At 41.8% G+C, this 72,089-nt stretch overlaps 1 protein-coding gene across 2 annotated transcripts; it reads left to right on the forward strand.

The window, feature by feature from the left end:
- The first annotated feature begins 41,955 nt into the window (after positions 1–41,955).
- Lratd1 (LRAT domain containing 1) lies at positions 41,956–46,494 on the forward strand. Of its 2 annotated transcripts, none has more exons than XM_046441289.1 (2): positions 41,956–42,048; positions 43,200–46,494. In XM_046441289.1, the coding sequence occupies exon 2, from the start codon at positions 43,236–43,238 to the stop codon at positions 44,112–44,114; it is 879 nt and encodes a 292-aa protein (XP_046297245.1). In that variant the 5' UTR covers positions 41,956–42,048; positions 43,200–43,235; the 3' UTR covers positions 44,115–46,494. The 2 variants fall into 2 exon arrangements, with proteins under 2 accessions (XP_046297245.1, XP_046297246.1); XM_046441290.2 differs by having other exon boundaries at positions 41,977–42,213.
- Positions 46,495–72,089: the final 25,595 nt, after the last annotated feature.

Genomic DNA, 72,089 nt, shown 5'->3' on the forward strand with positions numbered 1-72,089 from the left:
ATTAGAAAAGAATCCATCCTGAACATGCTGGACTAGAACATCCCTGGCCCAGAGTAAGTGCTTAATAAATACTTGTTGAATTAACCACTAAAGAGCTCTAGGAAACTGCATTCCCACAGGACAGAACAGCAACTCTTCCTCTCCTCTATCACTCAGCCCTCTGCAGAGGTCTGTTCACGGCTGCCACGCAGGAGCCGACCTGCAGCTGAAAGATTTGCAAACACGAAAGGGGATTTTTTTTATGGTAAAAGGTTCTTTTATGTTTCTTTAGTCACCTAAATGGAAACTATTTTAGTCTTCTTGGGTAGAAAGAGAAATCAGTGCCAAAAGCAAAGAACTCAGATACTAAATATCTGGCTGAGGTCTCAGGCCCGCCATTCCCCAGCTGTGTGGCCTTGAGGTCGCCTCAGTAACCAACAACTAATGTACTCCAAGAATTGTGCAGTTACAGGAAGCCAGGGATCTGCTCAATAAGAAAGGGAAATGAAGTTATGAAATGGTTTGTTGAAAAGAGAAATAACTCTGGATTTGTCTACACAGTGAGATTCCTAAAAAGATCATATCAAAGCATTTGAAAATAATCATTACAGAAAAATGGTGGATAGTATAATTACTCATCCAGGCTAATGGCTCTGTATTTCAGCAATAGCTAAGCTTATTGTAAATATTTTTTAAAACTATTTAAAAAGGAAAGGAGTAAAATGTCTGTAGTAAAAAAGCAAACTAGAAAAAAATGTATCATATTAAAACATAAAATATCAGGGATGGGGATGTGGCTGAGAGGTAGAGTGCTTGCCTAATAAGCCGCAGGCTCTGGGTTCAAAACTAGGAATGTGAGAAAAAAAAAGTTAAGAAAAGTCCTAAAATGCATTTCATTTCAGAGTATTTCTTAAGAATATTAGTTTAAAGTTAAGTTGTTGCAAAAGCTGTGTGTGTGTATGTGTGTGTGTGTGTGTATTTAGGCCCTAAAAATCATATACAAAAATAAATAAATAAATAAATTCCTCTTACTTTTAACCTATAATGAAGAAAACAAATAGTAATAGGGCCGAGCAGGAGTAAGGTCAATTCATTTTGATTCTTTTTGTCAAGAAAAGGGATTATAAGCACAGGCTACTCCTTCCTGTTCATCATTTGGTCTCCAGAAACAAAAACAAAGGATTCACAGAAATCAAAATCTTGCTTTATCAGGAGGGAAAATTAGCTGAAAAATATGCTGAAATCAGACAATAGCATCAATACTCAGCAGATCAACGAGGCTGAGCCCTCCTAGTATCTCCCTTCACAGTGTGGACGCCCGCTGCCTTCCAGGTGGACTGGCCCCAGGGATACACCAAAAGAGTAGCCAATGTTCTGGAATGCTGGAATTTGCTTTTTCAAAATTAAAGCAGCAGGAAATAAAGCTTGAAGGCCGCTCTAGGAAACCTGAATAAATGAAAGTCACCAAGCACTTGCATAGCCCTGGATCTATCCCAAGAGGCTCTCGCATGGTTGTTCTGGAGGGGTTGGGGACAGTCATTGGAGAGGGAGGGCAGGGGCTGATCTGCATATAATAAAAGCAGAAGGGCCATAATTCCCAATAGCAGCTTTACCTTGGTAGTGGAAGAATTAGGGTACATGTGTGCACATACTTTTCTGTATTTTCCAAATGTCCTGGAATAAACCATAAGTGATTTTAATAGGAAAAAAAAGGAAACAATGATGCTATATTTCAAAATTTTATGTCAATGATATTGATGAGATTTGAGTATTCAGTGCTCTGTTTTTCAATTAAGAAAACTCTTCGTCTACTTAGACCATAAATTAATCTCTTGGAGCTATTGTTTGCTACATAATCCCTAGCTCCTGCTATAGCTCCTCAAAGAATTGATCAGGCTGCTTGGTTTTCTCTTCCAGGAATTGTTTAAACATGATTCTAAATGTGGGGCTACACTTCACCACCTGATTCTAATGAAGTCGTTAATGATAAAGATCAGCAGTCTAGGTTAAGACTCCATGAAAGTGTGCCTGTGCTTACAAAGCTGTGGATGATAATTTAGGTGACAGCTTTGGTAAAATCAGGAAAGTGTTTTAACATCCTCTTTATGTGTCTCCTGACAAGGATTCCTGATTTTCTTCTAGATGTTGTGGAGTCTTGGAGGTGATAAGAAATCACTCCTCCACCCAACTGCTTAACCCCAAAAGTGATTTCAAAGAACCAATCATCAATGGAGGTCAGTATAACTGCTTTATTAATCTTAGAAAATATTTGAGAACTAGTGAGTGTGATTTTATCACTTGGAGACAAGAGGCAGAAAGAGATTCACTTCCCTTTTGCTGATCCATGAGGCAAGCAGAGACAGAGAAGGATTCCTCTCAGCGACCTAGGTCTCAGAGGCCCTAGGAAACCACAAGAGAGAAAACCTCAAACTTCTCTCTCCAATATCCTCTCCCACAAGGATGAGAGCAGAGTCTTCTGTGGCGTGGGAGGAAAGAGGCCAAGACTCTGGAAAGCAGGATTGCTTTATCCAGAGAAGAACACCAGTGTATGAAAGGGTCCCTTTCTATCCCTTCCTGTGGCATGGGCAGGTCAGCTGTTGTCCCTAATGGTCCTTAAGGAGAATCAGGAAGGACACTCAGTAAATTAGCTTTGCAGGCATGCTGCATCCCAGGCCCAAACCTGTCACCTATTCTAGTTCTCATTTTAAATTATGCTCATCTACATTATCCAAAAATTGCTTAACAAGACATACAATGAAGTACTTCTAAAAGAGGAAATCAATGAAAATTAAAATCCCCTATGAGCTGTAATTTGAAGTTTGTTCCCTGTGTCAGGCAGAAAAATGATACCACCCCCGCAAAGTCTATGCCCTAATCTCTCGAATCTGTAAAAAGGTAACCTTACATGGCAAAGGGGAATTCAGATTGCCAGTAGAATTAAGGCTGCTAATTAGCTGGCCATAGTATAGGGAGATTATCCTAGAGTATCCTGGTGATTCAGTGTGATAATACGGGTCTGTAAAAACAGAAGGGAACTGGCAGTGTGGGAAGAACTAGGCCTGATGCTGCTGACTTTGAAGATGGAGGAGGGGACCACTAGCCGAGGAATGTGGGTGACCTCTAGAAGCTGCAGAAGGCAAAGGAATGGACCTTCCCTAAAGGCAATGGCAAACCTGGTAACTGTATTTAGCTCAGCGGAAACCCTTCTCAAACTTACAAAACTATAACATAACAAATTTGTGTTCTTTTGAGCCACGAAGTTTGTGATAATTTCTTGCAACCACCTAGAAACTAACATACTCCCCCTCGTCATGTTCTCTTCTCCCTCAACCACATGAGTCTCACTAGGAAGGAGTCTCCCCTCATGGGGGGCAGCATCCAGGTCTACTTTCTACTGAATGGATACAGCTGTTAGCACCCCCCACAGGAAGTAGCACAGCTCCCAATTTCTCATGAGTCCCATTTTGCCATTGGAAGGACCCATGGTATCAGAGCACTGACTCACACCAGCAGTATTAGATGACAAGACCAAGTCCCCCAGATTCTGGAGACACTCCTAGGTGCACAGATGCATGTCCCCATCCACACACATGGTTTAGACAGTGACCTGCTCACCACACTGTCCTTAATCACAAACTACAGATGAAAGCTGAGTTCTGTCACCTGCTGCTTCCTGTCCCAGGGTCACTGTCTAAAGCCAGTAAGGAGAGATCTTCCACAGAGAGGTAAATTGTAACCTTCTGATTTCTTGGAAGAAAAAAAAAAAAATCTCTCACACAGCCTCTCAGGAGTGGCATTTGGGATACCCTGACCTCTTTCAAGATTGAAGCAAGGGTAATGAGAGACTCCCTCTGAATGTCTTTCGCTCCCATCTCCAGTTTGAACTGTACATTCCAGCACTCAAAGCTGACTATAAATTCAGTCCATGTGACAGCCTTGTGTGGGAAGATCCCCCCACATTTATAACAGCTCAAGCAGGCAGCTCTACTAACCATGCTCATTGCTTGCTTTCTCTGGGCTGTTTGTTCTATACCTCTAGCAAGATTCTAGGGCATAGGGCATATTTTATTCCTGTACTTGTGGCTACTGATCTTCCTTCTCACACTACCACCTGACTTACACAGGCTTAGGAAGCATCTCTCTTAAGGGTAGTCTCCTGCATTCTCCATTTGTCTCTGTGTAAAATCACCTTTGGCAAATTCATGAACCTCAGAAAGCAAGTGTACCTCTGAAGGACAGGAAGAATCAATAGGCCCCAAACCACGCACCCTCCCTGCAAATCTTCAAAAAATTCAAATGTTTGAATTTTCTAGGACTAACTAAATTGTTCTCTTTTCCTAGCAGCAAAATTTCTTTCTTTCTATCACAGAGGGTCAAGTCTCTAAGTCTCTAAGTCTTCTTCTCTCTTAGCATATAGAGTGAAGTTTAAAAAACTTTAAGCTACTTTCTAAGTTGCTTCTCTTTTCTTCTTAACCTGCATGGACCTTACCCTTTTCTGGATCACTCTTTCTCCTCTTTAATTTTGTTCTTGGGCTGAGCACACCACCCCTGCAGTTGTCTTGTGGTGTTCCCAGCGGTCTGCAGAGGAGTTCAGTCAGTTCTAGATATGGAAAAATTAAATGCAGCCCATCACCCCAATGTTGTCTCTTTTCATCAGTTTATGGTAAAAGCAGACCTAGATTCAACCTGTTGATTTTCTGGCTGACATTTAGTATGCTATCTTCCCTGAACCACTTTCACATTTCCCAGCCAGTTTCCCTCTTAGAACCTCCATACCTGTGTTCCCACCACTAACTGTGCCACCTTGAAAACTGAGAAAACTAAGTAATGCTGAAATTGCCCTTCATAATCCAAGCAAACCTCAGGTAACTTGCTCAGGCATCAGTCCCAGATGTTAGGTGGGTCCCCACTTGCTCTTATGATTAGCTCCCCCCATGCTTCTGGGAGAAGGTCTCTGGATGGTACAGATTGTTATTTCCCTGGGGAAACAGTCACTTTACTCTCTAAGAGTGTACTCCTTAACCTGATTAAGATTTAATAGAGAAATCCAGTCTCCAAACTAGTAATATTCCCCTTGGCTTTCAGTTCTTCCTTTAAAAGCAGTTACCGAGGAGCACAAGTGCCTGTCCTAACTTATCTGTGTTTTGCACACCCTCAGTCTTTTGGTTAAGAAAATCCATCCCTTGTTCCTTTCAATCTCTGTGCATTCCTTTTCTTTTTCTTTCACTTTTCTACTGCTCCTCTCTGACCTGACAATAAAGACTTGTGTTTCAGAAATTAATTCTGCTCCAAAGTAACTGATGAAAGCTGATTCTTAAAAACACCTTGTTCCAGACATAGGATGTTACAATGTGTTCTTTTTTCCATTTCAATGGTTTTATATCTTGCTCCACCAAGAAGACATATTGCTAATGTGACAAAGCCCTATCCTCTTTTATCTGCTCATTGATTAAAATGCAACATTTCTTTGTAATTGATCTGAACATGAGTCTCTGAAACTCACACCCATGTTCAGGGCCTATAAAGAGAACACCCTAGAACCAACTTGAGACCAAAGATAGGAGGGTCTCAGACTCCAAACGTGTAATAAATCCAAGTTGCCACAGTTCCCTTTATCGTGGATGAAACAAATTTGAAATAAAACACAGATAGCATTGAGAAATGCTAATATAGTTCTCTTTATCAGTGCTCTAGCATTAACAATGTAAAAGGCTAAAACATCACACAATAAATGTGTAATTTAGTTACTTTTTTTGTAATTTCAAACTCCAATAATATAACATCAGCCTGTCTCCACAGTACCATTGCATCTACACACAATCTGGGACAAACTTCTTGGCCAAAGGTGCCAGTGCTTGGCATATCAGGTCACGTGGCCAAATGCTCAGATTTTCCACGGAGTGACTTTCTTCCTAATGAACACAAAGAGGATGAGGATGTTTGGTGGCCGGATCCTACTTGCCCTTCTTCCTGTCTAGAAATCTGGCTAACAGAAGTATCAAACGGTCAATGTGGACTTAAGATTGCTCCTGGGTCCTGGAGTCCAACAGAACATCCCAATCCACACCCCAGCAAGAGAAGCAGGTGGACCCACAGGCAGGCCCACCTTGACTCACACATGTCATATCAGAGTGATAAACTGGAATAGCATCATCTCCCCAAAGTGAGAACACAACGTGCTTGGTGACTTTAATTCACTGAAAAAGAAAACGAAGAACCCACTACCGGTCTCACTATTTGAAGAGGCCACTTGGAAAAGAGAATTCTAGCCTAAAGCAATGGTTGACCATGGTGGTCCCTGGCTAAACGGCATCAGCATCATCTAGCAACTTGATAGAAATACATACTCATTAAGCTTCAGCCCAGATCCACTAAGTCAGAACCTCTGGGGGTGGGGGCTAACAGTCCTTGTTCTAACCATCCCTCAGCTAATGTTGGTAAAAGCGAAAATGGGAGAACCACTGAGCTCAGCAAGGACATCATTACACTAATGAGGTTAGCTACTTCTGCACAAAGAAAGTGCTCTCCAATGCACAATGGACAAGCCAAAAAGAAAAAGAAAAAAAAAAAAAAAACACTCCAAGACTTTCTCTTCATGGAGAAGGAGAAGTCCCCTCATCTCTAGGGAGCATCAGAATATAAAATTATGAGAAATAATCCTTTAGAAGCAATTGTGAATTATTGAATCAGTCTTCGAACTGCTGTCTATTCTCCCCATTGCTACCAGGGCTGTTTCTCTAAAACGCCAGTTAAGTATCCCACCTTGCTCAGAGATTGTGGTCAGCTACTTGCTTTCTGTGGGGTAAAGTGTGAACTACCTGGTTTGGAAAACAAGGCCAGTCACAAACTTGCCTCCCAATATATTCTCAGTCTAATTCAGACTCATCTTAAATTCTATGCCTCAAAGGGAGTTGGCAGCATTGAATAATTGAATCAAAATATAGAAAAAAAGAATGTGTATCCTCAGCTGTGGATTCTGGGTCAGAAGCCCGAGGAAGGTGACTGGCAATGCGAGTGTTTAGGTGCATCCCCAGACTCTGGCCAGAGCAGACCTGGAGCGGGCCTGTGCATCTATACTTCGTCAAGGACCTCTGGCCAGTCAACAGCAGGTGTCTGCAGATCACTTATTGAGAAATCCTGCCCTCCATACTTAACAAGAGGCTTCAACTTTAAGCAAGTACCTATCAACTAATGAGAGACGCTATAGTAATAGTTTCCATGGTCAGATAGTTCCATCTTGTAAAACCCTTCTAACCTCCCTCATCAAAACAAATATTGTTATTGTTATTATTATTATCACATCTATGAAACATCATGAGGACCAATCAATAGATTCTACATCACTTTTTACTGAGGTATCTAGTACTTAACTGCCTGCAAACTTGAAAGGTGGAGACTCAAGAGATAACACAGCATCATACAGGAAGGGTTCCAGGCACATGGACAATCTGTTGTCATTTATGTCTCCATCTGAGCCCCGTCCCAAGGACAGCTCCTGTATCTAACTTTAGATGGCAGTGCAGGGATCCTCTGTCAAAGCATAGCAATGATCACTCCTCTTAATTTTATCATTAATTCCGCCCCAAAACGTTTCAGAACAAACAGATTTTATTTTCATGAATTATGCACCAGGTTCCAAGATACAAAGAAGTCTAAGTCCACACAGCTGCAAAAAGAAACTCCACCAAGATCCATATCCAGTGTTCTGCCTACATCAAAGGGCTCAGCGCCCATTTGGGAAAATCTTTCTTGTTATTGTTATTAATCTTCTGAAATTCTCTTCCACACTCAGCATTTTAAGTAGTTTTACTTCATCAAACTAAATATACACTTTTTGCTAATAGTCTAAACTCAGAAGCCTGGGTTCCACTTGTAGGCTGGCTACTGGTTGCTGCTGGCTTTGGGTAAAATATTTGACCCTTTTGAAACAGTTTCCCTAAGGTGAAAGTGGACCATAGGAGGAGAATTGCATGGTCTCTAAAATCCTGCTGTGCTAAGGAGTGAAGAAAGGAGCTAGGAAATGCCACATCAGGCTCCCTAAAGTGGACAACAGATCCTATCTAATGCAGATGACCTTACTCTTAGATATTTCAATCCTCTTCCAGTGATTTCAAGGTGAAATGTTTGTACATACAAGATTTTAAAAGTTAAGGGAGAGGAATTTTAAAGTAATCAGGACAATTTAATTACCTGTGTGGGATTTTAAAGAATTGCCATTTCATGCATTTTGTGGAAAATGGAAGACGCAGACATGAACTAGATGACTGTCTGGATGTCTGTTCCCTCCCTGCCCTGAATTCATGTGATGAAGATGAGTCACCAATGTGAAGGTACTAGGAGTCAGAGCCTTTGGGGAGGTAATTAGGTCATGAGAGCACAGTCTTCAAGAACAGGATTGGTGCCACATATGAGCCTCCAGAGACACCCTCATCCCTTCCTCCACTGGAGGACACAGTGGGAAAGCGCCATCTGAGAGCCGGGAAATGGGACCTTGCCAGACATGGAATCTGCTGGTGCCTTGACCTTGGAATTCCAGCTTCCAGAACTGGGAGAAGTAAATTTCTATTGTTGCAGGCCACCCTGTCTGTGGGATTTTTATGATAACAGACTCAACTACCACGTCCTGAAGCTTCTCTTGTTCTCGTTTCTAGAGACAAGGATGAGGCTTTCCTGGATCTGAGAACCCTTAGCCTGGGATAAAAATATAACCATGAATTCAACACCCTGGAGTCAGTGGTGTTGACCAAGAGTATGAATATTTGACTCTGTTTATGCTATTAATGGCAGATTCAATGACAGTGTGCAGAAACTGTCTCATTTTACTGTACTAGGCTCAACTGATGTAGGTAATTAAGATTCACTGCCTAATTAACTTTAAATGGCTTTAGAGAGAGCAATATAATTCTGTTATTTTCTATATATCAAGGTTTATCCATATAGTAGAAACAAAATTATGTATAATCAAATGTCTCTGATCATGTCACCTTGTTCAGGATACACCCCCTCTTAGCACTGAGGAATATTCATGCTGTGCCCTCTAGGTAAGGACAGGGGCTAAGAGGACCCCATGGGGTAGTGCCTGTGGCAGCTCTCACAGAGACTTGGTGATAAGATAGGTCTTGAAGAAGCTCTTGTGGTAGATCAGTGCTCTTTTCAATTCGTCATTGAAGGGAAGTCTACTTCCTCCTATATTTATTTTTGTAGAGAAAATCATTTACATTTTATTATTCATAAAAAATTTGGAATCAAGGGCATTTTTTTTTTCACATAGGCCAGCAGTGAGGTAGAGCTGCTAAGAAAGGAGGAAAATTCTTTTTTTAAAGTTCACTCAAATACCACTTATTTATTTTTTACAATCTACCAACAAGACAAGCTACACCCCAGCCCTGTTACTCATGAAAGATGACTCCCAAAGACATACTGTCAGCAGAAATTAGAAAATGTGTTGCTCAGGGTTTACGGGCTTGGGAGCATTTTGTAGCACAGCAAGGCACAGTCAGCAATACTTCTTCTGGAGTGTAAGGGACTACTTACCCCACCCCAGAGAAGGCCTGGAGCCTAGGCTGCCCATGCAGGGAGCCACCGGGGGGTCAAGACTGTAAAGAACCAAAGAAGTGAGTACAAGTCCCATGTCCCAAGGTGCCCAGGAGAAACCAAGTTTGGCCATCGACTGTGAGGGTGTCCTCCAGCTGGTCTTGTGAAATAAAGTCTAAATGTTAGAAATGAAATGCATCCTGGGGATTAAGAAAAATGTGAAAAAAATTAAAGTTCATCATTCTACCTAAATTTAAAGTATCTGTGGCTTATTTACAATCTCCAGGCCCATTAAGTTCACCACATTGATGAATGGTAGATGGATGGAGGTAGATTGTCTATCTGAATTTTTTTCTTCTCCTTTTTTGACAAAGCCATTACAATCATGTCCCTCAATCGGCAGAAATAGGAGTTACTTTGGGGTCCTAAGGGTTGCCTATTCAGAGGGTGGTCATTAGATTTACTGTCCTGAGAAAGAATATTTGATAAAACCTTTTGTATTTTAAAGTTTTCTTCCTCACCCAGGAAGAAAAAGGGTGGAAAATCTGGGTTCGTGATGGGACAACTTCCTGACCGTGGTTCAGCCTTTGGCCCAGGTAGTTTCTCCAGAAAGCTGAGGTTAACTGGCAGAGCGACAACGTTGTGTTCTGACCTGGGAGCATGAGAGACGAGTGTATAGCAGCACCAGCAGCAGACCCAGCAGTGGGTCAGCCTGCAGTGCCCCTGATCCCCACAGCTCAGGTCTACCACAGAACAGACGCGCCCACGACAGGCAACATTTCCCAAGCCGATGCCCAGTAAGTGGGAGCATCACCCATTAGTCAGCCTCAGCCAAACCTCTGCTCCAGATTCATGTATTGAAGGGTTGGTCCCCAAGGCAGCAATGATCAAAGGTGGGGCTTTGGGGAAGTGATTGGATCCTGAGAGCTCTGACTTCATCAGTGGATTAATCCATTGATAGCTGAATGGTTACTGTTAGGTAGTGGTAGGTGGGACATGGTTGGAGGCAGTACAACACTGGGGGCATGCCTGTGGGATTGTATCTTGTCCCAAGCCCCTTCCTCTCTCTCTCTGTCTCCTTTTGGGCTGCCATGAGCAGAGCAGCTTTCCTTGCCGTGACCTCCACCATGATGTTCTGCCTCACCTGAGACCAAGTGCAATGGAGAGAGTTGACCAGGGTCTAAAACTTCTAAAATCTGAGCCAAAATAAATCTTTCCTCCTTTGAGGTATTTGTGTCAGGAGTTTTGGTCACAGCAACACAAAGCTGACAAACACAGTGAACAGCCCCAAACTGGACTTCTTACCATAGAAACTGTTGATATCCTAGATCTGTGTCCACTGTTGGAGGACTTGGAGCAGTTACTGTGTTTGGATAAAATTTGCCATGGTCACCCCCTTCTCAGCCACCACTTTGACAAGCAGAAATGAGCTCCTCTGTCCTCCCACCCTCATCCCCAAAACCCAGTTCAGAGAGGAGGAAGACAGTGGCTGAAAATCATCAGAGCTATGGCTCATAGCTAGAGGTGAGGGAGACTGAGCAGTTCCCTCTAGGGATAGAATGGGTGAGACAAGTGCATGTCCTTCCCGCGTAGGGGGCACCTCTGCTTCAGAATGAGCAAATTAATTAATGGACAAATGAATAAATTATGTTTATAGATGTTGTGTCCTGCTTTAAAAAACCACTAGAGCACATTGGTCCTTGACTTTAACCCTGCCTGTTTCTACAGAAAGTTGACTTCAGCACCCCCACCTGCTGTCAGCCTTAGCTTGACCTCAGCACCCTTTTGCCCAATGCAGGCTGATCCTATCTGAGCTGTTCCTTAAAGATGCAGTAGGTCAGGCCTGTAGTCCACATCCTAGAACAGGCTCAACCTGTATCACAGATGGTGGGACTCCACGCTGAACCTCAAGAGTGGTGGCCATTTGGAAAGGGCATGTTGAGTAAAGACTGGCCACCAAGACACCCGGATTCTAAAAGCACACCCCAATTCCTGCCTATGAAAATGCATCAGGAAAGTGACGGAGAGCCTTACCTTTTGTCACTGAGTTCCCCAAACCTAGTCTCCTATAGGAACTCAGAGAAGCGAACGGGAAGGGATCGAGGAGCAGGGACAGGGAGAAACACCGGTGACTGCACAAGGTGAAGTGACGAAAATGCTCTGAAAGCTGCACACTGCTGAGGACATTTAAGAGTTTTGTTAAATAAAATGAAATGCCACAATTTGAAGTTTAGTTTAAAAAAATTGACCATCTCTTCTGGGAGAACTCATCCAGGATTTTCCTTTATGGAACAAGTTTATCTGACCCATGTGCTGGGTTGTAGACCCTCCTTCTTGGTACTTCAACATGAAGGCTTATTTTCCTGGGGTCTCCTGGGGCCAGGATGACTGAGAAATAAAGCTCTTGATGGCACAGCTGGTTCAAAAGTCACCTGTTTACACTCTGCACTGGACTCACAGGACTGTGACCCAGGAGGGGAATGTGACTGGCTGAGGGGTAAAGGAGAGGGCATATTTGTTAGAATACCAGCCAGGGGATCCCAATGCCAATTTGCATTCATCTCATCAATTAATCTTTAAAGAGAAGCATGCTCTTCACCAATTTTTAGGGTTAAGGCAATATATTTGAGTAGCCAAGAAAATAGATTCTACAACTAGAAAACTGCCTGAGTTCAAATCATGGCTGTGTTTTTTCCAGCTCTAAACCTCAGTAAGCCACTTGACTTTTCCACAGAGCCGGGATGACGACAGCACCTACACTGTCAGATTGTTGATAAATGAGGATGAGTCACATGCTAAGAACTCTGGCATGGTTTGCTATCATGATCCCTCCAGCTGTGCCCAGGTCAAATTTTCAAATCAAAACCAAGTCATAGTGATGGGAGAGGCAGGGGTCAAGGGTTAGGCTTAAAACCAATGATCTCTCATCTCATGACAGTTCAGGCTTCATAGTGACTCTGGGAAGGAGTTATTTTCCTTGCTTTAGATATGAAAACTGAAGCTCTAATTGGTGTTCAAGGTGGCAGATGCTAGGTCTGGAGCCATGCCAGCCTGCTTCTTGGAAAACAGCAGAAGCAAAGATCCATGTTTGCTAACACAGATATCAAAAAATCAGGAGGATCCCGGCAGACAACACGGTAGTTTTTGATGGAGGTATAAGCCTGACACTCCAGCAGCAGTTTGGAAACAAAATAGTCAGTAGATTGAGGCAGAACATTCTACCATCACCACAGAGCCACGTATGCAGGTGTCCATGGTCACAAAGCATGGAAGCTGTGGACAGGCAGATTTTGGGCAGGGCAGTTTAAAAAGTGTCTCTAAATCCTTAATTAAGGCTAAAAGCTAAAAGCTCAAGCATCTTCTATTTTAAAATGCCCTTCAGATTCCACCCAACTGAATTGGAAAAAAATATTCAACTCAAAATCCTCAGAAGAGCCGGGGATGGCAGATTCCTGTACTTTTGCTGAATACTAGGTGATGAGGGATCCAGTCTGGCAGGAAGGTTTGATGATGCCTAAGAACTCAAGGCTCCCCGGAGCAAAGACTTCTCCCCCTTCTTGAGGGTTAGGTGGTCTGGTTCTGCCTTTGAGTTCTTAACAAAGAAGCAGCGAGATACTGCAGGGATTCATCACTAACCCACCTGCTTCCCACTGACTTCTCCAGAAGTCTTCTGCCACAGCAAGGAGGAGGAAACTTTCATTCTGTGTTTTATGGACTTAGTTGGCTGGTAGAGGGCTGGTTCAGGGAATGCCATTCTCCTGACTCTGCTAGGACAAACACAAATATGTACATGGTTTAATTACATTGTTAATAAGAGAACTATAATTACAAATAGTGTATGTAAAATCCCTTTTTTTAAAAAAAAGCAAAGCATTATACAAACGTAAAAGGAACGATAGTGATAATGTTATTTTAAAAATGTTATGCTGCAAAGAAAAAAGTCAGGAAAACAAAAGGTAAATTTTAATTACACAGGAGTAGGCAAGCAAGTCATGGCTAATCTATATGACAGAAGGCTAGACAGCCATCAGAAGCTGTTTTAGAAAGAACTTGTGTTCAAGTAAACCAGATAGATGGATCTGGATGAAGGAGGATAGAGGCATGATAGGGAAGCGGGGCCAGGAAGGAATTTGAAGCAATGGATGAATTGGGTTTGCCTTGGAGTAGGTGTTCCACGGATCAGCTTTACTTTCTCCTTTATTTTTATTTCTTTAGAGCTACACAGCCTTGTTCTAAAAGCAATTTAAAATTGTTTATAAAATACATACACGATAAAGTTAAATTTGAGAAAATGTAAGTAGGTGAGGAAAGAATATAAGAAAAGATATAGTCCGCAGGGTGGCTGATGTGGGGAATGTGCTCTGCTGAGCTCTACATATTAGGTAGAGATCAACCATAAATTCACCCCTAAGCTCTCCAGCCACCGATACAGACAGGGAGACGCAATAGGCTGTGTGACTCAGAAAATAAAGCACCAAGAGGAAAACAAAAACAGGAAGCAACATTATTGCATCTGAAAAAAAATAAGGAAGAGATTTTCCCATGATCCTCTGCCCAAGAGGACACTGTGGACAGTGATGAATGGGGGGGGGGCAATGTTTGTTGGCCTCTGGAAGCCAGCAAGTCTCCTACAGTGGGTCCCAGTAGCCTCTGTGTAAAGAGGGCAGAGCACCAAAGGATAAGTAAAATATAACAACAATTACACATTGGATGGTTCGAAGTTGCCGGATCTGTGCTAAGCTAAGTGACTCACCAACACTCTTAACGAGTCCTCACAAAACTCTACATCCATTGGAGAATGGCTCAAATCCAATTAGCAACCAAATGGCAGAACCAAAATTCTGACTCCACACATGCAGCACAGGTCACCATTGGCTCAAGTGCTTCCCAATCCAGAATAAAAGCCATTTTCCCTACAGGCCACAGGATATAGTTCAGTGAACAGCTCACTGGGGGCTCATTGAACTCTACACTTTTCTGTATTTTCCAAGCTTTTGTCCATGAATATGCTTACTTTAAAATCATCTACCCTTCTGAGGTCCCTGTGCTATTCAAAACTCCTCAGTTTACTTGATTTCTAATAGAGTCAAAGAGTTCTTGAGGTATCTCTTTCTCCACCTGGTAGGGGACTTCCCTTGAGTACATAGAAGTGACCCCATCTTTATCATAAAGCTTTTACAGCTCCAGTGTAATGCCCATCAACAAGCTATGGCCATGAATTGGCTTCTCAACACGAGCTGAAATTGATTCTGATCATGTTACTGATCCCTACGGAATGGCTCCTCTGTTCCCTCCTCTCATGTAATCCTTCCCACAACCCTCAAGGATGTGTCTCATTATATGTCTAATATATGGAGGAAGATATCAAGTCCTAGAAATTTTAAATTATGCTAAACTGGAAATCAGTGGTCTCTTGCATTCAGATTTGGAGTATACATAAGAATGCTCTTCATTCTTGAGGCCAGTCTTCCAAAGCAGGTCAACAGCTGTGACAGTGCACACAGCCGCTGACCCAGAGGTTCCACTTGAGTAGATTACTCTCCAGAGACAAGTGTAGATATAAGTGAGGCAGATTTCAGTAAGTAGGATAATTCCTGTAACATTGTTTGTTGGAGGGCAAGAGAGGCAACCAATGTCCCAAACCAACATTTTGTTAAAAGAGATTGGGATCTGTCCCTACAATGAAATAGCATGCGTCCATGTAAAATCTGTGTTGTAAGATGGGGCTTACTAACTTTTAAAAGATTTTTGGTTTTGACATACTTAAAATGAAAAAAAAATGGGTTACAAAATAATCTGTGTGATACGATCTTATTTCTTAACATCATAACATGTATAAGGAAAAAGCTAGGATATAAAAAAATACCGTCAATAGTAATTATTTCCAGAGTAAAACTTCACCACTAGTTTTGATTTCTTCTTTTTGTGTTTTTAAAATGTGTCTATAATGAGCAGGCTTTTACCTTGTGAAAGAAGAAAGCAATTTGTACAAAAGAGATAATACATACTAGAGCCTAGGTTTTCTGTGTCTGTCTCTGTGGGAGAAAAAGAGCAGAGTTATGAAAAGTCCGGCAAAGCCATGTCAGAACATTCTTCTGTGTCTGTCCATGACACTTGGCTTGGGTAGAGCTAAAGACTCAATACCATCTCACCAGAGGGGAGTTGATGGGAGATGCTCATGGGTGTGTAGAACTGTCCCTTTAGGGAGATCAACCTAGGACTGCCAACTGAATAACCAAAGCTGCTTCTCTCTAAGGCTGACACTTTAAAATTCAGAGCCATGGCTGGACACGGGTGTGGAAGCCAACCAAATTTTTATCATGTTGGTAGTAAAATTCCTTACACCTAAACCTTTCCCATTTTTGATTTCACAGGAGCACATCCATCTCAACAGACCCATTAGCAGTTTATTGTACCTTTCACGCAAACAGAGAACACTCGGCAATAAAAGATAATTCTGTTCCCACGTGAATAAATGTAGTTCAGACTTGTCTATTACTAAAAGGCCTCAGAGGAATAGAAGACATAAATGGGTATGATTTTAGTTCTAAAGTGTTTTTAAAATATGTTGCAACGTGTTTAGTAGCCGAGGGGCTAATACACGTCCGCTCTTCTTCTTGAAAGCTGCTTGTGTTGTGTGACAGAATATAAAGATGGATCCAGAACTTTGATCCAAAATAGCATCCCACAGAGCAAAGGTTTTCATTGCCCCCTCCCTTTTCTCTAGGTTTGGAAAACTTTCATGCTTTCGTGCCAGTAATGAAAACGTACTGCGTGTCACTTGAAAACACGAATATGACCATGTTCTGCCACAGCACCTTTCAAATAGTACTTGGTGGAAGCTCTCTGCCCTTGTTTCAGCAAGAAAAGGTCCAAAATATATTGTGAGCTTCCATGTGAAATGTCAATGAGTTCTCAAGACTTAAAAATACTGAAAGCCCTTGCCCTGAGGGTGCTAGGAACATGTCCCTGTCCACGTTTTCCACAACTGATTTGGATTATTTGCAAGTCCCAATATACACCTTGCAATGTTTTCGCGTCAGTGGATTCTCGCCATCCGCCCTCTCTGCCAACCACCTGACTATGCTGGAGCACTAGGAAATCCCTCCTCACTGCCTTAGATGTTTCCCTCTTTGTGAAGCATGGCTTCCCCCTGCCCTTCCTCAGCGAGGCTGACCACTCCCTCCCATGGACTACTTCCTGTGTCTTACACAGAATCCCGTTATTCCAATGAGCTATTCTTAGTGATAATAATTTATTCCATGTACATTGTCTCAGCCAGAAAGTAAGATCTTCGAGAGTCAAGTCCACATTTTAACACTTTTTGATTCCAGGACTGACATGGGCCTTTTCTCAAAAGTGAGAACCCAACCAGACCTGGTTGATCTGGACCCAAGAACTGTGCCAGGTAATCAGAGATAATGAGGGAAAGGGATGAGAGGACGGAGATGGGGGTGGGGAATGTGCTGTCTTTGGTTCTCTTGTGCTAGGACAGGGGGACCAGTTGCCAAGTGCTTCAGGGAAGTTTTTGCCAGTGTGACCAGGAGACCTGACAAGAACAATTTCAGAGGAGGAAAAGCTTATTCGGAGTTCCTGGTTTCAGAGGTCTCAGTCCGTAGGCAGCCTGCTCCATTGCTCTGGGCCTAGGTATGGCAGAGCATCCTGGTGGAAGGGTGTGATGAGGAAAACAGCTCAGAACATGGCCATCAGGAAGCAAAGAGAGAGCTCTGCTCAACAAAGACAAAATACACACCCCAAAGGCAGGGCCCCAGGGACCACCTGCAGCCACTCCCCACCTGCCTTCAGTTATCACCCAGTTAATCCCAGATTGATGTGCTAATTCAGTTAAGGCTCTTGTGACCCCCAATCATTTCACCTCTAAACCTTCCTCCCTTGTCTCATACATGAGATGTGGGGGGACACCTCATATCTAAATTATAACACCAAAGAGGACAGCCAAAGAGGCATGGGAGACTTTGAAAACTGCTCAGGCAGAAGGTCCAGCAGTGACAGACTGGACAGACAGCACCTCTGTTCCTCAGGGCACCTGTCCTCTCCACAGTGTTCTCTTCTGCACCACTTACTGCAGGAGAGGGGTTTGTAGGTCAGCTCACAGAAGCAGTGACATTAATAGTTCCTTTGTTTCATTGCATGATCAGCATTTCAAGGAACAGCTATCATGGAGTAGATACAAGGAAGCAGTTTCTGCAGTACCTGAGAGAGTGTGTCCTCTAAGATGATTCTTATCAGGACATTCTGGTCTGGGCTCGCTCTCATTATTCCCTTGAGTTGGCTAGATTCTTAGGAGTGGAAAGGGAGACTTCAGGGACATGGTGTCTTACTGTCCTCCTTTCTTTTAAATATGATACAGGGAGGTACAGGGGTAAAATGCTCAAAAAAATCTGCTTTTTTTCTGTGCTAACATTGTCTTCTCATGCTAATTCTGTTGTTTAATTGGTATCAAAAGTATATAAGCAAATGGAATAGTGGCATTAGAATTTCCAGGAGAAAGTACACTATTGGGGATCTGTAAATTGGAATAGAGCACACTTAAAAGTATGGTGATCGGTGTTTTAATAGCCTAGACTTTAGAATCATTATCAAATATAAAAATAACTTTCCTATATCTTTGTTTACTTTGCATTCAAAATATTCTATGATATTTCACTAAGAATATTCTATGGAATAGGTAGTAGGAGAGAAAATACTAAAACGATTTCCTGGTCCAAAAAAAAAAGTTAGAGAACAATATAAATAATAAATTGCTTTTCTGCAGCACTACCCAGGTCTTTAAAATATTGTTATGCATTTTGAATCTCTGAGCATACAGAATTTCTCAAGTTCTAATAACTATGAAATCTCTCTTTGATACTGCATCCCCTGGGACTGGTGTCCATTGAAGCTATATCAGAAAATGAATTTCTACAAAGTAGCATAGATCTCATCCTTCCTTACTTGTAAAGGAAGACACAGATTCCAAAGAAATGAATGGAGTTTCTGTAGTGAGTAAGGATTCTGAACAAGGAAGCCAAGGCATTTGCTCACTATGATTCCCAATAACTTTCAATATTATGCCAATTAGATCAAGTAAAAGTTAATTTTGACCTGAATTAAATTGCATACTTCAGGATCATGTTTTGAATTTTAGGACTCCAAGGCCTTATCTACAAAGATCAGAGGTGGGAATACAGCTCAATGGTACAGCCTAGTATGTTTAAGGACCTGGGTTCAATCCCTAGTAATGTAAAATAAACAAATAAACAAAGTAAATAAATTAGATCTATATGCACAGGTGTTCCTGAAACTATCCTAATAAAATAAGCCAAAACTTCAAGCATGGTTGAAAGGCTAGAGTATTATGGGTAGATAGAACAGCTACTTGCCCATGTGGTCACAAGAATTGTGCAGAAAAATCTCCCCCAGTATAAGACAATTGTTGAAAAGCTCATTTTCATAGATCTTAATCTTAATAAAAACAAATGCTATTCTACCATTTCCTCTACACTACCATATATTATGCCATTCGGTTAACAGATCTGAAAGAAGAAGGATGTTAACACTGCAGTCTTAGTGTGTTTCTTTTGTTCATCAGTATCACTGCAAATGAAAAGATCTGGTCACAATCCTCAAATAATAATAATAATCTCACAAAACAGAAGTTACATGAAGGCACAACTCCCTTTTTAGCTTATCTTCCTGTCTTTACCATCATCTCACTACAGATTTGCATAATATATTCTCCTAGCTTTTCAAGGCACATCATAAGCATTGTCACCGTCAGAGACAGGCGCTGTTTTAGGAAAAGGGCTGAAGCAGGGTCAGGACCCAGCTCTGTTGTCAACTGTTTGTATGACTTTAGGCAAATCCTTTGTTCCCTCAGAACTTCATGATTCTAAATCTAAGCCATCTCCTATGTGTCCACCAGCCCCATGTGGCTACTGAGTACTGGAAAGGTAGCTAGTTCAAATTAAGAAATGCTGCAAGGGTAAAATACATACCAACTTTTGAATTTTCATATTAAAATATTAATATTTCATTAATAGTATTCATGTTGAGTACATGTTAATAATATTATAGATACATTGAGTTGAATTAATTAAAGTTAATTTCTCCTTTTCTTTTTAACTTTTTTTAAGTAGGTACTAGAAAATTATAAATTACAGTTGTGGTTTGCTTTGTATCTCCCTTGACAGTGTTTCTGTGATCTATCAAATGGGTCTCATTTATTGTAACTCTAGAGATGGAATGTTTGAAGGGGAATGGAACGAGGGAGGATCTGAAACATAAATGCTAACAGAAAGAACCCAACCAGATAATGTTCAAGACAAGACTCAGCATTCAAAAACACAAAACACTAGCTATGGTAGGAGAGGTAGGAAAGAAGAGAGAGTTCTACTAGGAAGAGGAACAAAAGCTCTCATGCTGTCAGGGGCTGGTGTGATAACAAGTTTCTGCTATTGTAACAAAATGCAAATGCCTGAGATAATCAACTTATAAGGAGAAAATATTTACTTTGGCTTATGGTTTCAGAGATTTCAGGGTGTGGTTACTTGGCCCCATTGCTTTTGGGTCAACGACAATATAGTACATCATACCAGAAGTACATGGTGGAGGACACTGCACCAATATCCCCTTCAAAGTCTTGTGCTCAATGACCTAACTTCCTTACACTAAATCCAACCTCTTCAAGGTTCTACCACCTCCCAATAGAGCCAGTGACCGGGAATCAACCCTTCAACATATGGGCCCACGGGGACACTTACCCAAGCATAGCGGCTGGTATCCACAGATTCAACAAATTTTGTTACCTCTGTTTTGTGTTTCCTGTTGGAAGTTTTTAAGGTGTGTGTCTGTGGGGGGGGGGTGAATCTTAGTGGGACAAAAACTATGTAAATGGTTAAGAAAGGGGAAACCGAGGAAGATCCTGACCATCTCACCTGTGTCCTAGCCCTTCATTCTCCCCACCCCCTCAGACCTCATCCCAGCCCTCTGGGAGGACACTCAGCAGAAGGCTTCAAGGAAGAGAGGAATGTTGAAAGGGCCTTCCCGCTTGGCAAGCTGCCCTGCTCCACTAGGAAAATGCGTTCCATGACCTTTTCCTTTGAAAAAGAGAAAAAGGAAACTAGAGTCAGGTAAGCGGACTCTGAAAACAAAATGCCTAAAGAAGGAAGCTAGTTGACATACTTGGACACCGTGTAATCATGGCGAAGAGATTCTGGAATCCTGATAGTTTCCCTGGTGTCTGTCCGGGGACAGATGAGAGGTTCGCAGAGTGGCACCCTAAGCTGGCTTCCGGAGAGCGCAGCGGAGAATGGGAATGAGCTGACACACTTACCTGGGAAGGCAAAGGTAGGTCTCGCCGAGAGCTTTCTGAAGAATACTGACGACAGGGAAAATGACTTTAGCCTTCATTTGCTAGGGCTTCTCAGAGGGAACAGACTTCATTAGCATTTTGGTTAGTACAATCCTTTAATATGTAAGGAATCTGGTGTCAGGCTTTCCAACAGCCTGTAACACCCTCCTGCAGTCATTGTGATGACCAAACAGTCGCACTGTCCCCTTCCTATTCCCCCTTGAGAGACAATGAGGCTGTAACACTGTACCTGCCCCCCACAGAGCCCCACCCCAGTTTTACAGGTAAGATTGAGTCAGACCCAGAAACGAATGGTGATTCTGGATGGTCTTTGAGTTGGTTGTTGATAGAGCTTGGCTAGAATCCAAGCCTCAAATCCTTCCTTGATTGCATCCTGTCTTGGGATTCTTGAGAAAAGCCAGGAGGATCATAACACATCCTGAAGTGCCCATACTGACCATCCAGACTGCTCATCGCATCTGGACCATCCCAAGGAAACTTCCAACAATCTCTTTCACAGATAAACATCTGCAGGTCTGAGCATCTGTGGCCACAGGTAATGGAGATGAGAATTGTATTTCTTTTTTAATGATTTTATTAGCACATTATAATCCTACATAACAGCGGGGTTCATTTTGCCATAACCATGCACGACGTATGGAGGCTAACTCACTCCATCTCAGTCTCTGGTGCTTCTTCCCTTCCTCCCCACTTCCGCCCCCGTTCCCCTTTCCCTACTCTCCTGCTCGTCCCTCTGTGCATTTATTGTTTTTGTTTTTTAAATTCATTCTTGGTAGCTATACATACAGACAGAATTTTATTTCTAATATTAAAATGCTGTTTCAAAAATTTTGAATAAAAGGTAGAAAACAACATGAAGTTCCAAATTTAAGTTATAATATTTGAACATTAAAATGTGTATTATTCAATGTCTGTTTCACCTAATCAATCACCACATTGACTTAACCCGGAGTGTAAATCAACTTTGGCTTAGTTTTGGTGGAAGAAGCTTTGCTCAATTGTGACCATGGGTTGAAATAACCTTGAAAAATTCCTGGAGTGGATCCTACTGTACAGAGCAGAATAAAGGAGAGTGGTGATGTCTGTTCTGGGACTGAGCTGCTACAGCTGTGCCATGAGACAGTTTGCACAGAGGACCCCAGCTTGAAGGGTGGGGAAGCATTCTACTAAACATGGAATGTGAAAAGGTAGCTTTGATTATGCAGATTGACTCACTGAGAAATATTTGGGGGTGGGGAGTATAAATCTCTAAAATAAGTCAAATAAAGTTCCAGAAAAATGACCACTTAGCCATCATTTCATCCAAATTCTTCATTTTAGAAACAGGGACATTGAGAACCAGAAATGAAAATGCCTTTCTTCAAAACCAGTGATGCTAACCACCATCACAAAGCTGGAGTAGCAGCATAATTGAGAAATGGGACTTAAAGGAATCAGAAAATATGAATATGAATGATTGCTTCCTCCAAGACACGTTTGGTGGTTTAATTTGTTTTCTTTGTTTCTTTGGGATGATTTTAAATGGCTGGTGAATGCAGGTGGTGTTTGTTATCCAATCTTTTCCTCCTAAAAATGGAATAGGAAGTCATCCAAATATAATAAAAACAACTCTGCCACTAGGTCCAATGAGTTTTTCAATGATATATAAAGAATATTGCGTGTTGATCTGTTGATTTACAAGTATCCAGTTAGTTGCATAGTAACTGCTTGTAAAATCTCAACCTCCCTCCAAGGTTATTTGTTGGCTGGTTAGTTGGTTGGTTGGTTGGTTAGATGGCTGACTGGTTGGTTCATTGATTCTTTCCTACTCAGCCTACCTAATGTTTGCAGGTAAGGACGTGGAACTTCCATCACCAGTACATTTGTAAATACTTTCTGAAGATTTTTGCTTCTGAGAAAGATCTTTAATATATAGCAATCACTCTACAAAAAATCAGAAAATACAGATACATTTTTTTAAAATAACCAAAAAAAAAAAAAAAAAAAAACATGGATTTCAACGAATCAGAGAATAAATAAGGAAAAAAGGTTATAAAATTCTCCAAAACTGAAGCCCCTTGCAGAGGTGCACTGGGAGCTTCCAGCTGTGACTGGTGGGTCTGCTACTCCTGGGTGTGAGCAGGCTAAGGACCTGGACCAGGCACTCTATCCAAATTAGTAGGCAAGTAAACATACGGTACTGTAGGACCAAAAACTAAAAGAAGAAAGACGTAACAGAAGTAGAGCTAAGAGAATTAGAAGTAGCAGTGCATACATTAAAATAACCATGAGGAATATGTTGAGGAAAGTAGAAAAAGATGGACAAGATAGACTGAAAGATGGAGAACTTTCAATGATAGTTATAATCTATAGAAATAACTTAATGAAAAAATATGAAGATGAATAATAAAGAAAATTAAGAACTCAATGGATGGGCTTCATGGCGGATGGGAAACAGCAAAAGAAAACTGTAAACGGGAACACTGGTTAATTGAAAATATTAAAACTACAATTTGGAGAGGGAAGCGTTTAAGGAAAAAACAGAAAAATATACAGAGGACTTAGGGGACACAGTCTATTTGTAAAAGACACATTGTAGAAAATACAAAAGATTCTATAAGCTATAAAAATTCACCAATTTAGCAAGGTTACTAGATACAACATTTTTTTCATGTAAAAATACATTATATTTCTATATATTAGCAAAAACCAAATATGAATTTAAGAACTTTTAAAAAAGTCCTGGGCCCTCTCTCATGGCTTCCAGGAAGACCTTGAATGAAGTTGTCAGGCCAGCTGAGGAAAAACTAAGACTGAGTCCCAGTCCTGAGGGTTTTATTAGACAAGTAGTTACCTGGGTGACAGACACTGGAAACTACAGAGGTCTGCGCACAAATCCCGTCTCTGAACCGTCCATACCCACCTTCTGCTCTGCTCCTCGTTAAAGCTCATGTTTCCTCTTCAGTAATCTCTGCTTCCTTTTACTATAACAGACCACCCCTTAGTTGTCTGCTCATGAGTTCTGCTCCTCTAATGGGCTGCGAGCTCCTTGAATGTGCCTCTTTCTGACTCTGCAGCTAGGGCTTAACACAGGCACCCATAAAAGTCTGCTAGATGAACAGATAAATGAAGAAAGGATCGAAATTGGAAATCTCTGTTCAAAAAAAGTACTAAGTAACAAAATAGATTGTGAACACACACAAGACAGCAAAACCAAAGACCAGCCACCAGGTCCACGAAGTAACAGACAGGTAAATAGACAGGATGTTGATGGAGTCAGAGGACCAAGACCTTTTACTGGGAAGAAAGCTCTGTTGCTTCCCTTTATTGTGGTATGTGTGACACTGCAAGCAGGGCCAACCTGTTAATAGCATAAGATCCAGAGAAAATGGGGAGTGAGCTCATTCCAAGCCATTTAATGGAATTGCTCTTGATGCTCTCCCTGCCCCCTTTTCCCCATGACACTCTTACCTTGCAAGGGCAGTGCCTCCTGTCTTCCAGCCTACGCAGACCCACTGTCTCCCTGGGGATTTGGCTCAGTGACAGTGCACAGCTCTGTGTACACAGCTGTAAAACGGATGTAATAATACCAACCTAGCAATGTCTACCTGGGATTGTTAGGAGGATTCAATGAGATCGTACTCAAAACACACAGTGCATTGCCTGGCAAAAAGTGTGTTTATAAATGACAAAATAAATCAAGAACATGGCCCCCTCTCAGAGCAGTATCACATTGAAAACAAAACAAAGAATAAAACAAAAACACTATTTACTACCACCACCTACTCAAGACGAGAACCCAGAATATATGGTCCCCGACTTAATGAGTGTTCAAATCACCAATTTTCAACTGTACAATGGCACAAACGCAATGCACTTTGAGCAGAAACCAGACTTCAAACTATGATCTCTTCTCAGAGTAGAATATGCCATACTGTACTCTCTGTTGATCCTGGAGAGTGACACGGAGCCGCAGCTCCCAGTTAGCCCCGAGTCACGAGGAGAAATCTCAGACACCATGGAATACTGCCTGGGCCTCTGTACTTAGAGTCTCTAGTTTCCCAGGAAAACACCTTCTTAAGGAATAATAAATATATCTTCTACTTTTTCTTTCTGCATCAATGTCTTTCATAATAGTCTTCACAATAATGATAATTCTTTTTCAAAATTCCCCCGGTTCTCCCCTTTCCTATTCCTTCTCCCAAGGAGGATGCTTTTTCTCTGGAAACTCAAGGAACAAAGAACAATCCACCAGATTTTCATCTCATTGAACTTGTTTGAAAATTGTCTTTCCTGGTTCATAGATGTTTTCCTTGTGTTATCTATCAATAGACAAAAGAATATATTTTAAAAGTGATGCAACTTCATTATCTCCACAGGTGAAAGTTACACACTGTTCAGGCACAGGCTCGCCATGGGCCTAGAGAAGAAAATAAACGTCTGCACTAGGGAAGATTGGAAGAAGCAGCGAGGAGAAAAGTTAGCTCTGTAATTCCCCAAAGGCCTATGGTGACCTCTTATATGACCCACTAATTTGGTACAAAGCTCATGTTGCCTTCAGATTGGTTAATATTGCATAGGTTCATGTCTTATTTCTCAAACTCCAAATAAATCGTTATTCATCAAAGGCAAGGTCTTAAACAGCCCGTAGCACCTAGCTCTGCTGTGAAGGCAAGAAAAAAAAAGTCACACACACACAAAAAAAGGAAGGAGAGACTAAAGGAAGGGGGCAATTAAAAAAAGAAAGATAAAAGGGACACGAAGCCGAAGCAGCATGATTGAGGGTATGGCTGGCCAGACAGTCTTTAAGCAGAGACAGTTGGCCAAGGCCTCACCTCAGGTCTGGGTGTCTGCTGGTACCAGGCCTTCTGCACCAAGGTGCAAGCCCTCCCCTGACACCTACTCAGAAATTAACAAAAAGGCTCTGGATGGGGAGTTGGGGTTCCCCATTCCGCACCATCTGCAGTGTTTCTGCACAGAGAGCAAAGGGCAGAAAGTCTCCCGGGAAGATCACTGTATTTCACCAAGTAAGAAATGGGAAGCACTGGTTTGATATCAAGTCAACAGATCCTGTTTATTCACATGCATTTGTTGTTTTCCTCTCTTTGTGCATATGCTACAATTCTTCCCAAACTAATTACCTAATTACAGATGGTGGAAGTATTTAAAGGATTAAACTGAGATCCCTCACATGTAATGTGGAGGTAAAGATGTTTATTAACTGCTCCACTGAAAAATGATCCAACCCCTTCCACAGCAACTGAATCATTCATTAATCTGCCCCGCCACCCATGTGTTTAACCAGCGCTAATCCCTCCAAGGTACCACTAAATACTGCCGACCATTTGTACTAAGCTCTTTAATTAATCACATTAGCAGTCATGTGTTGACCCTCATCTCTCCTGCATGCCCTTCCTGCAATTTCCTGGAGAAAGAACTAGAACACACATTGCTATCAATGGTGACCAAGCACTTTGTAACCAATTATTCCTTTAAAATCCTTTAAAATCGTAGTCACCAACATTTCAGATGAGAGAGGTCAAATTGTGGCTATTTTTATTTTGACACATAGATGCAGCTGACAGTTTCATTCTGCTCTAGGTTCTGAGGAGGAAGACAGTATGAGGTACACACAAGGAAGAACCGTGGGTTCTGAAAATCAAAGGTCCACCTAAATCAACAAGCCTCTCTTCTTCAGTGCCAGTGCCCTTAGGGGATGCATTATGCATGGAAAATCAGGGGACAAACAACTCCAAAAATCTGAGTGGCACAGTGTAAAGGTTTATATATCACTCATGCGAATTCCAGCCTGGGTCTGAGTGACACTCCGGTGGCTTCTCAGCAATACAGTCAGCTTCAATTGTGTGGCCCCATCACCTTAATATGAAACCTCCTCACTGACAGGGAAGACAATCGAAGGCTAGAGAATTGCAAGTGGGCTTTTCACTGTCTCTTCCTGGGGTGACAGATGTCACTTCCAAGACTAATCATATGGTCCTGCTCAACTGTGAGACTATGACATTGGACAGAAGGGAGAGGAAGCAGACACTGGCACCTCTTATTAATGTTTACCCAAGAAGACGGAGTCCTCTTGACTTTGTTTTGACTACCTACTATTGATACTAATAACTTTTTCTGCTATGAGGAAAGCTAGTTTACAAAGATTCTCCATTGCCTTATCTCATTTTATTGTCATGTCTTATAGGTATCATATTCTACCTTGCAACTCATGATAACCCTGACTAAAACCCAAATACTACAAACTTAACAGGGAGCGCCAACTCCACCACATACAAATCTCTTATTACATCACTCCTCCAAAGCCTTTTTAGTCTGAGTGCTGGTTCAAGATTACAAAGACATTTTAAGATGATGCATGTGTGTAATTTTTCCTGTGGAGAAAGTCATTGTTTTCAATGGAGTCTCAAAAACTTTTCTTTTTCATTCTATTGACTCTTTGAGGGTTAAAGTCATTAATAAACTTTTGATCCTCTGTAGCATCACCTGGCATGGGCAAGTGGACAAAGAAGGCCACTGAGGAAGGAATTGAGGAAAAGCAGGGGGGAGGGAGCAGAAGTCCTGCTAGAGACTGGGTGTGGATGTTTAGCAGTTGGAGTGACGGGATCTGGGCCACGAGGTCCAACATGAGGACATTAGTGACTTGGAGAGTGACAGGGAGGGCACCTGGAAGCTGAGTAAGAATATACAAGAAAGTAGCAAGTCCAGAAGATGACCACTGTGCAATTGCATTTTCGACAGTGCTAATACAATGCCCTCCTCTGCCCCTGGAGCGAGAGAGGGAGGGAGGGAGGGAGGGAGATGGGGAGGGGCTCAGAGAGTAACAAATTCTGACACTAAGGCTCAGGGACATCGTTGAACTGACTGCAAGGGGCCTCTGGATGCACCACTTTCTGCCTTTGAACTCCTTTAGCCCACGAGGTCTGATGATGAAATGGGAGGTATCCTTCTCAATTTGCTTCAGATGGCAACAACTGCCCCCAATAGAAGTATCCATGGAATACCTACCTTTTCCCAGGGGTATCACATGCTTTACCTGAACAGTCTAATGTTTTACTATTTGAAAACTATGCAGTAAAGATGGACACAGACAGGTTCATAAATCAGCAAATGAATGATTGATAAATTATCTAAATTAATGAATGATTATAAATTAATCTTGTGTTCACATGCCACCCAAGTTCAAAATCAAAAGAATCTTATCGGAACCAGAAGGCCCCTGGATGTCCACTCATTCCCTGCTACCCAAGGGAAACCACTGTCCTACTATTATTCTAATAATGTTCTCTCTTTTCTATTGGTTTCGCCTCTTATGTCCGTGCATTATCTTACTTTTTAAAGTTCCCTAACCAGTACATATGCAGTGACCACCATGTTTTAGGGACAAGATATCTGGAGCATTGCATTCAATGCCTTGTCCACACCTGCATGGTAGCAAGACACCTAGAGGGCCAGCTCAGCCATGTTTCCCACTCCATCATTTCCCAGAGCTCTCCCGCATGTAGCTGCTAAGGAGCTGGCACCCTCTCTGAGAGAGCACAGCAGGGCTCATGTTCACTTCTGCCACAGGCCTGTGTTTCAGGGAAGCCCATTGGACTCCGCTGGAGTAAAAAGAAAACAAAAGAAAGAAAATGAAAAAAGTCAGTGTCAGGCTACCCAGTGAGCTGCTCACCTGCTATCACAGAGGAAGGCTGGCCTTGGGCACATCATACTGGAGAGACCCTGACTATTTCTATATGAATGAACCTTCATTTAAAAACATTGTTAAATCGAGAGAGAGGTTGGACAGAATCTCAGAAATCATCTGGTCAAATCCCCTGAAATTTGACAGAGCAAGAAACTCAGGCCCAGAGAAGAGAAGTGACTTTTTTAAAGTCACATAAATGTGATAATATACAGGTAAATAAGGTCAGGTAGATAAAATTCCTTAAGTGTGTCAGGCACCTCACCAAAGGTGAGGTCACAATGGCAAGTTCCTTCTCATTTCTGGCTGGCCAACCCAATCAGTTCACAGCCCGTTTTGATGAGGTTTTGGGAAGCAAGCCAGGTCATTCCTGGGATTTAGACAAAGCTATCAGAAATAGGAGGCTCACTCTCCTCAGAGCCTGGAGGTGAGAAATCCAGGCAAAAGTAGCTTACCATTGTCCCCATGCAAATGCACCAGAGGTCACTGGACAGTAATAATCTCTCACACCTACAGACGCTACAGTTTGCAAAGCACTCTATAGTTTGCAAAATGCTTTCATGCCAATTTTTGCATGTGATTGACATAGGATTACTCTGGGAAGAGGAATGACTCACCATTTTATTCGTCCTTTTTTTGGGGGGGGTGTACTGAGGATTGAACTCAGGGACTCTCTCGGCCACTGAGCCACATCCCCAGCCCTACTTTGTATTTTATTTAGAGACAGGGTCTCACTGAGTTGCTTAGTGCCTTGCTTTTGCTGAGGCTGGCTTTGAACTCGCAATCCTCCTGCCTCAGCCTCCCAAGCCAGTGAGATTACAGGCGTGTGCCACCATGCCCGGCCTTATTTCTACTTTTAAAGGAAGACACTGGGGAGTTATCTGAGACCCTAAAACTAGAGGAAGAATGGTGACCACACTTGGTGATAAGAGAGCAGGAGACTATGTCATGTGTTTCTCCTTCATTCCCTGATGAGGTGATGCCAAAAATATTAACTCTGTATCTCAATCATCTCTCTGTTATATGCCCCCAATATTAAAGGATCTCAGGGGAACTGTTTGACTTAAACACAATTTTATCTATAATGAATTTTTAGAATCATAAATATCAATAAGTATGTCATTATTCTAAAATGATTCAGACTGTCATAATTTTTAATATGGCATATTTAAGTCAGCATGATAGAGCTGCAAGTACCTTTACAAATTTTCTCGGCCCATCTCTCTCATTTTTGGGGGGGTAAAGAAACTGAGGCCAAGAAAAAAGAAGTAACTTTTCCCAGTTGATATAAGCAAATCAACACCAAAAACTCATGAGCCCAAATTCCATGTCCCTTCCTCCCAACTGACCCATCTTAACCTGCTTGTCCTCCCTTAGAGTATCCCCCACGTGAGCTGCACTTCAGTGGTTCATGCAGAGCATATTGCCGGGACCCCTGGCACCCATGAAAGTGGTTTGTCTGCAGCCCTATGTCCCCAGCCATGGACTCCCCATGGATTCTTCCACCTGACACTTTCTGTCTCTGAACCTGAAGTCCTGACCTGCAAAATGCAACTAATTCCTTTGCCTTCCACCTCATGCTAATGTTAACTATGAGCAGATAAGTGAAAAGGCTATTGTCAGTATTTATTACTGAGTACGCCTTCGGTGCAATCTTAGCATGCCACGGGACCTCTCTGTGTCCCAGTTTTTCTGTCTGTAAAGGGAGATACCATGGTCTTATAGCAAGCACAGAGTGATACTATAATGACACTGGGAGACATCAACGTCCCCTGGGCTCTTCTAAATAAAAGGCTATTTAGTTATTGATGTCTTCATTAATTGATCATCACTATTCATTGATCTACATTAATCATACCTTTATTGATTCTGCTAGCATTAATTTTGCACTTATTGTGTGCCTAGCACAATTAAGAGAGGAAAAGCCAAAAAGCAGCAGAAGACCCCGTCCTGTCTCCAACAAGAAGACAGCTGCAAGACAGAATGACATGGCCACAAATAAAACAGAAGGAGTGACTCTGAGAGGTTATATACAGGCACTTCAGTGGTGACGGGAAGCAACGTCTCACTCTTGATTCATCCTTTAGGAGGAAGGATTTTTCACTACATTTGGGACACAACAAAAATGAAACAGAATTAGCATCTTCCTCTGTGCTGCTCCCAAAATCAGCACAAGCGAATTCTAGCCTAGCAGGCTTTCTAGAAAGTCTCCCTTGCTTGACCAAGCACCAGTGAGCAATTCTGTGAATCTCACATTTCTGCCTGTATTTTTTAGTACCTATATTCCTTCTCTTTATCCTTCAGTTGTTTGTAAATCTCTCTTTGTTTTTGCCAGTCCAGAAAGAAAAACATTAACTATGGCTGGCATTCATTTCTCCCTCCCTATTTTTCCTTCCATCCCCACTTCCATTTTAACTACAAGGACTCAGGGGACATTTATGGATGTAGATGGAGCTGAATGAAATTGACCACCTGACAAAGGACAGGCTTGTCAATTTCCACAGCCAGGTCCTCCCCTCAACTCGCCCATATAATTCTCCTATTAGGGATGGACTTCAGCTAGCTATGTAACTGGGTGAAGACTGGATCGGATTTTATCCCTCCCACAGAACTGCTGGGAGACTGCAGAGAGGCCCCCCCAAAATTAATTTTAAGAACTCACTACAACATAGACAAATGTACACGTTACAGAACAAACAAAAGCAAATAAATACAGAGCCTGGTCAAGGTGGTAAAGGAGTGCCACTTAGCTTGAGTGACAGCCCTGATGTGCACTGTGCAGTCCCACTTCCACAGCCACCAGCTGCCCTGGGATCTCTCTTACCACTCCTGGTCCCTGCTGCAAAGCCTCACCACGGTCTGCCTTCCTGACGTGAACCACGGTCCAGGCTGCTCTGTCTTGACAAGGCTGCATCCATAGGATTCTAATTTAGGATTTAAATTTGAAAGTGCCTTGGACCACTCTCCTAGACCTTCTGATCCAGGTCCGTAACAGAACCTGGGAATGTGTATTTTGAAGATGTCCTCTGACTGATTGCAGTGCCCACTCCTGGTTGATACCTATGATGGAGTCAGACCCCTGTCTAACTCACATGGTAAACTGAGCTCCAGTAAAAAGGCACCTACTAATTCAAAGCCACCCAGAGATTCTCCAACTGAGAAGGGACTCACATCCCATGGTCCTTACTCTGGGTCCTCCTCATGGGTGCAACAGAATCGACACAGAGAGATAAAACTAATTCTTCTTACCATCACCCTCCCTTTTTCCAACTGGGGGGCCACAGCAGAAAAATACAATGCTCCCCAACCTTCAAGGTGCACACCAACCGTACTCAGAAGAGGATTTGATCTGAGCATGCAACTCCATTTGAAAGTATGAAAACATGAAGAAACAGAAAGTGAAATGGTTTTGATTTTCTATTAAAACCATCCCTGAGAAATTAGGTGAGAGATTCTGCCAATATTTCACCCTGGAAGAAGACTACTGGAGGGTTTTATGAATAGCTGCTGTCATCCAGGTGGAATTTCCTCTTTGCTTTTCAATCATGTATTATTATTTGTAATGTTTCTAAAATCACTTTTGAGATAATAAACTTGAAAAATCAAAGTCTCGTAGATGCAGGGGGTTTTATTACAAAATAAACAGCAAGGCAGGAGGATTTGTTAGTGTTTCATTTTAGTTAAGACTTCTCATTTTGATGAAGGTCCTCAAGGGCAGGCAGCAATACATACACATTTCAAATTGGTGGCATTACACCAAAACAGAAATATTAAGGAAAAACACAATAAAAGATTGTGTTATCTACAAGTGGGAAAAGCAGGGCCCAGTCTTGACAGGTAGCACAGCAACACTTAATGACACTTGGGCTGGGATCAGCATTCCTGTCCCTCAAAAAAAACACAGGTACAAGCCTACATCCAGAGGTCTTTAAGAATAATCAGAAGTATACATGTTTCATGCCTTTTACGTTTCTTATATTCATGAATTCAACATCTGATTCATTGGAACATGACTAAGAGAGATTCTCAAATTCTGACCCATTAAGACTTCACCTTCTGTAACTTGGGGAAATGAAGTCAGGGACACAAGTCTATAAGTTAGCTGAAAGGCAGTAAATATTTAAAAAAGAAAAAGTGTGGGAGAAACAGGAGTGGGATGGGGCTATAAACTGGGCAAATTATAGACAACAGAACATTCTTCAACTCACAGTTCTGGAGGCTGGGAAATCCAAGATGGAGCAGCCGCCTCTGGTAGGGCCTCCAATCTCCATCACAACCTGGCAAAACGGCAAGTGAGCACACAAGACAGAGGAAGGGAGCAAGAGAACACCCTGGAGAAAGAGCAAGGAAGAGCTGGTTTTTATGACAAGGCCACTCCCTCCAGAGCAGGGCTAACCCATGACCTCATCATCTCTTAAGGTTCGACCTCTACTACCACGATGTCAGTTGAACTTCAACAGGAGTTTTGGAGAGGACACTCACAACATAGCTGCCTTCTACTCTTTCCTGCTCAGAAAACTCCTGTTTATACTGCAAAGCCTCTTCGTATAACAGCTTCCTTCCGATCCACCAATAGCTAATATTTCCCTCCTCTATGCTTTTAAAAAATTAGTTTCCATTAGCTTCTATTAGTTTATATTTGTCCATGTCCTAGAGATTGCTCCGTATATGATGTGAGCTCCACTGAGAAGTGTCTTCCTCTCCTTGCATTATATTATTAATAGTAAAAATGAAATAAGACTGAAGATTATAAAGCAGGAATATGAGAAGAAAAATGTGATTGTCTCAGTGGGGCATAACACCTAACAGTCATCATGACCTTATTCTGGGCACGGCACTGTGCTAAATGCATTCATATATTATCTCATTTAATACTTACCAAAGTCCCTTAAGAAAAGACATTATTATTCACAGTTTAAAGATGAATAAACTGAGGTACACAGGAATTAAGCAACTCACTCAAGGCCATCCAGCAACGAAGCAACAGAGACAGTATTTGAACCAAGCAATCAAAAATAGAACTACACTAAAGCTGCTCTGTGGTAGGAGCAGCAGCTCCTATATTAGGATCAATGGCAATAGCACACACAGCAATTAAGAGAACACTAAAGCAAGAGGGATGGTGGAATGGAAACAAGAGCACATGCATAAATTAAGTTCCTTGCCCTTGGTGATTTTGAAATAGGCTGAGTAAGTGTTTGCAGGAGTGGTATATTAAGTACATGTTTCTAAATAGAAACCGTAATTCATTAACTCTGTGCTATATCTTTAGTTAGATTCAAACTGTTGACACTTTGAAAATAAATGAATACCTTCTTATGACAAAGAAAAATACTAAATAAGGAAAGCAAAAGGAATCACCACTGGTAGTTATGAAAATGTGCCATGATATGAGAAGAAAACACCTTGAAGAGCAAGTTAAACACAAATATAAGTGGCTACTTGACGGCTTTAAAATAAACACCCTTCTACTTTTATTAAGTGCTTAAGTGTCTCTATCAATTGGGAATGCATTTATTACAAGGTTGTGGTAGATGCCCCAGCCTGTGATATAGGTTGTAAGGGAATTTAAGTTGCGGGCAGGGGTGGATAAAGGAAAGAGAGAGGGAGAGAGGGAGGGAGAGACTCTGGACTCAAATTCAATTCTATCCAATCACTAGGTAGTGAAGCTGCTCCCGGCAGTATGACCAGTGCCTGATGGTGAGAACACCAGCGGAAACAGCACAGGTGTGGGCCTCCTCCTGGTTAGTTCGGTCTCATAGACCCAGAACCAGTCAATGTCACTATATCAGGGAAAGAACTTGATATGGTGACATTGACATGGTGACATGTGGGAAGACCTGGAAGGGCACCTGAGAAAGCTCAGGCAGCACAGAGACTGCTAAGAGGAGGCGCAATGCAATCTGCACTAAGACTTCAAGGAAGAACTGTCTTGCAGGAGATGACTAACAACAGCAAGAATCTCAGCAGAGGGACACAAGCAGTCACGCAGGAAGAGCATGGCTGTCCACAAAGTTGAGCAACAGCTTAAAACCAATGAGCATGCTTGATCAGTAAGGCTAAAGCACAGAGCAAGAGAGCAGGGAGCAAAGAGGGTGGAGCAATGAGCAAGGGCTGGAGCGGGAGCCTCCTCGTAGATTTGGGAGAGCTTCTCGAGGGCAATAAGCAATTACTGAGAATTTCAAGCATGAAATGACCTAAAGAAATGTGCATTTTAGAAATTGCTGTTTGCTGTCTAGAGAGATGAATATGGGGAGCAATACTGGGGTCGGGGACCAATTAGTAGATGTCTGCGACAATTCGGATGGGCATTGTTGGTGACTGGGACTAAGGTGACAGCCTAGGAATGGACTAATGTGGGAAGATGAGGGAAAGTATCCACTAGAGAGACCCAACAAGACTTGAGGCTGGTCACGTATGGCCTGGGCTCAGGGGAAAATGGCAGATAATGCCCAGGGCTTGCAACCCTGGGACAGCAACGGTGCCCATCAACAAAATGAACGACACACAGGGAAACACAGGTCTCCAGACCAAAGGAGTGCTCAGCCTGGGGTACCACATCTCCAATTGCTGCAAGACAGCTACAGGGCCATGTCCTCCTGGCTGGACGTTTGGGACTGTAGTTCCACTAAGGAACCATCCGGTGGAGAGGGGATAGAAGGCAAAGAGACAGACATGATAATGAACAGGATGCATTCAAAAGGGAACCTGAAAACAGAATCCTGAAGAAAACCAATATTGAAAGGACAAGATGAAGGAAAGGAGCCCAGGAAACACGGTAGATAGATAGCCAGCAAGGCTGAAGGGGACCAGGAGAGTGTGGCATGGGGAACAGCAAACAGAGAGCGTCACACATTTGCCACATACTTCTTAGAAGTCCAGCAGGGTAAAACCAACACCAGTGGACCACCGCTCCCGCGTACACATGCCAGCCACAACAGCTGTGCCTGTGCCATGGGATAATGGTGTGTCAGAAAGCCTGTGATGGGCTGGGATGAAGTGTGGGCTCATGACTCTTTCAAGATAGGAGGGTATCTCACCTGACACAGTCAGGAGGTGCACAGGCCAGAGATGTTTTGTTAAGATGCAAAAATTTAAGTATGTTCACTCATAACTAGGAAGGATCTAGGAGAACAGGTTATAGATGAAGGTGGAATGAAGGGGTAATCAAAAGCATGACTCCCTGAGAAGGACAAGGGACCAGGCAGGGAGCCAGCAAGGGCACTGTAATAGAAGGGAATCCCAGAAGAAATACAAACAACAAAGAAATTTTCCTTTGCAAGACAAACCCAGGATTTTCATCATTAAACAACCAGTAGCAAAAAGGCAAATTTAGCATCTAGGGCCAGAGTGTTTCCTTCCTCATGCAGATTTTCACTCTACCCACAGCCTTTTAGCACAGTGGGGCACAGAGGCTTAAACAAGAGAAAGACAGATCAAACCTCAGATCTACCAGACACCTATACTATGACTTCTAAACAAGTCACTTGACTTCAGATGCCTTTGAACGTGAACCGACTCCTTTATTTACCAACTTGGTCTCGGTAAGTCTCAAATGTGTCTCACTTCTGTCGAAATAGACAAGAAAATGTCTAGAGAACATAATTCCAAGTATTGATTAAGTGCTGCCTCCTCAAGGGTTGTCACTGTACTTGAGAGATGATGACTAATTTCTTACATTTGTGTAGTTTGACTAGAGATTATTGTACTGTACTCAGAAGGCCTGGGAGACGGCTCCACATGCAGATTCCTAGAGCCACATGCAGATTCCTAGAGCCAATCCTGAGATTAATTTTCAGTGGATTGGGGATAAAGCCTGGAAATCTAGATTTTTACCAGGTTTCTTGTAATGCTAGAGGTCCACTTGGAAATGCTATACTGTACACGTCACATAGCAAACCTACTCTCATATTATCTAACTTAATACGTATGGTAGGTGTTAGAGCACTAGAAGTAGTAAAAGATGAAGTAAAAAGAAACACTGTCAGCTTGCTCAGTAACACCTTGTTCATTCATGCAGAGTCAGGCAAATGGTAGGCACTGAGTACACACCATGCACCAAACCTCATACTCAGCAAATGTAATACAAATTTGGTTAGATTTGGAGATTTTCCTCAGAGACCCCCAAATCAACAGATGACAACAGTTCAATTTGATAAGTGCTTTGACACGTTCCGGACACATCTCGCGGCCAATGTATGCATGGTGCTATGGAAGCATAAAGGATGGTCTTGATTAGATGGGTTGAAGGGACAGGCATATTAGAAGGGCTGACACCTGAAAGGGTTTTGCATCTTCAGTGGAAGCTAGATGAGGAAGCCAGGGAAAGATACTAAAGACAGAAGGAAGAAGAAGCAGCGTGTGGATGATACTCACCGAGGCCCAAGCAAAGACTCAGCCATCACTAATGTGGGAGTAGACCCACTCCTGAAACCAGAAGAGGACCCAGATGAAAGATTCAACGATGAGCAGCCACCAAAGATAAGAAAGTATGAGAAGGTGGAAGTCCAATTCAGAGGAGGGCACTTAAGAAAACCGGACAGTTAAGATGCTAATACATGCAGACAGGTAAAGGAAGAGGAATAGCAGGATTCTCTGTAGTCTTAGCTGTAAGGAGTTTATGCTGCCATTTTTGTGGTCTTCAAAAAGTAGAAAGCAGGTAAGACATTTAGTGAGTTGGGTCAGTTAGTCACAGGGAAGCTCAGAGGATTCAGAAAGCAAATAGTAGGGACAGAAGAGGAAGTATCCAGAAGATACAGATGCATCCACCGTTAACGTCTTTGAATCATGGATGCCAGACCAGGGATGTAGCTCAGTGGCAGAGCACTTGCTTGGCAGGCACAAGGCTGTGAGTTTGATTTTGAACACCAGCCAAAAAAAAAAAATTTTAAAAGAAATTCTGGATGAACATGCTGAGATGCTCCAAGGACCCTGGGAAAGTCTACCTTGACAACAAGAACAGCCATTGTCAATAGGGGTAGGGATATTTCTTATTTTGAGATAGATCTACAGTGAAGAAGAATATATGAACCAGTATCACAAGTGTTTCAATGGCTTAACCAATAAGATCTACTTCTTCCTCCTGTCACAGTCCAAAGCATTTGTTCAGGAGGGGATATTATTTGCTTTAAGCAGTCATTCAGGAACCCTGGCTTCCTTCCATCTAGTGGCTCCTCTGTCCATCAGATCCTAAGAGTTCTACCATGGATCCCCGACGGATCACCAATGGCAAAAGAGAGTTCGGGGAAGACCATGTTAACAGTTTTCAGGAGATCATCCTGAGAGTGGCTTCCTCTACTCCCGCCCACATTCTGTTGGGCAGAACTCAGTCACACAGCAGCCCTCCTAGAATGCATGAACCTGGCAGTTAGCCACAGGCTGGAAGGGAGGGACGGGGTTGTTGGAGCTACAGAATGTCTCTGCTGCAGAAGGTTACAGAGTATTCTTTAGTCCAGTGGAGGATCAGCATGATCACTGCCTAACGCAGCCAACAACAGGAAATAAGACATTTCATTTCATTAAAGGACAAATGTTAAAATAGGCCATACAATCAAAAGCCAAAACATGTTCTAGAAAACAGCGATATAAAGAAGAACTGAAGGAAAATGCACATCTCTTCTGAACCCTTCCATCCAGGGCCAGTTTTAATGGATGGAAGTTTGAGCCAAGGACATGGTCAGCAAAATTTGAAAGAAAACTTTCCATACACTGCTGAAGAAGGAAGGGAGAAGATGCCCACGATGGCGCTAATAAAAACGTCACGCAGCTGACTGACTCCTAACCGCTCCTCCCTGGGCCTTTCCACACACATGTCCTATAGCAGAAAATGTTCATTTAAAGAGACTCTTAGTCCTCTGGGACCCCAGGTGTGATTAGTCCAAGGGCTCACATACAGAATCCTATAGTGAGCATTAAGCCTAAATATGGGCGGGACACTCACCACCCTAAAACAGGAACATCCCACACCCCACACTCCAGCCAGGGACGGTGGTGGACACTCTAGCAGACAGAGCTAGGTTCTGCCTAGGGAAAGAAAAGACACAACTTCACAGCTGTGTGTAGGTCAGCTTTCCATCACTGTGACCAAAATACCTGACAATAACAACTTGGAGGTAGGACTTTTATTTTGGCTCATGGTTTCAGAGATTCAGTTTATGGTCAGCTGACTCTAAGGCAGAAACACCATGGCAGAAGGGCATAGTAGAAAAGGGTAACTTGGCTCATGGCAACTGGTGGGGGTAGGGGGGCAAGTAGGGAGACAGAGATTGATTTTCTGAGGAAGAGGCTGAGTTGAAGATTAGCCCTTGCAGGGCACACCCCAGTGACCCACTTCCTCCAGCTAAGTCCCACCTCTTAATAGTCTACACAGCTATCCATCAAGTGGATTATTCCACAGAGTAGAGCCTTCATAGTCCAATCATTGCCTAAAAGCCTCACCTTTGAACCTTACTGCATGGGGGACCGTTCTTCCAATACATGAGTTTTGGGGGACAGTCCAGATCTAAGCCACAATTGTCGTGAACAAATAAAGTATGAGACCCTCTCCCCCTCCTCCATCAATAATAATAGGGTAGCTCTGACTGAAAGCTCACTAGGCACCGGACACTCCACTTGTGCTTACATCTAAACTCCAAACAACCTCATGAGGGAGATATTTTTATTATCTATATTTTGTAGGTAAGGAATCTGACCTGCAAAGGTTAGGGTAACAGACCCAGTTAACCAGCTCACAAGTATTGAAATACAGTTCAAAGTAGCTGGGTTTGAGTTGTGCTTTGATGACTATATTCTGCTGTTGATGACATTGTATTTCTTTAGTGTAACAATAAAAGAAAAAACAATTTGCAAACAACATTTGTGATGAAAATAAATGTTTTATAATGTTGGCATCCTTCGACTTTTTATTTCGTTTCCTTCATAACTGCCAAAAGCCTACAAAGTACAGATCCTTTTCTTGGTTTATTTTTAGCTCTCTTTTTTCCCAAGCCTTGGATTCAGTGTGTTCCCCTGCCTTTTATTTCATGGGGGATCCCAGGTATTTATTCTCCCTCAATAACTAAGCAGTAAGTCTTTCGCTGTGGCAGAAGGGAGGAGATGGGAGGAAAATTCAAAAGTTGCATATTGGTATCTTAAAGTTTAGGTACTGTTTCTCCAAGCACTGGCACTATTTTTTTAAGTTCATTAAGCTATAGAGTGTTGGATACAAAGCAGTAAGCAGCCTGCTTACACTGTAGCCAGGGGTAGTATGGAATAGGACAGGCAGGACTGGACACAGCAGGTAAGTTAAAAATGTTTGTGAGCAAGATTTGATCTTGGGAATGCAGAGAGGTTTAAAAGGGGACAGGGGGTATTCAGAGTCAAGTGCTGAGCAGCTTTCAATGAGCACCTCTCAGACATCAGTGTGAACTCTTCAGATTCCTCCTCCCAGACAGCACCAAAGTCCAGCTTATAACAAGATCAATAATTCACTTCTTGGTCTCAGAAACTACTTGTTCAATTCTCTTAACTTCAGGGCCAAAATGAGTTGTTTATTATTTACAGAAAATAAAAAAAAAAAATACAACCTATGGTCAGTTCCAAGGATGGCTACTTGTTTCCTAATAAATTGGCAGGTAGGACAGTGGCCAAATTTCTGAAAAGATTTAAGTAAATCAAATGTATACAGTTGGCCACTTTAAAATGATTTTCCCACAATACTTATTAAGCATCTACTTTGAAAAATCACTGCATCAGGCAGAGACCTTCAGAAAGCAAACACAAACTGAAGACTTGACAGTTTCAAAATACTCAAGCAGAATAGTTTGTCAAAGAAAAGAAGCACTGATAATATGCATCACTCTGCATGTGACCTTGGGCCCAGCAGCTAACTTCTCTGAAGCACCAGCTTTTTCATGTTCTAAAACAAGAGTTTATTCATTCAACAAATCACTGTAGCCTAATTCACAACTGGCTAAACTTCCCACAACTCCAGATGGACTGGTGGCCCAAGGACTGGGGCCTTAGTTTCCTCATTACAATTCAGATATGGGGATTAAATCATCTTCTTAAATCTCTTAGCAAGGTGGAAGTGGTCACTATAGGCTATTTCCCTTTTTATTGTTCCCATGGAGCCCATTGTACACGCAGCATTGAGGAGGCCATGAATACAAAGCTGTGCACCCAGCTCAGCTCATGGAGTTCAGTTTGTAAAAAGGAGGTAGATCAACACAAGTATGTGATAAAGCAGGGGAGATGCACTAACAGAGCCTGTGACAGCTGTGCAGGGGGTACAAAGAGGGAACATCAAATTCTCTCTAGAGAGAAAGTCTAGATGTACAAGGCCATGGGTTTGATACCCGGCATAAATAAATAAATAGCATAAGTCCCGTCTTAAGCATAAGCAGCATGGAGACTAGAACCGAAGTCTAGGAACTTCTTGAGGCTTAACGTCCCAACTCCGAAAATTGTTGGTCTAAAATTCTGTATTGTGACCGTCGTTTTTTAGCATCCAATATCCAGGGGTCTTTCATTCATGAAGTTCTCATCCAGAAACGCAGTCAGGAATTACTGAATGATACCATTCTCCCACAAAACCAAACAAAAATCCCTTACCAATGGCGATTCTGGGGCTTAGGAAACACAAGTCCTACTGTGGGCACTTGCGATGCACCCCTTTCATAGGGGGAAACAAATGGAGGACAAAACCAGGCAGAGTCAGGGAAGAGGCCGGCCAAGACTCAGACTATTGGGTCGCAACTGACACCTCTCTCCTTTTAAACCAGGCACCAGCACCGGGTCAGCACCTTCATTTGGCTGAAAGCAAAGGAGCTAAACACCACCAGCGCAATTTCAAAAACATCTGTGCCTGGCTGAAAAAGGGTCTTTAAGCCAGGGAGCAGCCCAAGGGTCCTCAGGAACTGAGATTCCAGAGTCCCAGCACAGACCCCGCACCGCCTTAGGCGATTTCGCTCGCTGCCCGCGAATACCCGCAGAGCCTGGGCCAAGATGCGATGCGAACATGGTGTTTTTTTGTTCTTTTTTCCTCTCCACCCCCAGACTCAGCTTCCCTCCTGGAGTCTGTCCTTCGGAACAGGGAACATGGAACGCGGGCGGACTGTGTTACAATCAGCTCATTTACAATCAGCTCGGAGGAGACTAGGGACGCGGGTGACACCGCTCAGCAGAGCAGTACAGCTGCGCGGCGCCTAGCTAGCGCTCCCCACGCGCGCTCACACCTACGCTCCTGGGGGCTGTGTGCGTTCGGGTGCGCGGGGGCCGGGCGAGGTGGAGCGCACCAGAGACCCGCCCCTGATCCCTCCCCCTCCGGCTGAGATTGGCAGGGCCCGGGCACCCACTCCAGCCAATGAGCGAGTTCCGGGGCGGGCCCTGGAGCTGCTGCTCAGGCTACTTAGAGTCGTCCGCGCGGCTGTAGGAAAGCACAGCCCAGCCCCGACTGCCCAGGTGGAGCACCCTTGCAGCTAGAGAAGACAGGAGCGCACCGGTACGGCGCCAGGCACAGCAGCAAAGCAGGGTTCGGCGAGGGGTAGAGCTGAGCCACAGCCTCACGCGCAGCCCGGGACCCATTCGCCACCGCCGTCTCCGCAGCACCCATGGGGACCAGGAGACTTTAACGGAGTTTGGGGTTTCAGGAGCAGGGAAATCACCGGTACGGAGAGGCGGCATTCTTTGCCTCGGAAACGTTTTTTTTTTTTTTTTTTTTTTTCCCGACTGATTGTTTGGATCCTGTATTGGGTAGGAAGAAAGGGGTATTTGGGCTGAAACTAAACCTCTACACACACACACACACACACACACACACACACTGCACTAATATTCTGCACTGGCTTCCCGGTCTCTTTGTTAGGTTATTTTAGAGCAGCCTCGCCCTGGCGCAATCCGATTGGCTCTGCTGGGTTAAAAGCAGGCAAAGTAAGGGGCAGAGTGCACCTGCCTGCGTGGGCAGGTGTGCCCGGGTGCTTGAGTATACACGCATTAGCAAGGGTGCAAGCTCGGTTTGGAATTGTGTACGAATGGGGGGAGGGCATCTAAGTGTGCCAATGTGTCGTCGCGAGGGTTTGTCATTGTGGGTGTATGTACCAGCTTGTCAGTGTCACTGTGCAGAATTTTGCTGGCATTTAGTGAATACCTGGGAATGTGTCCGATTGTCATTGTATAAACCGTGGTCAGGGGTGGGGTACAACCTAGGGCAAAACTGGGAGGTGGGCTAGAGCGGGTGGGGACTTAAATGTGGGCTCAGCTTTCTTCAAGCTCTCTGGCCTTAGACGTCCCTTCTGCCTCCCAACCCACCCTCTGTCCTTCCTTGGGTGTCTGTCTCCTACGCTGCCACAGTCCACGTTCTCCCTATTGGGACTTCGCATCATCTCCAGCCCGCCTGCATTTTCTCTTGTGGGAGTTAGAATAGGCTTCCCGGACAGGGTTGGAGGCGGTGTGGTGGCGTCCGCTCTGGCCCGCGGGACTGGTGGCTTCTGTACCTCCTTCCCCACCACAGGGAGGCACAGGGAACTCGGCTGGCGCAGGTGACAATAATGCGGGGCGTGCGCGGGCTAGCAGGTCCCAGGGGCACTGTCCATCTTGGAGGGACATTAGAGTCCCCCGACTCTGATGGTGTCTGTTTCTCCTCTTCTTTCGCAGATCCCAGTTCCTGGCCCTCGCCTCGCCGCGTCATTGATGGGCAACCAACTGGACCGCATCACCCACCTCAACTACAGCGAGTTGCCCACAGGGGACCCGTCCGGGATTGAGAAGGACGAACTTCGGGTCGGGGTCGCCTACTTCTTCTCGGATGAGGAGGAGGACCTGGACGAACGCGGGCAACCCGACAAGTTTGGCGTGAAGGCCCCCCCAGGCTGCACCCCCTGCCCAGAGAGCCCTAGCCGCCACCACCACCACCTGCTGCACCAACTAGTCCTTAACGAGACTCAGTTCTCCGCCTTTCGGGGCCAGGAATGCATCTTTTCCAAAGTGAGCGGCGGCCCTCAGGGCGCGGACCTGAGCGTCTACGCTGTCACCGCGCTGCCAACGCTCTGCGAGCCCGGCGACCTGCTGGAGCTGCTGTGGCTACAGCCGGCTCGGGAGCCGCCCGCGCCGGTCCCGCACTGGGCGGTGTACGTGGGCGGTGGGCACATTATCCACCTGCACCAAGGCGAGATCCGCCAGGACAGCCTGTACGAGGCGGACGCGGCCAACGTGGGCCGGGTGGTGAATAGCTGGTACCGCTACCGCCCGCTGGTGGCCGAGTTGGTGGTGCAGAACGCCTGCGGCCACCTGGGCCTCAAGAGCGAGGAGATCTGCTGGACGAACTCGGAAAGCTTCGCCGCCTGGTGCCGCTTCGGCAAGCGGGAATTCAAAGCCGGAGGGGAGGTGCCGGCCGCCACGCAGCCCCCGCAGCAGCAGTACTATCTTAAGGTGCATCTGGGGGAAAACAAAATCCACACTGCCCGGTTTCACAGCCTGGAAGACCTCATCCGCGAGAAGCGCCGCATCGACGCCAGTGGCCGCCTGAGAGTGCTCCAGGAGCTGGCCGACTTGGTGGACGACAAGGAGTAGCCTGCCTGCCCCGCCTGTGTCCAGCGCCGGGTTCCCTTCCAGTCTGTGCCGGGCGGGCTTCGCGGCTGGCAGTTCTTGATCCCCAACCCACCCCCGCGTGCGTCAGCCGCCGGTGGTCTGTGCGAGGGGCTGCACCCTTGCACCCCGCCGGCCAGCGGCAGGAAGTCTCAGGAACTGACCCTGGGACTGAAAGGGCGCAGCTGCGCGCGCCTCGCTGAGAGCCTCAGTGGTGGTAAAGGTGTTGGGAGACCCCAGAGAGTGCTTTTCCCTTGAGTTGTAAAGGGAGAAGGGAAACGGGTAGAGGAGAGCAGGGACGTGACCTTTCCCGTGAGTCAATGGTCAGTGGCTTGCACCTGACAGGGAAATTACCCATTACTAAAAAGGGACCTTCAATACCCCAAATGTGCACAGACAGGCCAGTCGGAGGCGAGGATTGGTCTTTTCAGGGCACCGTTCACCTCCTGTATGAATGTGTCCCCAGAATGCAGGATTTCCAAGAAATCAAGCCTGCCCCTTGTGCACTTGTGAATAGTTCTGTGAGAAAGCACTTCGGGACTCTGGGTTATCCTGAGGCTGCCTGGGACTCTTCCAGCTCTCCAGCCCCAGGTCTCCTGACTTTATTCCAGGCTCTGGGCTAAGCTAGATAGTTTTTGCTTCCTGTTCTTTGCACCAGAGGGAGCAGACGCCACCCCACCCGCATTTGCCTGTGAGTCTCCCTCCTTGGCAGAAAGGGAAGCCTTCCGGTCTGGGAGGACAATAGCATGGCTAATTTGATGTGGAGAGCGGGCCCCACCCGGGAAAAGGAGATAGTTCACCTGGTGTCTGGGAACTTGAATGGGTACAGAAGGGCGCTTATTGTTCTGAACCCTTGATTACTCCCTCCTCGGGCTGCATTTCAAAAATAGTCATATTTTTAAAGGGATTGGAGGAGTGGGAGGGGGAGGACACGGCAACATTCCAGAAACCAGCATTATGACAACACCATAGCCAGTATATTTAGTTTGGCTTTTCCTAACATAGAAATCTTAGAAGCTGGGGAAAAGGAAATCAAGTTTGAAAAAACGAGAGAGCAGTTTTCCAACTATGTCAACAAAGCCTATCGTGTTGATGTTTTTATTGACCATTTTAGCAACATGCTAATAAAATTTCAAATTGAAATTTTTATTTTCATGGCTTTAATCCATGATAGTTTAAATACTGGGGGCCATTAAGAGTGGATTTAGCTAAGAGCTTAGCTAACATTTGCCTTTTCACTCTATTCTTTCTCAAATCGTATGAGAATTCTGTTTTTGAATATTGTAGTTATTTTATTTTATTTTATTTTATTTGGCTTAAAAAGCAGCCCTAGTAATGGTGGAGTTGTTGATTAATGTGTATATTGTACTGAATTTCTGTTAGTTAAAGGGTTTACTGCTTTGGTGGAAATCACTAGCAGGTTCCATGATGGTTCTTTTCTCCATGTTGTGTATCATTACCATTTCACATTTGCATTTCTATTTTTTTCTCTTCTCCTGATCTCCTTAAAAAGGAATCTAGAGTTTGTGTGTCCCCCCACTCCCTGCCCCTTCTTCAGCTAGTCCCCCAGTTCATTCCTGAAAACAGGGAATAACTTGAAGAATCGGGACAAAAATATATTTTCCAAAATCTTAAGGTTGTATGAAACTCATTCCTTGAGCAAGGGTTTACAAACTTCTGTCCTTGGGCTGCAGCCCCAGTCTGACTGATTGTTAGTTACTGACTGATTGTGACTTGGCTCTGTGTATTAAGACACCTTACAGCATCTGTCTCTTTTGAGGGAATTTGTCAAATAATGGTGTTTAGCTAATTGTTGCAATCAATTGCATAATAACAGCTACAATTTAGTTGGACAGCAAATATTATGGCCAAAAGCCAGTTTCTGGCATTTCAAAAATAATGCAATAAAAACTAGTCGAGGTTAGCTGAGACTGGAAATGCCTTTTCCATGGTAAATGATTCATTTCTGTTGTGTGTGTGTGCGTGTGTGTGTGCGTGTGGTTTTGTTTTGTGTTTTGTTGGTTTTTATTCTGGATTCATTTCCTGACCTTGAATCAAAAGGTCGGATCAATGAAATATGAACTAAAGTATTTTTCTTAAGCCTACTGAGTGATTTATTTTTTGAAAATGTTTAAATGTATATGCTTCTCTTTCAGCACATGCAACAGCAAAAGTTTTATAATAACTATCTTAACTTTGCATGTATGGAGAACTGAAAGTCATCTATTTCCCTAACTTATTCTTCTCAATAACAGATGGCAGATCATAAACCAAAATTCTTTATTGTATCCACATACTCCATATTCTTTACTGTGTCCTACTACTGTATCTTGGCTCCCTGCTATATTAAAAACCATCCTAAGCACTTGTTCTAACAGGAGTCCTTCTTGACATTTTGTCTTCCACCTGTCACTCAAAAAGTCAGAGTTCTGCAAAAGAAATCAATCAGTCTCTATCTTAACCTAATGCTGGAATTTATTTCCTCTGATGGCACTTAATCTAATGTCTCTCTTAAGAGAGTGTCATTTTAATTGAGGAATTGTTTACCAGATTCAGAATTCCTGAAACTAGATGGCAATAAAATAAGAGTTGGGCAGTTAAAGTAGTTTCATTATTGTATTGGTCTATTAAGAATTTGGTTGGTAATAATACTTCTTACAGATTCACCATTATAAAACACTGGTTACGGAAGAAACTTGAAAGATTTTTAAGGCTTCTCAGATTCCTTTTGAAATAATTATCATCTCTTCCTCAATGCTGGTAAAAACTAATAGCAAAATAATTCTAACAATAATAATACATCTAGGTGCTTTATCCTGGGGAAAAAAAGTGTGTGTTTTTCAGGGTGTTATTAAGGATGCTACTGAAATCCAAGAAGATGAAAGTTCCTTTGGTAGTTGGCAAGGGCACCCCTACTTTTATTAGGGGTGAATGCACTATTTCTAAATTGTACCAAAGTTACAGAAATTAAGCCACAAGTCTCTTCATATTTTAATAAAGGCCAGAAATTTAATTCTAGTCTTACTTGTCCTCAGGGGACGACAGTGCATAGTCCATGAGGTACCATGAAGTAGAAAGTATTTCTGCTCAACCTTCTCCAGTACAAAGCAAAGTTCCCTCTATTCTGTCTCCACTTTCAGGGGGCGGTTCTGAAAAGAAAATTACTACTACTAAAAAAAAAAAAAAGTAAAAAGCCAGATCCTTCTAAGAGTGCTTTACTACTTATTTTCTTGTTAGAGAGAGAGAGAGAGAGAGAGAGAGAGAGAGAGAGAGAGAGAGAGAAGAGAACTGGGCATAGTTTCTGAGCCTGTAATGATGATATTCTATAAGGTATTCCTTCTTTTAAAAGAGAAATCCTGTAGAAGTTACATATTTTGCATTTATTTTTTAATTTAAAAATATATCAATGAGCCCAATGATATATTTTAAAACATTTAAAACTTTTAAGTCCCTGTCATAACAGCATTTTAAAAGATTCATATAAATCAACTTGCAGTTAGAAAATACCTGTGCCAGATATAAAATCAAACACAAAAGCGGGGTTGTCAGCTCAGTGACATCAGATGATTTCACTAGATTTCTTTTTAATTGTCTTATTTTTCTTCCCTTATGTATCATATTTCTTTGGTGAACACTTTTTTTTGAATAGTGACTTTTTTTTTTTTAGAAAAGCATGTTATTGATGTTTACAAAATAATTCATTACCTGAATCATGAGTGTATTCTAACAGTCTTCAAACATCTCTTTATTGATTACTTATGTTCTGTATGCTTTCAACATCCCTGAGAGTTAAATGTGTTCATCATCTGATCAATGAAAGGAGCAGGGTCAAGTTTCAGTTAGATTAACAATAAATTGCATAGTCGTAATAGGGCCACCTAAATTTCTTTATCCAAATGCATCACATGCAAATAGTCAAATCTCTTTCTGTCCCCCCTCCACAACCCCACCCCCCGTTGCTGGGGTTTGAACCCAGGGTCTCAGATGCTAAGCACATGCCCTACTACTGAGCTTCACCTCTACCTGCAACCAGATTTTCTCTTTGAAATAATGGAAGAAAATCTAGTTAATATTTGCCACACACAAAAAGTCTGCAATTCAAAAATATAGGTTTCCAGGTCTCTTGAAATATAAAGAATTTCATTTAGAGAATGTTTATCTTAAATGCATGCCAATTTATTTTTGTTGAAAAGTATTAGTTATTAGCAGAATATACACATTTGTTAAGTATATTTACATGCATATGAACACATATGTAAATATATACATACTATATACATGCATATTACATCTGTACACACTCATAAACATACAGAATTTTTAAAACAAAATGAAGAGTGACTTTGAGATTTATGTAAGTGGGTCTAAAAGATCTGGAGATCAGAAACAGCTAAGGGGCAACTGCACAGCAAGCGGTTACACCTGAAACTAAACATTAGCAACAAGGAGAAACTATGAACGCCATAGGGTTAGCTTTAATCTCACTTTTGAAGTATGGACATGGCTTCTCTAAAAAAATAAAATAAAATAATAATAATAATAATAATAATATAATAATAATAATAATAATAATAATATGAAATTCAAAGGAAACTGAAAAGGTTGGGAAGCAGTTGGAAAACAGGGACCAGGATGCAGTGGGAGGTTATGGGATGATATGAGCTAACAGCTTTTCCACAGGGGATGGCTGTGCTTTGTTTTAACTGAACACCCTAGAGAAAATCTAGAACCCTATTTTCAACAATTCAATAATTTCTATAATTCTCTGATTTCATAACTCAAAGCTTACCTTTAAGTTTGAAAGTTTATCACATTCAGACTTGCACTATAAGAGGTTTAAATATTTGAATATATTGGGAAAAAAAATAATAGTCTTTCCTGTACTTGTTGCTGAAGGAGACTCTTCAATTCTTGCTTTTGATGGCAGAACACCCAGTTGACAGGTTCCTGGGCTATGGTCCTGTAACATTCTCTCTGATGGCTGACGGTACAAGGCACATTGTAAATGCTCCCTAAATACAAGTTTAGGGCAGCTCTCCAGTAACTTGATCACCAGGAAACTTGGAAAGCACACCACTTGGTTCACCTGCAGAGTGAAACAGAAAGAACTTAATAAGTTGGCAGGGTTTTAGCACCTCAGCTACATAAACACACAATGTGAGGCTTAGGCTGAATGATTTCAGGCATTTGGAATATCCAGTTTGCTTCTAGAAAAAAATATCAAGGATTCCAGGAAAACAAGAATATATTCTCTTGTCATTTGGTCAGAAAGGGGAAAGCAAACTAATAATTCTGACTGTAACTTCTCACAACTTCGTATCTCATTCACCTCAAAGAAAAAATCTTTCTTGCATGAAATCACAAGATTATTCCTTCAGAAGGAAGCTTATTATTGAAGCTCTTGCGGAAAATGTAGAGAAAGCCTTATTGGAATATAACCTCAACTCTATGGGAAGATTAGCTTTGCAGTTTGGTTGAGGGTGTTTTTCTAAATAAATATTACTCATTTATATAAAAAATAACTGCTATGCCTGATGACTTTTATAATCCAATTACTTTTTGTGAACATGAATTCTGAACTTATTACTTTTTGTGAACATGAATTCTGAACTTCCCAAAGGGTAGGTGCTTATGAGATATTAGGTGCCTTAAAATTCTAGCACAAAATAAATGCTCCAAAAGTTAATTCTACCTTCATTTAATGCTAAAGCAAACAGACAAACAAACAAATGTTATATATTGCCAATTCTTATACATGCTTCCAAAGAAAATTCTTGCCATCAATCCATGATAGAGACACTAATGTTCTGCTCATACCACCATGGGACACTTGAGAGCTTTTTTTTATAAGTATATTGATACTTCCTTTGGCAAATATGTTGTTCTAAATTCCCTCCAAAAGTCTTGCAAAACATCAGTTCTCTGCTCAGTCCCAAGTCCACTCTTTTCAGATTTTAGATTCTCCCAGAGGATGCTCAGACCTGGGGTCATACTGACAGTGGCTTTGTAAAGCATCCCAACTCCCAACAGCACACACTTTTTCCCCTCCTGCTTCTTGTGAAAGTGTCTGCCTGGGATGTCTGAGCCAATGTGAGGTAAAGCCCAGAGGAAGAATTATCATATTTAGCTGAAAACAACAACAACAACAAAAATAACATGATTATCAGTTATATTGGAATTTCATATAGATGACAACTGTTTGGGGATTAAGTATATCCTGTGCAATATTTAGGTCACATTTATATTCAATTGTGCTTACCTGAAGTTCAAATGTAACTGCACATCTAGTATGTTACCTCATAATTCTACACAGAGAACTTCTCCATTTCTGAGAAAGCCAGATGTTTTCGAGTGGCCACAGCCTGAGGTCTTGACAGATTGCTCATGTGGGCTTGAAGGCAAAACCCAGATTCAGGTTCAGGGACAAGTATAGATTTCAGGAGAAGCCTCAGAAAGAGGAGTTTACAACCCCATAATCATTGAGAGAGGATTGGTTTGTGCATAGGTTCAGATGGGTATCCCAGGCATCTCTATCCGTGACTCTTCTGGTTGTATTTTATAAGACACACCATCCTTTATCTGAGCGTATGGAGAGTATCTTCTAGACACTGTCAGAATCACCCTGCCACTGACTTTGGTTCCACCTGCTGCTTATCCCATCTGGATCCTCGCTAGGTACCTGGCTGTCCACACAGCTTCCTCCCTTTAGCTCCTCTATCCAAACACCTGCAGCCATGGCGATCTTTCCAAATACAGACGCATCACTCACAAAGTAAAGGTCTCGCTCCTTAGTGGGCAGCAGGGGCCTCCACAATGTGAGCCTGTCTTTACTCACCTGCATTTCCCCTGTTCTCAGCGTACACTCAGGTGCTTTGATCAGCTTTCATTGCTATGACCAAAAGACTTGGCGAGAACAACTTAAAGGAAGAAAAGTTGATTTTGACTCACGGTTTCAGAGGTTCAGGCCTTGGTCAACCAACTTCATAGCTCTTCGCCCAAGGTGAGGCAGCCCATCATGGTGGAAGGGCATGGCAAGAGAAAGCAGCTCAGGACATGGCAACTAGGAAGCAAAGAGAGTTCCACTCACCTAGGACAAAATATACACCCCAAAGTCACGCCCCGGTGACCTACCTCCTCCAGTCATACCCAGCACCTGCCTACAATTACCACCCATGATCTATGTAAGTGAAATAATGAACTGATGAGGTTACAGATCTCATAATCTAACCAATTCACCTCTGAGCATTCTTGCATTGTCTCACACATGAACTTTTGGGGGACAGTTCATATCTACACTACAACATTAGGCCACATAGGACCATTTGTAAAAGATGAAGTTGTCATTCATGCTGTCATGACTTTGAACCCTGTCCCTTTTACCTGATTGCCAGTCTATAATGTCTGTTTGGGAGGACTCTGACTTACACTATTTTTTTGGTACTGAGGATTGAATCCAACTACTGAGCCACATCCCCAGCCCTTTTTTTTTTTTCTTTTTTGTATTTTATTTATAGACAGGGTCTCTTGCTGAGTTGCTAAGTGACTTGCTAAATTGCTGAGGCTGGCTTTGACCTCTACATCCTCCAGCCTCAGCCTCTCGAGCCACTGGAGTTGCAAGGCCTAGCACTTGAATTCACTATTGAGTGAATAAAAGAAGAACTGAGGAAGGGAGAAACATAGGTGTGCCTCAGTAATCCCCACATAATAGAAATATCCTAAAGTATATCTCTCAACTTATACATAACTCTAAGAACCATAAAGTTGAAAATTAGTTGCTGTTTAGAAAATAAGCTCCAATGATGAAGAACTAACTTTGCATTACATTATACAGCACATGATGAGAGATTAGCCACACACAGTTTATAACGTTTTTCTGTCCTGGTTGTACTAGCATATACATTTCTTTATGAATGAACTTTATGAGTTTCATTACCATGGAAATACAGATTTTTCTCCTCTTGGTAATTTAATTTCCTCCTAGGTGAGATAGCTTTGAGAGTTGCAAATTTAGAAGACAGCTGAGGATTGACTTTCAAAAATTAAAGATAAAACGAGACACTTTGCATATGGGCTTCTTTGGTAAATGAGCCCTAGTCTGCCAAAGATTTGGAATCAAGGAATCTACTGAAAACCTATGTCCTGTTCACATTTTGGATCGTTAAATTCTCCTAATTGTTCCATTAAGTAAACATACCTTCTTCTGTATGCAAAAAGAAAATAGTCAGTGTACCTGACATTCCAGCAGCGGGGAAGGGTGGAGAGGAGGGGGAGATGGAAAAACCAGTGTCTTTTGCATTTGAACCTTCAGGCTGGTTGAACAGCTAGAATAATTTGAAATAATTTGAAATGCAATAGAGCATTAAAAATGTAACTAGATTAATATCTTATTTGATATTTTCCCCAGATCTCTTGGGGGATGCACCCAAACTTTTCCAAGTAGGTACTATCCTCTGGTATTTAATAGAGTTCAATCTGGTCTTTGCCATGGTTATGGTTGTCAGTGTCTAAGGAAAGTCATTTTATTTTGGGATTTTTAAGACATAATATCGTTTTGAGAAAAATAGTATCAGAACTCAAGAATGGAGTAATATGAAATATGAAATATTCTAATTTGGGATTAGAAATTCAGGTAAATAGGAATTCTGTTCAAATGTAGCTTTTGCCCAGAGAACAATTTCCAGAGGAGATGAGGGAGGAGATTTTTCCAGTCTTCAGGTCTCACTATTCCAATCTCAGAAGTCCGTGTCCTGCACGTGCAAGCACTTTATTTGTGTATGATTTTCTGAGACAGGATCTACACAAGAAGATAAGAGCAGAGCAAGTTACTCTGTCCTCTACAGAACAGCAAAATAACTGTCTAAACCAAATCTTCTCTGCCCTGGTTGCTTTCTCAAAGCCTTTTAAGGATTTTCTATAACTTACAGGATAAAATCCAGGTTCTCTCTGGGCTGGGGATGTGGCTCAAGCGGTAGCACGCTCACCTGGCATGCGTGGGGCGCTGGGTTGGATCCTCAGCACCACATACAAATAGAATAAAGATGTTGTGTCCACCGATAACTGAAAAATAAATATTAAAAAATTCTCTCTCTCTCTCTTTAAAAAATAAAAACAAATAAATAAAAATCCAGGTTCTCTGGTCCATGCAAACTCTGTTCCAGTCTGTCATCCCTCCCCATCCTCCAGCCTCTGAAGCTTCACTCCCTGACCCATCGCAGTAATTCTTACTAGAAAACCCTTGTATTGAGCCTTACCTTCCTCTAAAAGCCATTCCTTTTTGCCCCTTTGCTTAAGCTGTTTCATTTAGGTGGACCATCCTCCTCCTTCCTCAGGCACAGGTCAAAACCTGAGTTTTAACAGGGACCTGGTTCACATACTGGCTGCTCTGTGGAATCACTTTTCCTTCAACACCCACTTCAGCAGCAACCACAAGCCAAACTGATCCTCTCCCATTGAGTTCCTGAACATTTTATCCAAACACTTAACATTCATTGCATCCTATTAATATTCCGATTTTCCACCCCTAAACTATGTCCAACACAATTATTTAAGTTAATGGGAATCTGATTGCCTTCTGAAATAGATTTTAATTTTGGGTCAGAGATCTTGGCATTTTGATCTTTGGTTCATTAGCAGCTAGTGTCTGATTCATATTTGATGCTCAACCAATGCTGATGTGATTCAACTCAGTTAATTTAATTCAAAAGTAGCTCTCCCACTATAAGCACAGTAGGATAAAGTGCACTTTTATGTTAATTTTCTAATGAGAGGTCAATTCCTTAAACAGTTGTTGGGGTCTATGAAAGGCAAGCCTTTGAGTTGATATATACACAGTTTGGCCTTCAGGAATCAGATCTGGTGGAGACAGGCGCACCATTTGCTCTCATCCACTATGGCCCGGAATATAGACCATTACCAAGGTATGATTTGTTAAAAATAAGGAAGCAGCATTTGAAAACATGTGTGCTCCAAAAAATCAAAATCATTGGCTGACATGGAGAACATAAATAATGACTCCAAAACAATTATGCTTTTTTGTTTTGATTTTTATTAATAGTTGGGAATATAGATTAATGTTTGTACTCATTATTTAAATATAATAGACTATCCTATGTCACTATTTTGTAAAATGCTACTTTTAGAGTGAGTTTAGTCCTTCAAAGTCTGTAGAAGTAGAACTTAAATGTGTAGAAGCAAAGCCCACTTGCTTTTGAACTGTGAAGATTAGCATCTTATTAGCATTTGATTTACAAATCAGTTCACCTCCTAGTGTATCTCTGTAGACAAGATCCTTGATTGATAGATGGAGTGCTTTTTTAGATTCAGTTTTCAGGGTTGGGATAAGTTCTCCAAAGGAAGCTGTGCAAACATAAAAGCTTCTTGGAGTCAGTCTAGATCCACACCAGTGATGGACTAAAGGAGAGAGGCCAAGGTCATGGACAGAAGGACAGGGCCACAGGAGAGTGCAGAGAGGCTGGTGAGGTGGCAAAGGAAAGAATAATGAAAACGTCAGGCTTCATGAGGAAACCAGCCAGTCAGATGGAAGGTGCAAAGTATTTCAGGACCAAGATTCTTCAGCCAAAATCCAATTAGTAATCAAGGTGGAACAATCGCTGAGGGAATTGACAACTCTAAGAAATGGTCTTGGCCCACAGTCGATACAAATATTTCAATTTCAAAGAATATTATGTTCAATTTTAAAATGGCCTTTTAGAAAAAAAAACAGGAAATCTTATTAACTTTGGCAGTATTCCTTCAATACAAATAATAGAATTTCATTGAAGAAAATAAAAACCTAGGTCTACTGCTTAAAAAAAAAAATCAAAAACAAAACTAAACAAAAAAACCTTGAACTGGTTTATGTGTTGACAATGGCCTTTGGCACAAAGCATTTACTAGCTTTTTAAAGTCCTCTACTAACTACAGGAAATATCTTCATGAGATCTGGTCTACTACACAAGCACAATGCTCTTTCTTGAGTGGAATTCCCATTTATTTTAAGAAGGAGCAATTTCAGTTATAGGAAAAGATAGAGAAGTTTGTCAAAATTTTCAGGTATATAAGCATCAGTTACTAGACTGCAAATTTTTTGAAATGTTGCATCCCATGTTAATGCATTCCAAAGAAAAACAGCTGACTTTATGCATTTATTTTAATAAGGCTGTGAAAACAGTCCATTTACAGTGTAAAAACCCCTTGTCTTTTAAAAATGCTAGACAGAATATTTTAATAAATTAAATTTGTCTGCCTGTCAAATCTGTCAAATTGACAAGAGCCCTCAAGGAGTATTGCTGATGTTGTAGTTCTATTTTTCCAATAGGATTACATTCAGAATTTAATATGGGCTGCTTAGATGAAGAATCCTTCCATCAGAGTAATTTTAAGTAACAACACTAACATAATATTTTAAGCTTCCAACCTCAGAGGGCCAGGGTGATTTTGCTTCCTCTGAAAAATCTTTTATTATCCACAAGAGTGTCTTGAATATTATGCTGTTTACAATGATGAAATAACTTAAGAAGACAAATAAGTATTCATCATCAGAAGTTTCACTATTGACACTTGATCAGAGGTATGTAGTTTATGTAGTCAGCTGTCATTGGGACAGCTGACCTTGGGACAGCCAGATCTTAGGAACTCAGTGGACAGATGAGAACATGGAATCTTAGTGGGCACAAACCCCCAGCTCAAGATCACATGACTTGTAATTAGCAAAACCAACCCTTTAATTCAGGTGTTCTGATACTAAACCGTTAAATTTCTAGTTACATTTCTCTGTCTTCCTGAAATAATCAAATGTTTCTTTTTTTTTCTCATAGATAAAACCCACTTAATGTCTCCAGTTAACATGTGAGAAAATTCATGCCAATTTTCTAGTAGCAGTTGGTTAATGAAGTTTGTTACTTTTTCAAAATAATGTACCTAAAAGAAAAAAAGGTAATAGGAGTGTCAAACAAACCCAAACTCTGAAATAGCAGTAAAACATGAAATCATCTAGACTTGATTTTTAGCCTCCTGGAATGAAATTCTCAAATACGTGTCTAAAATTTTAAAATGGAATCAAGCATCAACCTTGAGATTCTTTGTTTTTCATCCTGAACTTCAGAAACAGAGATAATATTCTTGGTTAATATTCAGGGAATCTGTCTTTCACTAGGGATCCAACGTAGTTCTCAGAGGACTTTGCATTTATTGTTTAATAAATATTATGTTGTTTACACATATGCTGTTTTAACATTGACTATATAAGCATATATAAATATATTAAATATATAAACGAATCTCAAGATTGGTATTAACACCCAATGAAGTTTTACTCAGCTATTAAGAAGATGAAATTATAGCATTTGCATATAAATGGATGGAGCTGGAGAACATCATGCTAAGTGAAATAAGGCAGACTCAGAAAGTCAAAGATAGAATGTTTCTTCTCATATGCAGAATCTATACCAAAATAAGGAACAAGAGAGGCAGGTGAGGGACTTCATGAAAACAGAAAATCCACCAGTGGAGCCTATAGAGAAAAGAGATTGAGGGAGAGGGAGAAGAGATAGGAAATGGGAAGAATGGCGGAATGAATGGACCAAACTATCTTATGTACATGTATTAATATACCACAGTGAATTTCACCTTTATGTTTATCTATAAAGCACTAATTTAAAAAACTATAAATAAATAGAAGGAAGACCATCAGAGTAGTGGAGAAGGAATAGGGGAAGACAGGAGAAGGAGGGGGTGAAAAAGAAGGTACTAAGGACTGAATTGGAGCAAATTATATTCCATGTTTGTATAATTATGTCAAAATGAACCCCAATATTATGTACAACTAAAATGCTCTAATAAAAACATTATGTTGCTCTCTTGTGTTAGGGAAATGCCTTTCAAAAATAAGTAGAACAAGAAAAAAAATCAATGCTTAACATGTTACTAATTTCTTCTAAGTCAAAACTTCTGTTTAAAAAAAAACATGTATGTGATTTCAATTAAATTTCTCTGGCAACAGCGAGAAGTAGTTTTCCAAAACAAAGCTGTGTTTAGTGCCCAGACAGGACTAACAGCAGGGTAATGACATGAGTCAGGCCTGGCCCAGCGCTGGCTGGAGGATCTATTTCTAGGCATAAAGAGGCCTTTCAACTTAGCTAAGAGAGCAGTCCTGTGAGATGCTGCCGTGAATCAATGTTTATCCACGGCCTGTTCCATGAAAGAATATCTTGTGACTCAACACGTGGCATTTTGCTTTCTGAATGAGATTAGTTATTCCTCATGAACCATGAACTGACTAGGGATCAAAATAAACCCAAATAAATTGAATCCAGTCAATAAATCGTCCAGTGGAAGAATGATACAATGGAAAGAACATGGGATTTTGAAAACAGAATGACTATTAAGCTCACTCGCTGCTTTCTGGCCATGTGATTTGGACAGGTCTCTGTTGTGCACTCCATTCCTTCACCCTTCAACAGGAAATCACAGCCCCTCACTCACAGGGTCAGGATGAATTTGAATTAAATGTCTATAAAACATGAAGCAGACGCGAACTGAACTAAATTAAAATACTAAATAAATTTTCTTTTACCATTGAGATTATAGGCTTCCTAATTCTTGAACATGCTTCTTCTATACTTAGTAAATTTTCCGAGAGCATGGGTCTTGCATTACTCCTCTTTCATCCCCCTTAGCAGAACATATAATTCTAAAACTTCTTAATAAAAGCCAAAAGGCAAGCAAACTCTGATATTAACAGGTCCTCTGAGGTTGATGAAAACAAGATATTTCTTAAAATGAATTACTTGACATGGAATGAATATTTGTGTCCTCCTCCTCGGGTCCATAAGTTGAAATCCTAACCTCCAATGTGATGGTTTTATAAGGTGGGGACTTTGGAAGCTATTAGATCATGGGGAAGAGCCACCATGAATGGAATTGGTGGCCTTATAGGAGACTCCATGAGAAGATAGTGACCTACCGCCTGGAAGAGGGCCCCCACAACAAGGTGACATGAATTTCTCAAGTGAATAGGCCTTTCAGCTGATGGTACCTTCTTGTAATGATCCAAATGGACGGGAACACTAGAGTGCTACAGTTGAGGAAGTGTAAAGAACCCTACTAATATTCTATTCAGTGATTTCTTGTCAGGTACCATGAACCCTGAAAGCATTGCCCAAGGCTGAGTCCCATGGTCAGGGGGTTCTACAGACATTGTCCCCCTCCCTCCAGAGAGAACCACTGCACTCTTCTCTGTGCTCACAGCTTCTGAGGCCCTGCCTGACGATTGCAATTAACTTTGCCCTTGGAGCCATATTGCACAGTTTATCACGGGCGCACAGTGGAGGGGAGTCTTCCATGAATGACTGATGAAAGGGATGCTTTTACTTGTGTGTTTACTCAGACTCTTAAAACTAAGAGGAAACGTATACAAATTGTATTCTTCAATGGGCAAAGGCATCAGCGCCTCATAGATTCAATCTCCCCTTTTGAATCCCTACCTATTTCATGAGTATAGCAGTTTTCAACTGCTTTAAATTACTGGGGAACCCAAATAGCTTTTGTTTATGTAAGTTACATCTGTCAGTATTTGCCATGATAACATTAATACTGATACATTTAAAAATATTTACTAATTAATGTATTTAAAAATACTAATTATAAACCCACTACCTATTGTATAAATGATTCTTTTTTAATATAAACGACTGTTTTCCAAAAGGAAAAGTCAGAAAAGTGACACTGTTGTACATTTTTTTTGCACAACCCTTTAATTTCTTCCTTAATAGAAGATAAATGGAGTCTGTGTCTATTTTGACACTTAACTTGTTCACCTAGAATACATCATGTGACTTTTGCAAACCTCCTTTAAACACTTGTGCAAAAATTAGAGTAGAAAAGTCAAATCTTAGAATCCTGAAAATAGCTTTGGCCTCATGCACCATGCAAAGGAACTCAGGGACCCCAAGCTTCTAGGAGGATACTTGGAGATACAGTGCAACAGAATCTTGCCTGAACTTCCAACTAGCTGCTTCCAGTTGTCACACTGAGGATAGCCACCTGCCAAGTCAGAGAAATACACACATAACAGGAATTAAATGATATAATCAAGTAAAAATATTTTTTGATACCACATTTATTCATGAAAGTGGTTCCTTCTGTGTGGCTGAATGAAATCAGACAGGTTCATTAACTTTTTCTCTTCTCTTTTAGGTAACACAAAGTGCTACGGTGCTTTTAAGTTGTGAAACACAGTCTCGGTTTGTGCTTGGAAACCCTAGACACTTACAGTGCCAATTTCCAGCTTAATCTACAGACACTTGCCTCTCTCCCAAATGGGAGCAGTTATCTACACTTTCTCCATCTTCATTTTTTTGCTCCAGGTTGCCTAAAGCTTCCAACTAGTGCATGTGAGTGGGGGTTGCAGAGGTGGCAGATGTGGAGAGGATGGTGGAGGAAGGTTGGCAAAGCAGTTGGGAAGTGTATGACTCCAATAGTACCTTCATAAAAAGGCTCTGTGCTTCCTGTGCTGGGCAGATTTTTACAACACTCCTCCTTCATGGCCTAGTGTTCCTTTTAAAAGAGGCTCTAAGGAACAGATGCACCTTTCCCACCACGTGGGGACATAGTGAGAAACCTCCATCTGGAATCAGGTAGTCACCAGACACTGAATCTGCAGGCACCTTGATCTTGGACTTCTCAGTTTTCAAAACCGTGGGAAATAAATTACATTGTTTATAGGCTATCTAATTTATGGTGTGTTTTAAATAGCAGCACAAATAGACAAAGATATTGTTTTAACAGTGGTCTAAACAAGTCTCTGCCATCCCATTATGGATTTTTCTGGTTCTCACTGGAGTCCCATTTCTTTTTTATCTCAGTGACATAGTCAAAGCCTCCATGGTAACATCCTCTCATTTAAAGAAACCACCATCCACTGCCTGCTACCCAGTTCAGGAGCTCAGGGGGCTTTGTAATTTGTCCTGTCTCCTTATGCTTAGAAACTAAGTACTGACAGCTCATGATTAGTCATCTTTCTTAGGTTATTTGCATTTAAACTGGGAGCAATAATTTCTTGGTAGAATTTGTCTTACATTTTTGAAAGTAATAGCTATTCATTAAATTACATTTGAAAATGCAGGAAGAAAGGAAAAATTGGCTACAGTCCTATCACACATATAAAACCACTATTCACATATGTGTATTTTTCTATAATAATATTTCAAAGCATGCCTCAATTTCAATTGAATGGATATGAGTACAATTTCGTACCCTACATTTTACTTATTAATATGCTATAAGCATCACCAATGTCAATACAAACTCCATGTAAACATGAATTTAATGCTAGCAAAGTATTATGTTAATAGATATGCCCTGTTTTTTTAATCATCATCTTTATTATTAAATATTTGCATTGTTTACACTTTTTAATATTGAAACCATGCTGCAAAGGGTATCTTTGAATAAGCATTTATTTCCTTATTTTGAGTTATTTACATAAAATTTATTTCTGAGTGTGAAGTTATTGGATAAATGGATATAAAATATTTTTGATGCATATCCCACATAATTAATTTTGCAACAGGCTATGTGTCTGTGTTTTTGGCGTATCATCATCATTGATCTATGCAACCCCCTGATCTTTATTGATTGATCGATTTCTTTGATTTCCTATCTTCATTCCCATTACCCTCACCCTCATTACAAAACAGCAGTCTAATGTGCTTGATATGTATCCCTTTATAAGCGTGTGGTCACCTAAGTATGCATTTTTATTTTGTGTTCACAAATTTTAAATGCGCACAAATTATATTGTTCTATGGACTGCATGTGGTTTTTCACTTTTTTTTTCACTCATCACTAAATTTTTAAGACCTACCAATATCATTCTGTGTAGACCTACCACCAAGTACTGCACGCTATTCCATGTAAGTCCTAACTAACGGACAATGTCCAAACCCTAACTCAGGAGCTTCCCTAGGTGCTTCTAACTCTGCACTAGGACAAATGCTGGAACAAACTTCCTGTCTGTGCCTCTCCAGGACCTGTGTCCTCTAAAAGTTCATGTTGGAAACTTAATTCCTCAATGGGGCCATGGAGCCGGTGCTTGGGTCCTGAGGTGGATACTCATGACTGGGTTTCTGCCTTTCTCGAGGCAGTGAGTTCTTGCTCTTGAGGAACTGCATCAGATACCGTGGGTTGTAAAGTGAGGTCACCCCATGTATCTATGATGTTACACATAAGGGTAGCAGTTACCTTTTGGATAGATACTGCTTTATTTCAGGGAACTTGTTGAGTGGGAGGGGCAGTCGGAGGGCCCCTCAGGCACTGATGACATTCTATTTCATGTGTATTGAATAACTGACAATATAAATGCAACACTAGATGAAATGCAGTGTGAGTTAAACTGAACAAGTCTTCTTGAGCTCTAGATGTGGAACGAGGCTCAGGTAACGCACTTGTCTGACATGCATGAGGCCCTGAGTTTGGTCCTAGCACAGGGCGGGGCGGGGGGCTTTTCCTTGTGTTAGTAGACATGAGGAACTTTTTCTTCTGCACCATTTTGCCTTGCTTTTGCCCTGATTATGCCCCTGATGAACTATGAAATTTTCTTGGCAAGTCACTTCTCACTTTGAATTTTCTGTTTCTAACTACTCAGAAATGGAAGCTGAATTAAATAATCTTTAAATATTCTCCATGTCCTGTAACTCTATATTATAAAACCAAAAATCACTTGGATTTTTTTTTTTCTTTTTGGTCCACTTTTGTTGAATGTTAGGAATTTCTTGTTTCTTTTGTTACTCTTTATACTCATGCAGCAACTCCCCAATTATCTTGGCTTTTCTGCCAGCTTTCCCTAAGATCCTGTTAACACAAACTGCCTGTGCCAATCAATAGTCATTTTTCTCATTCTAAATTAGGCTCTTTTTCTGGTTTACACTTCAGCTTTTCAAGAGCTGTTGTAGTTTATTTAGAGTGCTATAACAAAATGCCACAAACTGGGTAGATAATAAAGAGCAAAAATTTATTCCTTACAGTTCAGAAGCTGGCGATTCTAAGACCCAAGCAGATTTGAGATCTGGTGAAGATCCAGACCTTCAGAAAGTTTGTTTGGCTTAAATCTATACCAGCTTAAATCCTACAAAAAAAAAAAAAAAAAAAAAAACCTGAGAAATACTTCCTACTGACTCCATCAAATGCCCAGCTAGTAGTCTCAGAAAACCACATTCTGGACCATAAGGAAATTCAATGAGAATTTCAAATCTTCCACTGACGGTTCCTGAGTTCAAATGGTACTGAAGTCTCTAACCCTTCTCACCCACACACCACTAACCATTCTCTCTTCATATAGTAAGAGCAACTCAAATGTTGACCCGTCTACACAGCTTCCCAGAATAAACACATGTGTCTAAGCCTTCTTTGCACCCAGGTGTGCTCACGTGATGAGGTCCTAACAATAAGAGGTGAGTGGAGACAGTGTTCTCCTTGCCTGTGTCCTTAGAAGAGTGAGATATGTACTTCCTGTCTCTCTCACCCCTTTCTTGCTGCCAGGAACAGAAATAAAGTAGTGAGTAGCAAAATTCTTGCAGACAAAGAATGTTGGGAATGTTGGATGAAAGGAGCCAGGGCTCCTGAGAAATTGGTGACTCCTGGTTACCAGAGAGGCTTCAACTTTTACTAAAAAAAGTAAAATGATTTCTATCTTCTATCTATTTTGGTCAAAAGGTACTGAAATTATATCCTAACTAATAGATGCAAATGTGTTACAGGAACTGAGCACCATGACTAGTGTGCATCTGTGACAGTGATATTGAACTAGGCAACTGCATCACCCTATTTCCTAAGCCTACAGATGTGATGTTGACATTCAACACCGCACCCTTTTCTCCTCTTTGAAACTTGGCTCTGTACCTTGCAGGAGGTCCAACAGAAAGAGATCATCAGGCCTGCTTCTCAAACTGACGTTGCACATCTGCAGTTGAGCCAATTTACCACAGTCTGGACTTACTGGAGGACTATTTTCAGAAAAGTGACAGAAAATGCTTGGGAGAAAGAGCAATTAAAAATGTAAGGGTTAATCTTCTCAAATCCTTAATACTATGCATTAAGGAAATAAAGAGCCTGGTTCTTGGAATGGATAGCTAAAGGTGTTTCAAAATTCTATCTTCTAAGAGAAACAGCAAATTCCATTAGGTGAAGACCTGAAAGAAGAGAGGTGGAGAGTACAAGATTTAAGAGAATTATGAGCAGTGATGCAGAATATATTACACATCAATGCTAGGGAATTTACAAAATTGATCCACATTAAGTATAATAAATTCTTTAAGAAGGTAGGTATCTCTTCTCATGTTTTTTCTCTGCAATTATTGCCACTGAGAGAAGAGAATGGAGAGGATATTACTTTGGTTAATTTGTTATTGATTCAACATTTACTATATGCTGGGTGTTCTTGGAGAGGCTGAGTATATAGAAAGTCTTTGTCCTCTCTGAAATTACATGGGGAGACAAACAGGAAGTGAATAAACAAAAGCACACCATGCAAAGATGTGAGACATGGCACGTCAAGTGCTCACAAGGACAATAAATACACAGCACAAAAAGGGACAGCAAGTGTTTTGTGGGAAATGTGCTAGTTTAAAATGAAGGGTGGCATCTGCCTCTTTGATGAAGTGATATTTACACAGAGGTTTGAGGGCAACTGCAAGAGCCCCAGGGATGGAGACAACTGGATTCTTTCAAGTGCAGGTGGCCAATCCGTCCTAGGAAGACTACCATGGACAGTATTAATCCCTCTGCTTCCCACCGAGCTAAGAAAGCTTCAGAATCCTTCTGACCTGAAGAGCAAATACTGGCTCAAAGTCATTTGTCACACTGCCTTACAGTTCAGGCTTCTCACATCTAGCCCATAATCCTATCTCTGGCAGTTTGAATTTTCCAGTATCACTGTCGCTGTCTGTAGTCAGTTATTTTGGAAGGAGCATAAATAGGAAAATCCCATTATCGGGGATTTCTCATTCATTCCTTTCATACATTACTTACTATATAGAACCATCATACATCAGACACTCTGCTAAGTCTTAAGGATATAAGAACAAATTGTTTTATTGCCTCATAAATCAGAAATATATGGAAGAAAAATTATTACAATACAGTGAAAAGATACTGTAAGAATTCTGAGAAGTGGATGCCTAATTTGGCAGATAATGGGGCATTGTTAGAAAGGAACTTTTGGTGAAGGGGGAAGAACAAGTACTTCAAGCCACAAATAGATGCATGTTCTATTCCAGTCATGACCCTTTTTAGCTAGATGTGAGACTTTTGTGCCATTAAGTCAATGTCCCTAAGCCAAAATAAGCATGTGGCATAGAGTACACACATAGTAGCACCTAGTGGAAAATAGTTAGGTTTTGTTAAGATAAACTTGACCTACAGGTGATGTGTGTGAACACTGTTATGAGTTTAGATCACCAGGTATAAAAAACAGGAAAAAGAAACCAAGACAAATAGAAGTCTATGTGTTTAATCAAAAAGGCTCGAAAGAAAGCATAATGTCTATAAAGATTCCATTGCTATTTTTTTTTTTTTCTGATTCTTTTTTTTTTTTTTTTATTGTTGGTTGTTCAAAACATTACATAGTTCTTGATATATCATCTTTCACACTTTGCTTCAAGTGAGTTATGAACTCCCATTTTTAGCCCATATACAGATTGCAGAATCACATCAATTACACATCCATTGATTTACATATTGCCATACTAGTGTCTGTTGTGTTCTGCTGCCTTTCCTATCCTCTACTATACCCCCTCCTCCCTCCCCTCCCCTCCCCACCCTTCTTCTCTCTCTACCCCCCCTATTGACCTTCATTTCTCCCCCTTGTATTATTTTTCCCTTTCCCCTCATTCCCTCTTGTATGTTCTTTTGTATAACCCTGAGGGTCTCCTTCCATTTCCATGCAATTTCCCTTTTCTCTCCCTTTCCCTCCCACCTCTCATCTCTGTTTAATGTTAATCTTCTTCTCATGCTCTTCATCCCTACTCTGTTCTTAGTTACTCTCCTTATATCAAAGGAGACATTTGGCATTTGCTTTTTAGGGATTGGCTAGCTTCACTTAGCATAATCTGCTCTAGTGCCATCCATTTCCCTGCAAATTCTATGATTTTGTCATTTTTTAATGCAGAGTAATACTCCATTGTGTATAAATGCCACATTTTTTTAATCCATTCGTCTATTGAAGGGCATCTGGGTTGGTTCCAAAGTCTTGCTATTGTGAATTGAGCTGCTATGAACATCGATGTAGCAGTGTCCCTGTAGCATGCTCTTTTTAGGTCTTTAGGGAATAGACCAAGAAGGGGAATAGCTGGGTCAAATGGTGGCTCCATTCCCAGCTTTCCAAGAAATCTCCATACTGCTTTCCAAATTGGCTGCACCAATTTGCAGTCCCACCAGCAATGTACAAGTGTACCCTTTTCCCCACATCCTCGCCAGCACTTGTTGTTGTTTGACTTCATGATGGCTGCCAATCTTACTGGAGTGAGATGGTATCTTAGGGTGGTTTTGATTTGCATTTCTCTGACTGCTAGAGATGGTGAGCATTTTTTCATGTACTTGTTGATTGATTGTATGTCCTCCTCTGAGAAGTGTCTGTTCAGGTCCTTGGCCCATTTGTTGATTGGGTTGTTTGTTCTCTTATTGTCTAATTTTTGGAGTTCTTTGTATACTCTGGATATTAGGGCTCTGTCTGAAGTGTGAGGAGTAAAGATTTGTTCCCAGGATGTAGGCTCTCTATTTACCTCTCTTATTGTTTCTTTAGCTGAGAAAAAACTTTTTAGTTTGAGTAAGTCCCATTTGTTGATTCTAGTTATTAACTTTTGTGCTATGGGTGTCCTATTGAGGAATTTGGAGCCAGACCCCACAGTATGTAGATCGTAGCCAACTTTTTCTTCTATCAGACGGCGTGTCTCTGATTTGATATCAAGCTCCTTGATCCATTTTGAATTCACTTTTGTGCATGGCGAGAGAAAGGGATTCAGTTTCATTTTGTTGCATATGGATTTCCAGTTTTCCCAGCACCATTTGTTGAAGATGCTATCCTTCCTCCATTGCATGCTTTTAGCCCCTTTATCAAATATAAGATAGTTGTAGTTTTGTGGATTGGTTTCTGTGTCCTCTATTCTGTACCATTGGTCCACCCGCCTGTTTTGGTACCAGTACCATGCTGTTTTTGTTACTATTGCTCTGTAGTATAGTTTGAAGTCTGGTATCGCTATACCGCCTGATTCACACTTCCTGCTTAGCATTGTTTTTGCTATTCTAGGTCTTTTATTTTTCCATATGAATTTCATGATTGCTTTCTCTATTTCTACAAGAAATGCCTTTGGGATTTTGATTGGCATTGCATTAAACCTATAGAGAACTTTTGGTAATATCGCCATTTTGATGATGTTAGTTCTGCCTATCCATGAACAGGGTATATTTTTCCATCTTCTAAGATCTTCTTCTATTTCTCTCTTTAGGGTTCTGTAGTTTTCATTGTATAAGTCTTTCACCTCTTTTGTTAGGTTGATTCCCAAGTATTTTATTTTTTTTGAAGATATTTTGAATGGAGTGGTTGTCCTCACTTCCATTTCAGAGGATTTGTCGCTGATATACAGGAATGCCTTTGATTTATGCGTGTTGATTTTATATCCTGCCACTTTGCTGAATTCATTTATTAGCTCTAATAGTTTCTTTGTAGAGCCTTTTGGGTCTGCTAGGTATAGAATCATATCATCTGCAAATAGTGATAATTTAAGTTCTTCTTTTCCTATTTTTATGCCTTTAATTTCTTTCGTCTGTCTAATTGCTGTGGCCAGTGTTTCGAGAACTATGTTGAACAGAAGTGGTGAGAGAGGGCATCCCTGTCTTGTTCCAGATTTTAGAGGGAATGCCTTCAATTTTTCTCCATTCAGAGTGATGCTAGCCTGAGGCTTAGCATAGATTGCTTTTACAATATTGAGGTATGTTCCTGTTATCCCTAGTTTTTCTAGAGTTTTGAACATAAAGGGATGCTGTACTTTGTCGAATGCTTTTTCCGCATCTATCGAGATGATCATATGGTTCTTATTTTTAAGTCTATTGATGTGGTGAATAACATTTATTGATTTCCGTATATTGAACCAGCCTTGCATCCCAGGGATGAATCCTACTTGATCATGGTGCACAATTTTTTTGATATGTTTTTGTATCCGATTCGCCAGAATTTTATTGAGGATTTTTGCATCTAGGTTCATTAGAGATATTGGTCTGAAGTTTTCTTTCTTTGAAGTGTCTTTGTCTGGTTTAGGTATCAGGGTGATGTTGGCCTCGTAGAATGAATTTGGAAGTTCTCCCTCTTTTTCTATTTCCTGAAGTAGCTTGAAAAGTATTGGTATTAGTTCCTCTTTAAAGGTTTTGTAAAATTCTGCTGTATACCCATCCGGTCCTGGGCTTTTCTTAGTTGGTAGTCTTTTGATGGTTTCTTCTATTTCCTTGATTGATATTGGTCTGTTTAGGTTGTCTATATCCTCCTGACTCAATCTGGGCAGATCATATGACTTCAGAAATTTATCGATGCCTTCACTATCTTCTAATTTATTGGAGTATAAGGATTCAAAATAATTTTTGATTATCTTCTGTATTTCTGAAGTGTCTGTTGTGATATTGCCTTTTTCATCCCGTATGCTAGTAATTTGAGTTCTCTCTCTTCTTCTCTTCGCTAGCATCGCTAAGGGTCTGTCGATTTTGTTTATTTTTTCAAAGAACCAACTTTTAGTTTTGTCAATTTTTTCAATTGTTTCTTTTGTTTCGATTTCATTAATTTCAGCTCTGATTTTAATTATTTCTTGCCTTCTACTTCTTTTGCTGTTGTTTTGCTCTTCTTTTTCTAGGATTTTGAGATGAAGCATGAGATCATTTATTTGTTGGTTTTTTCTTTTTTTAAGGAATGAACTCCAAGCAATGAATTTTCCTCTTAGAACTGCTTTCAATGTGTCCCACAGATTCCGATATGTTGTGTCTGTGTTTTCATTAATCTCTAAGAATTTTTTAATTTCCTCCTTGATGTCTTCTATAACCCATTGATCATTCAGTAACCTATTGTTCATTCTCCAAGTGATGTATGCTTTTTCCTTCCTTCTTTTATCGTTGATTTTCAGTTTCATTCCATTATGGTCAGATAGGATGCATGGTATTATCTCTACTCCTTTATATTGTCTAAGCGTTGCCCTGTGACATAATATATGATCTATTTTTGAGAAGGATCCATGTGCTGCTGAGAAAAAAGTGTAACTGCTTGATGTTGGGTGGTATATTCTATATATGTCAATTAAGTCTAGGTTATTAATTGTGTTATTGAGTTCTATAGTTTCCTTATTCAACTTTTGTTTGGAAGATCTGTCCAGTGGCGAGAGAGGTGTGTTGAAGTCTCCCATGATTATTGTATGGTGGTCTATTAGACTCTTGAACTTGAGAAGAGTTTGTTTGATGAACATAGCTGCGCCATTGTTTGGGGCATATATATTTATGATTGTTATGTCTTGTTGGTGTATGGTTCCCTTAAGCAGTATGTAGTGTCCCTCTTTATCCCTTTTGATTAACTTTGGCTTGAAATCTATTTTATTTGATATGAGTATGGACACTCCTGCTTTTTTCCGAAGTCCATATGAGTGATATGATTTTTCCCAACCTTTCACCTTCAGCCTATGTATGTCTTTTCCTATCAAATGCGTCTCCTGTAGGCAGCATATTGTTGGGTCTTGTTTTGAGATCCATTCTACTAGCCTGTGTCTCTTAATTGGTGAGTTTAAGCCATTAACATTTAGGGTTATTATTGAGATATGGGTTGTTGTTCCAGCCATATTTGTTTATTTATGTTACTAAACATGGTTTGTTTTCCTCTTTGATTATTCCCCCCCCTTTACTGTCCTACCTCCCACTGTTGGTTTTCATTGTTATTTTCCATTTCCTCTTCCTGTAATGTTTTGCTGAGGATGTTTTGAAGAGATGGTTTTCTAGCTGCATATTCTTTTAACTTTTGTTTGTCGTGGAAGGTTTTAATTTCATCTTCCATCCTGAAGCTTAATTTCGCTGGATACACAATTCTTGGTTGGAACCCATTTTCTTTCAGTGTTTGAAATATGTTATTCCAGGATCTTCTAGCTTTCAGAGTCTGTGTTGAAAGATCAGCTGTTATCCTGATTGGCTTGCCCCTAAATGTAATCTGCTTCCTTTCTCTTGTAGCTTTTAAAATTCTCTCCTTATTCTGTATGTTGGGCATCTTCATTATAATGTGTCTAGGTGTGGATCTCTTATAATTTTGCACATTCGGCGTCCTGTAGGCTTCTAGAATTTGGGATTCTGTCTCATTCTTCAAGTCTGGGAAGTTTTCTCGTATTATTTCATTAAATAAATTGCTCATTCCTTTGGTATGGAGTTCTATACCTTCCTGTATCCCAATGACTCTTAAGTTTGGTCTCTTAATGTTATCCCATATTTCTTGGATGTTCTGCTCATGGTTTCTTAACAGTCTTGCTGAGCTGTCTATGTTCTTTTCAAGTTGAAATACTTTGTCTTCATTGTCTGATGTTCTATCTTCTAAGTGTTCTACTCTGCTGGTAGTACTCTCAATTGAGTTTTTAAGTTGGTTTATTGCTTCCTGCATTTCTAGGATTTCTGTTTGTTTGTTTTTTATAACCTCTATCTCCCTGTATAGTTGATCCTTTGCTTCCTGGATTTGTTTGTGTAATTCCTTGTCGAAGTGATCTTTCATTGTCTGATTTTGCTGTCTAATTTCTTCCTTGATACTCCAGATCATCTGAAGCATATATATCCTGAATTCTTTATCTGACATTCCATCTGCTGCAGCTGTTACCTCTTCTAAAGTTGAGCTGACCTGCATTGCTTGTAATCCTTTCTTTCCTTGTCTTTTCATACTGCTTGCGTTTCTTTCTTCTTGGTGAAACTGTTGTGTTTTTGAAATTTTTCCCCCCCCTATATATTTATGTTGCTCTTGTATAGTTGAAAATTCTCCCTTGCAGGTGCGGGCAGGGGCTCTGCTCTGCCCCTCCTCCAATTGGTGTGAGGTGTCTACCACGCCCGCGGACCCCTGGGCCTGATCCGCTGTTCTGTCGCAGGTCTGCCTACCTTGCAGGTGGGGGCGAAGGCTCTGCCCTGCCCCTCCTACCACGCCCGGGGACCGCTAGGCCTGATCTGCAGGTTGGTCGCAGGTCTGCCCACCTTGTGGGCAAGGGTGTCAGTTCCGCTCCGCCCCCACTCCAATTGGGGTCACTTGACCACCACACAGGCGAGCCGCTGGGCCTGATCTGGGCGCGGGCTAAGGCTCTGCTCTGCCCCTACTCCAGTTGGGGTGGAGTGTGTACCACGCTGGCAGGCCGCTGGGCCTGATCCACAGGTCTGTCGCAGGTCTGCTTACCTTGCCAGCGCGGGCGGTGGCTCTGCCCTGCCCCTCTTACCACGCCTGCAGACCGCTGGGCCTGATCTGCAGGTTGGTCGCAGGTCTTCCTACCTTGCGGGAGTGGGCGGCGGCCCCTCTCCTCGCCTCTGGCTCAACGACAAAGCGAGAGAGACTCGGGTATCTGTGACTCACCCTCCCTACCAGGGGACCAACTGTTTCCGTCGCCGCTGGCACCGATGAAGTTTTCTCCTCGGCCGCTCTCCGATGACATCAGATCTCTGCCATGCTGCCATCCCCTGCTCTATGGCTGAATCCCATTTTCTTCTCTTCCAATAGGCGGAGCTGTGCCCTCTGAGCTGAGCTTCTGCCCTCTATGTGCTGACAGAAATCCCTGTACGGTGGCTCCTGGGAGTCTCTCAATCCTGTTAGTCCAGAGCCCTTTCACTTATCCGGCCCCTCCCCCTGTTCCTCCTCCCAGCCAGCCAGCCAGGTCCTGTTCACCAGAGGCGGTTCCCCAAGGATCTGATTACACTTGCAGCCCCACCGCGTGTCCTATATCCCGAACGATGAACATCCTCTCTGTCATTCAATTAAGCCCCAGTGCTGTGGTGGGGTGATCTGGGAACCAACAGTTAAATTTTTCAGGACCCCTTTGGTGGGCACGCCCCCAGAAACTGGCGGCTAAGATCTTGGGTGTCGCCGCTGGTGTTAAGGGGAGGTGGGGATCTGGAGTCCCCTCTGCTTCCCTACAGACACGCCCCCGGTGGTTTCCTGGCTGCTTGTATCTGGAGGGGGTGGGAGTCACACACCTGCTAATGTGGATTCCGCTGGGAAGGAATTCTGTCGGCGGAACTCTGGTGATGTCACCACTCTGCTATGGCAGGCCCCAGGCTCCTTGCCAGAGTGTCCGAAGGGAGGGGTGGGACTGGTCTGTCTCTGGTTGATTTCAGCTCCCGGTTTGCTATTTCATGAAGGCTTGGCGAGAGACCTCTTCCTAGAGTCCCTGCACCACTCCTGCTGCGCTGCGCCTCGGAGGCTATCCGCCCTGACGCAGGGGCGGCGTGCAGGCAGCCGACAGTCGCCGAGTCTCGCGGGCAGCGGCTGGCGGGTCTCCCATTGCTATTTTTTGATATCACTAAGACAAAAGCACCGTGCAAATTAGTCATATGATCCCATTAATTATAAAACACATGCTGAAGCAGAGAAGAAATGAAAAATATGCACCACAGAATCAATAAAATGTGCAGTTAAAATTTTTGGTTTTGTAACTGAAACATAAGAAGATACAGACGTGAATGAAAATAAGAAACTGGATAAGTTAGCCAAAAATAGTCATGAAGTGCGTTTATGTTCGATTACAAAATCAGAACATCATCTTGTGGGCGAGCAAGAGTACTCAAAGATCTGAAGTGAGGGAGTTAGGAGCAGGTTGCAAGTGGGGTGGGATGGATTAGAGGAGTGGCAGCCCCCAGGTGGTTAGGAATATGGGCATCCTTGAACCACAGATGGCCACCTCTGCTGTGCATTACCACCACCTGCGAAGA

This window comes from Marmota monax, unplaced genomic scaffold (assembly GCF_021218885.2).
Source record: "Marmota monax isolate L192 unplaced genomic scaffold, Marmota_monax_Labrador192_F-V1.1 WCK01_AAM20220418_F8-fsc00010, whole genome shotgun sequence".
In the NCBI taxonomy this organism is placed as follows: Eukaryota; Metazoa; Chordata; class Mammalia; order Rodentia; family Sciuridae; genus Marmota; species Marmota monax.

Coding starts and splice junctions, on each gene's coding strand:
- Lratd1 (XM_046441289.1), top strand. CDS start 43,236: ATGGGCAACCAACTGGACCGCATCACCCACCTCAACTACAGCGAGTTG.